The sequence below is a fragment of the Medicago sativa genome, chromosome 8, assembly GCF_051527215.1.
Source record: "Medicago sativa cultivar Bolivia chromosome 8, Bolivia_mono, whole genome shotgun sequence".
Classification (NCBI taxonomy): domain Eukaryota; kingdom Viridiplantae; phylum Streptophyta; class Magnoliopsida; order Fabales; family Fabaceae; genus Medicago; species Medicago sativa.
In genome coordinates, this window is record NC_140756.1 from 4,796,398 (window position 1) to 4,868,486 (window position 72,089).

Genomic DNA, 72,089 nt, shown 5'->3' on the forward strand with positions numbered 1-72,089 from the left:
TTTTAGTTCCTATTAAATTAAAATTTGTTTAATTATGCTTAGACTTCTAAATTTTTGAATGATTTTTTACGGACATGTTAAGAATATTATAAGAAACTCTTTCATAAAAAACAATATTTTTTTTAACAAGTAATGAAATAAATATGATTTTTTCTAACCACCAAAGTTTCAAGATTAAATTGATAAAAAATTGGACCTAAAAATTAGATTTTGAGCTAATTTTTTTAGGAGTCGCTTTGTATAATAATGTTCAAAATAAGTATGTAAAAAATCATTCAATAATTTAAAAATTTAAGCATAATTAAATAAATTTTAATTTTTATAAAGACTAAAAGTATTTGCTGGAAAACTTTATAGGGACTAAAACCATATAACTTTTTTTTAGGACTAAAAATAAAATTGACTATATTTATAGAGACCAAAAGCTTATTTAACCATTGTTTTAATGAATTCTTGATCCTAATACTTCCTACCTAAGTGATTGTTTGATGACAAGTAATGGTTCAAGCACGTGGGAGTTTTTTTTGGTTACAAGCATGTGGGAGTTTGATATAGCATGTTTATACGTATTTTATAGCTATGTTTTATTTAATAAATTAGTAGCTTTTACTATATTTTTAGTATTATTTTAATACATGTAAAAATTAAATCAACAAGATCGAGTTATTATATGAAATTAGAACACACTTACTTGGAAATCATGGTGACCGGATTCGCCGAGATTGAAGACAAAGTCTTCCTTTGCCTTTCACATGCTCCAAACTTAGGGTTTTCAATGGGGCAAACCACTAATGAGCAGAATAGTCAGAGTGATGGCAAAGGGGACCTAGCCTCTCTATTTATAACCGTGCAACCCTAGGTACCACCCATCATGGGCCTAATGTTTGGGCCTACACTATGTTTCTACACAGATCAGATTAAGTATCCAAAAAGCCCATTATCTATTGATCACTTTTATTAGGGCATAAGCATCATCAAATGGATCACAACATCAGTCCGTTTTTATTAAAACCAAAACCAACAATTGATTGTAGCCCACAAAATATTAGAAGAAATTCTAACATTCTCCCACTTGGACAAAATCAATTGTGTATTTTAAAAATAAAATAAAAATTAAAATTTAAAAATAATTTTTTGAGAACGACTCTCGGACTGATAACAAAATTCCTAACGTGGCCACTACATGATCCCATGATGCAACACTTAATAAAGACTCCGTCCAACTAAGAACTATATGATATCGAATCATAGCGGTAGTTATATCCTTAATTGATACAACACCTTCCATGGTTACAAATATCACCAATTTCGTCGACTAGTCATCTGTGTAGAGTGTAGCAAGAAATGATATGTCAACGTGATCATCGACCATACTATCATTTTCATTGTCGGTCCTTAATTTCTCTCAATGCCTTAAAGGCAGAGAAATTATGTGATTTCTCACAAATGCTTAAAGCCAAAGAAATTATGTGATTTCTCTCAAATGCTTTAAAGCCAGAGAAATTATGTGGTCCACGGAAAACCACATTGCCTCAGCTCAAAAATAGTGTCAATCGCCGGCATAGTGATCCGAACGACACTGAGCTCTAATTTTCACACATAATACATAAGCTCCAAAATAATGTTAACAGCCGACACAAAGATCCTGTTAACATTGAGCTCAAATTTTTCACATGTAATGCCTCAGCTCCAAAATAGTGTCAATTTCCGGCATAGCGATCCCTTCAACACTGAGTTATAATTTTTCACAGTTGATATTTGATATATACAAGAATTCATCTCATCATCAATAATTAAATTGAATGGAAATTCACATCAATATATCAAAGAAAATAAGTGGAAAAAAAAATTCATCATCACAAAATTGATAAGATAAAATTCAAACTCCCACTAACCAAAGACATCAAAAGAATTCACAGTATTCGTGTTATTCAAACTGACTCTTGAAAACAATGAATCTAAGTCATTTGGTTAAAAGAACAGTTAACATCAAAGTTCGGGAGCCAATGAATGTAATAAATAATTTATTACCATAAATTATAGGAGTTGGGAGCCATTAATTTCAATTTCGACAATTTCTAAGTGTTCAAAAATGCTAGTTGTGACCACTGGTTTTAGTAAACTTGCTTCTAATGCAATCCACACAAGTACCTGGATCATCAAACTTTAAGAAAGGTAGAATATTTACTTTGATTAATTTCTCAGCCCTTTCCCCCAATAAATATGATCCAAGTGCTTATGCCATAAAGGAAAGGATGTATTCCTCAACATTAGACCTTATAGCAACAAAAGGTTTGACAACGGAAGACGAAACAAGGTTATGTGATGTCAAAGACCACTTATATAAACCATCAACAAAAGATCCAGGGAGTCATGAACCATCTACAAGAGACAATTTATATAGATGAACAAAGGATGAAGCAAGGTTATGTGAGCTCAATCTCAAACTTAGTTTTCTACCTCCAAGAGTAAAACCAAAACAAAGTTGCTCCAATAAAGAAACACAAACAAGATTCATCGTAAATGAAGGTTACGTGATAGATATTTTTCTCAAAACAAGTTCAAAACTAGAATGTTAAATTATGGTGACATCTCCCATTGGCTTCACAATTACCCCTAGATCATATTAATATGAAATTAAGTTGACATCTCCCACTGACTTCACAGTTACTCCTAAATTACAACATTGATTTTTACGTCCAATAACTTTTCATTAGACACATGAGACCAATATGGTCAGGTACTTTAACTTGTGAGTCATCTCCCACTTACTAAAAGGTTATTTCAGTTCAGGCATGTTCTCCTAGAGATAACTCCAAATCTTACTTCCATTTCTTACTGTTTGACTTGTTTAACATCAATATCTCGATGGAAGCATAACAATTATTCACATAGAAATTCATTGGTACAAAACATGAATTCATTAAAATATGTCATAAGACAAGATTTAGCTCAAAATAAATAAGCTATTATAACGAGGTCAATATAATTGTGCAATCACCTTTGGGCAGAATGCACAAACTAAGGTCAAAACCCAAGTCAAAACCTCAAACGAGTTAATCAATGAGGATACATTGAACTTAGGAAATTGTCACCTTTGGGCAGACAAATTCTTTGGTTCAACATATATTCCAATAACTCCATCTCATATAAGTTAATTAATGAGCATACATAATAAAAGCATAACAATTATCCATTGAGGAAATATATGAGACAAAACATGAATGCATCAAAATATATCTTTTAACAAGATATAGCTCAAAATAAACAAGCTATCACAATGAGGCCAATATAATTGTACAATCACCTTTGGGCGGAATGTACAAACTAAGGTTATAACCTCAGTCAAAACCTCAGGTAAGTAAATCAATGAGCATGTATTGAATTCAGAAATTTGTCACCTTTGGGCAGGCAAATTCCTTAGTTCAAAACATTCTCCAATAACTTATCCCAAATAAATTTTTAATTGTAAAATGCAATAACCACCTTTGGGCAGGAAACTACAAGTTACAATTAAAAATATTCCTCAAGCTACAAAAGAAAATTTCATCAATCAATCAATAGAGGCGGCCCACTTTGGTGGTAACGGCCTATATCAACGCAAGAAATTCTTTTTGCATAGGAATCTACAACTCTTGTCAAAATACGACACAGAAAAAATATGCATTATTTAAATGCACCTAAACTGGTCAATATCGTTTCAATTTGCATTCATCATAATTTTATTTGATACAATGAGGTAGAATAGTACGTTAAAAGCACATAAAAGAAAATCAACATATAATTATGTGCTATCTTTAGGAAGAGTACTATTACCGCTAAACTCATAATCTCATCAACAAGTCGTAATTTAAATCAACTACATACGCAGCGGAAATACATGAGACTTGAATTTCACCATCATTGAGGATAAAAGACAAAAGAGTCACAAAATTATATTTGAGAAAAGACTATAATATCCTCAATGTGAGTCTCCATAACAATCAAAAGAGTTGAATATTCATCAACAAATAATATTTGTTTCTCACTTTTAGATGATTGACATGTAAGATTCTCCCACTTGATAGAGAATGATAGTTGGATTATCAATCCAAGACTTTAAAATATTTAAACAAATAGTCAACTATATTCTCTATCACACAATGGTCATGTCAATTAATATTACACCAATAAGATATGCATAAGTGTAATCAAAGTGTAATCAAATTCAATAAAAAGAATTTAAATTAATTAAACTATGACTAACCTCGAAAAGTGTAATCAGTTCTCCTTGTATGTAGATTCATTAAGCTTCGATGACTTAAAGAAAATTCCGCACAACTTGGCATATTGTCATCTCAATTGGTTCATAATTCAACAACAACCAATATAGCAAAAGAAAGACTCTAATAATAGAACAATAAAATACAAGGATAATAGTTTTCAATTGCCTTAAAATTTGCTCAAAAATAATATCTTTATTGATAATCCACAAGTGAGCATATAAATAACAACAAGGCAACATAAAAATTATACAATAATTATAAATTCATATAATTAGTATTTGGTGATACGATCAACAAAGTTGAGTCTAAAATAATTTCACAATTACAACACTTTAATAGAATAATTCACTTCTATAAAAGAAATTTTCACAAATAATATTTTAGACTCACGTCCTTGAGAATATATGATTTCAAAATCTATACGATTCTCATATTTAATTGTCACCAAATATTTACATATTTCATAAAATAAAATTTATTCCCATAAATAAAAAATATATGTTTGGAAATTAATCCCAATCAAATTACTTAATTTTCAAAGCAAATCAATCCACCAAAATCAAATCAAATCCCTTTGAATAGTTTGATCCATAAAATATTAATCATGATGTTTCCTTCTGGATTTGAGATAAAATTAAATTAAGCTTGTCGGAATATTCATATAGCGATCATGTCAACGTTTATACATATTAGATGCACATATACAATGAATCACAACCATGATGTGAAATTTGTATTAAAAACTACAAACCTTATGGCAACAGAAATAGGCATAAAATCAATTTGCAGTGACAACTACAACATCAAAAGGAGTAGCACAAAAGATACATGATGTTAATTTGAACATAACTACTCAAAATTATTTCAAGGTCCACACATGCAATTGTAATTCAATCATGATAACCATATTCTTAAAACCAATTCAACATATGAATAAACCAAATCTCAAATCCACTTCATATTAATAGAGTACAAATGATAGCCATGCACAAAAGAAACTATCCATGAACTTATTAGAAGGAGTCACACAATAATTGCATCAGTTTACCAATTTCACATGTATTAATGCATGTATGACACATAAAAATAATAATTGAACAAATAATTATTAAACTCAAACCATCTTTCATATAGATTGAGGAAAATTAACAAAAATTCCATGAAGAAAACAATCAAAACTCTTGTTCAAGTAACTTTATTTTGATTGAAAATTGTTTGTCAGATAATCAAGGAGTGAACACATACAACAATAAGAAATATTTAATTTTCCTATCAGCCGTATGATTTTGAAAATTGAAACAATTTCAATAATTTAAATTGAATATTAAAAGAAGAAAAAAAATCCTTTAATTCAAAGCTTCAAATTGCATGCTCAAAATAAGAACAAATTCTTGAAAATAAAGTTGAACTTTTTAAACAAATATGCAAATTCACCATGAAGTACAGACCATATATAAAATTATACCAGCCCAAAAAATACCAAGGTGAAAAGAATATCAAATTCCAAGATATGGCAATGATATTAAAAAAAATGAGCAAAGTGAAAAGATTTAATTCTAAATTTTTAGAAACATATCACTCAATATTAATCGATATCCATATCCACTTTAGAAACTTGAATTCAATTGCATGATGAGAAGCATCCTTATTAATATAAAATAAATTAATATCCAAAATATGTCACTTTAGTAGCACATAGATTCAATCAATTCATGCCAAAATATGAATATAAATTATGTCCAAATTAAAACATAAAAAATCAAAGCATGAAAGATACATCAAATTGCCCAAAATTTAAAGAAAATAATAACCCCCGATGAGTTCAATTCTGCAAAACCTGAACTCAAGATGAGTTTGCTTTAGATGACGGCAGCCGAACACATGTATATATAATTATTTAATGGCACCGTAAGAAAAAATCACAAAGCAATCAAACTTAGATATTAACTTGCAAACCATGTATATGTGATGAATTGAAACATATGATTCACAAAGCAATCAAACTAAACATAAGATGCCATATGGCAGCACATAGGTTATACGAAAATCTCAATTCAGGATTATCAAATTCATGATAAAGTGAATTAGTATGAATCAGTGCCAATTCATATTATTAGATCTTAAATATTAGCTTCAGTACGGAACTGGAAACAAACAAACACATCCCGCGTCGATCGAATCAAATCGGAAAAGATGAAATAAGTGAGAGAATTATGCACATATCGACACATAATAATTTAGTATTGAAAGGAAATATATATGCACAATACTGGACAATCAAATTTGATATTGGTTAAATAAACCCCAAATCAGCCTCATCCCATGAATCATAAAAAAAAAAAAAATTGAGCAAGAATCCCAAAAACCGATCGGTTGGAAACATATATGAACCCAAAATAAAGTTTGTATTCAATTAGGCATGCACATATAAGCAAAGGAAACCGAACCGAAAGACGTAGGATGATCACGTCTTTATCCATGGTTTTTGATATAGCATGTTAATTAGATTATGAATTCAGCAACGATGAATAACCCAATTCAATTTTGATATAGCATCCGAAAATAAAATATGGGTTCCAAAATAAAAATCTTGTTCCATGAAATTAGGGTTCTAAATCATATAATAATAGGCTCTGATACCACATGTAAAAATTAAATCAACAAGATCGAGTTATTATATGAAATTAGAACACACTTACTTGGAAATCATGGTGACCGGATTCGCCGAGATTGAAGACAAAGTCTTCCTTTGCCTTTCACATGCTCCAAACTTAGGGTTTTCAATGGGGCAAACCACTAATGAGAGAGTGATGGCAAAGGGGACCTAGCCTCTCTATTTATAACCGTGCAACCCTAGCCTAGTGTTTGGGCCTACACTATGTTTCTACACAAATCAGATTAAGTGTCCAAAAAACCCATTATCTATTGATCACTTTTATTAGGGCATAAGCATTGGATCACAACATCAGTCCGTTATTCTAACACTATTCTTTACTTATCAATCGTAGGATAAGAACAAAGGAATACGAAGAAATGATGCAGCTGAAGAAGTAATGTCGAAGTTTATTTCAAGCGTAATGGCCTAATGATTAATTTTTAGCGGTTATGCTTCTTAGTTTCTTGAGGTTTAGTGCAGTAATAGGTAATAGTGTCAGCATGACAACTAAATTCCACGAATTTATGTGATTGATGGCTGCTCACTTAGAGAAATTCTTGTAACTTTGCTCTTGTTCTTATTTTCTTTACTAGTATGATCATAACTCTTGTCTTGAGATTATAGAAAGAAATCACAATCATAGACTTTCCATAATTCCCAAATTTCTTGTTGCTGGGATTTTAAAATATTTTTCTAATTTCATCTTATTGTTTTTCTAATGGGGATATGATTGTTTGGACTTGGCTATTGTGATAATAATCGATAGCATTCTAAGAGCAAACAATCAAATAGTTATAATTATATTTATATAAACCTACAAAATAAATGAAAAGAGGAAATGGAAGTTGATATTGATTCTTAGGAATTAGATAAATATAGCACCATAACCCATACTTTTTAATTTGGAAAACTTGCTCATCGATCGGTCCGATGAAGCAAAATGTTTTTCATAACATAAAGGGGTAAACAAAATAGGATGGTTCAAGGATGATGCAAATAACATATGGGTTTATCATATTACAAGATCGTACTGAAGTTTATGGCAAGCTTGATTCGTTTGTGGATGAAATGGATACATATGGTGAGATAGATGCTCATGAGGGTGTTGGGCAAGATGCAACTTTATATTATATTATTAATGATAATAACGAGGCCAACAATCCTACTAGTGTTTCGGATAATAATAACTCTTATGATGACGATGGTGATGATAGTGTTGAGGTTGCAGTACCTCATACTACAAATACTACATGTTAGAATACGACGTTTAATCAATATCGTGAACTAAATCATTTCATGGTCGAAATGAGAAATTATCAAAGGTGCGGGCTTGATGATCTTCATTAAGAGCAACAAGCATAATTTGAATGGCTATGAAATAACATGGAGACTTACATGCAGATTCATTTCAATTTTAGGGTTACTGACGTTAAGACTTACACCCTTCGGTCACTAATATACGCAAAAATCCACTTTATAGGTTCATTCAATAAATGATGTATGTAGCCTATAATAAAGACTACATACATCATTAATTGAATGAACCTAAAAATTTAATTTTTGCTTATATTGATGACCGGAGGGTGTATATGGAAACTACTCAAGAGGATATCTTTGGTGGATATCTCTGAGTGTACTTATAGAAGAATTGAAAGGGTCTAAAATCATATTTTGCATGTCTTTCGTCATCTTCTAGGGTCAAAATCTTCAAGTTTTTGAAGATTGAATGAATTCTCATCTGGATTAAGCATGGAATCTAGTAAATTTCACACCTTACGAAAAATAAGATACATTTTTTCCGCTACATGATCCACAAAACTTTGAAGTTCATCCATATAAACCGAAGACATAGATGGTCAAAATTGGGCATAAATTTAGTAATTGTAATTTTCATCAATTTTACATTTTTTGGTCCGAAACCGTTCGTTGCTCAACCCTATTTCCTCCACTGTATCTCACAAAAATCTTTAAAAACCATGCACATTGGTCTCTCAGACGAATGTAGTCTGTAATGACCCAAGATATGCCCAATATAATAGAGTAGTCCAATAGGTGAAGATTACGATGAGTTAACTGCTAGATATTTTAAAGGCGAGTCGTCATATTTTAGAAGGGTCTAGAGAGACCCATTTTGATGAGTCATTGGTTTAATTGTTAGAATGTCAATGCTATAAATAATGTAGTGGTCATTATAATCATTATCAAGAATCAAATGAATGAATAAAGAAATTAGTTTGTTAGAATAATGTAGTTGTAACTTTTAGTCACTTTTAGAGTAATTCCCCTCCATTAATGAACAACCTCAAAAGTTGTTCATTACATAGTCCCTTCAAACACCTTTTATGAGCTAATAAACTATGCTTTGAACGACTTATGAAGAGAAGTAGATCCACGATAAGACTCCATCAGTCAAGATAACAAGACTCTAAAAATAGCCACTTCACCGACACTCAACATGAGATCGCCTTATAACACTCTATTCAATTCGTCAAGATTCTATTTGAAAGACACGTAAATAAATTGATGAAGAAACACTTATTACCATTACTATTATTTTAGTATGGTCTTCGAAAATATTTTTAAACTCACATTTGAAGTTGGGAAGTCAACGGAGCTAACACTCCATAATTTTATATTGATTTTTTTTGTTTTAGACACGTGTGAAGATAGTCGACATGAACGTAGCAACACAAGAGAAAGTTCCCTCGCGGAGTGACGCAGTTTGATTCAGCATCAAACTACCGACGTTGACTCCAATCAACTTTCCTTTCTTTTGTTTGTAACCGTAAAACCAAAACAAAACCCCACTCTTTAAGTTTCAACTCAACCACCTTTCCCATTACTCATAAATCTCAATTCTCAGATCTACAATCTCTCCTTCTCCGATGGCTTCTACGGCTGTTGCAACCGCCGAATCGCCGCAACATCCCGTTCAACCTTCTCCTTCTTCCTCCGTTGTTGATCGTAACCATTCTTCCAATTCCTCTCCTAACTTTTTCAATTCTTCCGATATTCCGGTACGTTCTTCTTTCTTTCTTTTCTGCTCTTCAAATTCTTCTTCATTTCACGATAACCATAGGATATATGACATGTTGATTTATTGAAATTTGACTACATGCTTAAATTCATTGCTAATAGTTTATAGATAGTAATAATCTTGAGAAAACGATATCTCGTTATTAAAAGACCGTTGCATTGTGGTTTCTCCTCAACCAAGACTCTGATGCATGTGCAAAATAATTGAACTACGTATACTAATTAAATTCTTATTTTATTACTTTATTTGGATCACTAAACATATTTATCCCTTAATTTTACTATATTTAGCGTGAGCAGTCCGTGAGTATAATCAATTATTCGGATTTTGAGGGACTAAAAATATATTTAACTCTTAATTTTGCTATATTTGGCTCCAGTATAGTATAAAATTGTTCGGATTTTGTCGCGGATTCTTGAAAATTTGAGTTGCACAAGCCATTTATGGAGTTTTTGAAACAGTATAACCATGGATTAGTCGATGATTATAATGCTTAATCACACAGACCTCAATCGGTGTCCGATGTCAGTAAGTGCAGCTTCTAAGGAATGTGCAGAAAATTGACTTAGGGATATTGAAGAGGAAAATATTTGTTTAGGTTCCACTAGGGAATACGCTAGAGAATTGTATTACATTGAGTGCTACTAACTGACTGCTGCCACATCATCAAGCATAGTACGGGTGTGATAAAACAAAAGTAGAATAAAAATGACAAATAAATCTAAGTTTTATTTATCATAAGCTATTACTTCTGTGCACCACAGCAATACAGTGACACACTGTGACAGTTTCATGGCTATATAACTGCTGATCTGTTTAACTAAAATTTGCATTTGACTTAACGTTGTTCAAGTTGATGTATTAATGATCATCCTATATACAGTTTCTGCAATTCTTGAACTTTTCTCTTTTTGTTGCAGTCTCCGGATGCATTAAAGAGTGAAGAGTATCGTCAACTGTTTCGCCTTCCACAAGAAGAAGTGAGTGATTTTCCATCTCCAAATAGATGCTATAACTTACAATGTCTCCATCGTTTCTTTATTGGTTTTCAGATTATCATTATATTATAGAATAATAGAATAGTTGACAATCTTTACGTTTGTTTACATTTACATGTTTTACTTGAACACATGCATTTGCGACTATGTTATCTTTTATTATTTTTCATGATGCAATTAGATAATATCATTTTCCTCTACACTTGCGTTTTGTTGTGGATGTCTGGAATTCATTTGGTTGGGTCCTTGCCATACTTTTTAAGGCTAGAGTGGCTTTTGAAGTTAATCCACTAAGGGCAAGTTTGAACTGGCATATTTGAGCTTATCTACATACATAAGTTTCGTGAGACTGTTTGGGAGAACTTTTGAAAACTGCTTATGACATTTTTCATTAGTTTTTTTCCACTTATCTTCATAAGTTCTCCAAGATAATTTGTGAAAATAGCTTATAGCATATACAAAAACAGATTAACTTTATTTTATCATTTGCTATAAAAATAGCTTATGTAAGCTTATACATAAGCGCTTATCATAGTAAGCGCTTGTGCTATAAGCTGCAAATAAGCTGTTTATCCAAACAGGCCCTAAATTATCCTTGTCGAGTTGTTAAAAATATGGAGATAGCATAATAGCCATGAAGTTTATAGTGAAGTGGAACACTCTTCATGCTATCAGTGCTTATGCACCATAAATAAGGTTAGCAGAACATAATAAGGTAGTTCTAGAAATTTTGTAGGGTTAATTCAAGAAATGCCATTAGGAGAAAATATTTTCTCTAGAAGTACTCTAAATGGTCATATAAAGAGGGGAAACAAATGGTGCCTTGATTCGTACTGTTTGCAGATAATATATTGGAAGTCATAAGATTAGGATCAATTACAGGCTTTAGATACACTCACAAGTCACATCAGTAATTCAAGCACTGATACTTTGCTATTGTACATACACTTATAGTTCTGGTTGAATAGTTGAGAGATAGTAGGTAGAAGTTAGAATTGTAGAGTGGACGTTAGCTTTGTGAGCACATAACTTTTGTTTAAACAGAAGATAAAGTATGAAATGTTTTTTATCAGATAGAATATGAAATGTAATTTTAGTAGGAATCACTCTGATTCTAGCTTAGAGGTAAAAATTGGAAATCATAACACATCCTACAACTTAGTTTTTTTACTTGTACCACATTAATATTTTAGAAGTTGTTAGAAATGTGCATATTCATATGTTTTTTGTTTCGTATGCTTGTGAACTTTTAAGTTATTTGATTCCTCTTTTTTTTTTTTTTTCTTCATAATTGAAGCCATTTCTCATTTGTTTATCTTTTCCTTTAGGTCCTAATTGAAGATTTTAATTGTGCCCTCCAGGAAAACATACTTATTCAGGTAATGGTGATAACTTGTTATTAAATTGTAATACCGTAATAGGTTTAAGTATTGCTCCTTATCTTTTCAACTTGAAGATCACTACTATATTTTACCAATGCCTTTAAATTAATAGTAAAATTTGCTTCAACATGTAGTACTCTCATTCGTTTTTCCTGATGCGTTATGAATTGTTTGTTGTGCAGGGTCATATGTACCTATTTGTCAACTACATTTGTTTCTACTCGAACATTTTTGGGTTTGAGACAAAGGTAAATTGCTTACATAATAGTTTATGCATTTAAACTTATTCTTTGAAATCTATATGGTAGAGATTACATTTACATATCAACCTATATGACTTTTGTACATATATAAATAAGATAGTAGAAATATAGAGAAGGAAAAATTGAATATTATTTCGCATGAATTTTTGTAAAAAGAAAATGTGCAATATACAGACTAAGGCACATGAATGCCAATGATGACTATCATAAAATTAAGAAGAGAATAAATAAAAACTGACATAAAAAAGGAGATTTCCATATAATACAATACTCCCTCTCAAAAGGAGATTTCAAATTTAATTCTTGTTGCAAGACAATCATCTCAAAGGAAGATCTGTAAAAAAAAAAAATGATGAACATCGAATGGTTCATATCAAGCTTTGACCCGTCATGGTAATGAGTTTCCGAGAGCTTGCTAATCATAGGTTGAACAATGGCTTTCAAAAAACCACAAAATGAATGTTCCAAGATGAAGTATAAAACTCCAAAAACCAACAGACCTGTTAAAGGTCAATTGTGAGGAATTAGGGCTTTCTAACAGCCAAAAAAGAACTCGTATTACTATTAGGACTATCCTTTTGGCCTTCCCTAAAGAAACTATTAGGAATATATGCCATCCAGAATAGTACAGGAGTGAGCAGCGACCTGTTCTTTAGCGGCGGGGGCACGCATGCATCACTCGTTCAGAAATGCATACATGGACATTATTGGCAGTGTCTGGATATTGGTTGATGCCAATTAATATGGATTTTAATATGAAAATAATATTGTTTCCTATTTTGTAATAACCATAAGTCTTTTAGCTTTGTTTTTTTTTTTTTATTTTAATTTTCAATAGTGTTGAACCTAAAAATGTCAACGCTTCATGTTTCAGAGAATTATTCCTCTCCATGAAATCACAGGCGTACGGAGGGCAAAGACAGCTGGGATATTTCCCAATGCCATTGAGATTATATCCGGAAGCAAGAAGGTGCGTTAGACATTCGGTAACACCCATGCTACATTGTATTTCAATTCACTCGTCACCTGCATATTTTTTTTCACACCTGTCTTTCTCTTCAACTATGTGGCATTCTCGTAATCCCCTTATTTATTTGACAGTACTTCTTTGCATCCTTCCTATCCCGTGATGAAGCTTTTAAGATTATTAATGACGGATGGTTGAGACAGGGAAACGATGCCAGAGCAATTATGGAACAGCAGGTATTTTCTACAGAATTCTGTCTTAACAGTAAATGTCAATAAGATTTTGTAGTATATAAATATAATATTCTACATTGGTGTGCGATATAAGAAGAGTGGTATTCCTCTTCTACTATAGTAATCTGTGATGGATAAATGATCTGGTTTGAGAATTAGTGAGGAAGCCATGTAGAAGTCCACTAATTGAGTTACACCTGGATCTGGTATGATTTACGAGTCTTTCCAATTTGGCTTTTGTGAAGGATGACAAGTGAGACAACTCTAGAGTATAGGAATTTCAAGCTAAATGCAACTGTAACCAAGAGTCTCTGTGTTTTCTCTCTCTATTGATAAGATTTCTACTGATTTGGTAACAGACATTGAAACCAAAACTCTCCCATGTAAATTATCCTATCTGCAGGATGTTTATAGAAATCATAAGAAACACATTTATTTTGAACTACTTCCAAGTCCATTTAATAATTTCCACAAAGAATAGGTTTTTTGTGTCTTTGGCTAACCTTGGTTGTGTTATCAAAGTTTGACCCTGTTTCTTATCATTTATGTGATTTTATTTATGGTGGTGTAGTAAGCATGCTTCCCTTCATTGTATTTGTTTTAAGAAAACTGCCAAACTTCCAAGAAAGAGCATTAGCTTGAGAGCTACTCTGGCATATAAACTTTTATGGCTCCTTCGTATTATTCAGATCTTCAAGAGAATTTCCTTTACAGGCATGGAAAAGGACTGAAAGATCTTTGTGTTGACTAGTCCTTCCGCGCGACATGCTCTTGTGCTTTTTGTTGAGTTGGATATCTCATGATCCCCTATTCTTCATAACTTTTTAATTTTTTTTAACTTGTGGACGAGTTTTAGCAAATTCAGTTTTGGATACGGGTTTTGCTGTGAACACGTGGCATTGGAAGAAGGATGCTATACCTGTCCTTTGTTTGGTGTGGATCATGGTTGTCAAAATCGAGATCTCACCTAAGATCATTTGGGTATCGAAAGATCGTAAATCGTAAGATCGTAACAAAGATCATAAGATCCTACCAGAAACAAAATTATATTATAATTACGAAAAATAATTAGTATTACTGAGTATTTAGTATTATACTATTAAATAGTATCATATTAAATAAGTATTAAGTATTAAAATAATTTGTCCGAAAAATAACTATTAAAATATCAATGAAGTAATATATTAAATATAAAAATTATTAAGGCTAAAACAATCAAATCAATCAAAAAAGAGAGTACGCTTAGCAAATTAGCATTAAAAAATAAAATAAAATTAAGAATATCAAGCAATTAGCAGGCACACTCTTTTTTTTAAGGATAGCAGGCACACTCATTGCGTGACTTTTCAACATGCATATGGGTCAACGAAATCATAAATCAGCTTTTATTTTATTTTTTTAACCAATAAATTAGCTTTTATTATTCACTGCGTGAAAGATACGCTCGCTTGTTTTAGCGTTTCAACATCCACAGGCCAACAAAATTTTCGCCATGAACCGAGTCCAAACGGGTCATATGAGTCAAAAGGTGTGAAACCGGTGCGAGAGAGATCACTGCTCCCACGATCTTACGATCTATCTCTGCGTGCCAGCCATGCCACCCTCTCCAACGATTTTTGCACCGCTTCGGCACGGTTGAAGGAGAAGAACGTGTGAGATCGTACGATCTAGAGCGCACGCTTAACAACCATGGTGTGGATTTAATAAGCTTTGAGATGGAAGAGAGAGTAACATTGAATCTGTTTTATGTAGTTAGTGAAATAAATTCTGTTACTGCTAGTGAAACAGAAAGATAACAGCTAAGTACTATAGATGACTCTTAACCTTGACCAACAAGCTTAGCCTACACCAATTCTCTGAGTTGGTTACAGCTCTCATTAACTAAATATTAAACTACAATTAAGCCTATATTCTTCCTTTGAATGAATGTGATTAAAGAAATTTCTCAAAGGATTTTATAAGTTGGATGTTGATTCTTCTGTTCTTTTCATTTAGAGGAGTTATTATTCTTTTTCCTCTTGAGAGCATGTGATTGTCTTTCCATTCCTATCATGTGTTACATAAGATTGTTCCATTTTAGCTATTATTTTCAGTATTATTTTTCCCGTTTAATTGGATTACTTGGCAGTAAAAATTTCTTAAGTCCCAGTTAGTTGGTCGAAATTGGATTAGTTTTACCGCTGCCTTCATATTGTTATTTTTCTTCAGGAATCGATATCGGAGTCCAGCAGCCAAGAGAATGGGTTTTTAACTATTGAAAATGTGAAAAGTTCTGATGTACTCTACAATGAGGCACTTTCTACCGACTTGTATGTCCATGATTGTAGGTTGTTGCTTTAGATGTTGTTTTCCGTGCGACTCATTTACACTTTATTTATGTGTGAGTCAGGAACAAAGGTAATTCTATTTGCAAAGACTTGGGAGTTCCATCCATTACTGGAGAAGACCCTATATTGATAGTTGTTCCAGAGAAGCAATCCAGCGCTGAACAGGTTGCTGAGTCTGAATTGAATAACAGCGATCCCCCTAGATTGGGTTGCAACTGGAATGAGGAGGATATTGATGCTCCGACAAGTGAGTTTAGGAACATACCTATACCTGTATATATATTTTGGATTCACGAGTTTGGGAACATAGTTTATACCTGTATGTATTTTTGGTTCATATTTATAGACGAAAGTTTGTGGTCATTTGTAAATTGATCCGTGGGAAAAGATCTCATATTTTTTGTGTAGAGATGGTTCAATAGATATCTCAAACCAAACAGAATGTAGTTAATGGATATTATTAGAAACTTATTGTCCAGGTCTAATTTATAATTTTTTTTCCATATGGCACCTTAGGAGGAACGCATATCTCTTTTCCCTTACCTTTTTACAAATATGTCTTTCATCTTCGTTAAACGAAACTTGTTTCATTAAATTAGGGATGAAGATATATGCAAAACTTTTCAAACCAGTATTTCTAATATGACCAATGGCTCGGCTATTTATTTGCAATATCCCTTGAGCATGCCACATTTTTCATTGAATGAAGAATTGCCATTTCCTTATGCCATGATTCTTCTATTGTTTAGTGTGGCCGGTTTTCGACATACACCTTAAATATATATTTACATGTATATGGTTATGTATATTCTCACATTGCAGTGCGTCCAGCATTTTTTAGAATATATGTTCATCAGTTCATGCATTACTGCTTTCTTTAAATGCCGATTGTTCAATCATGAAATGTATGGACTTCTTTGGTTGTTTATGTGAATTTGTTCATTGTGTAAACTAATAGGAAGCATTGTGTGCATGTACAAGCAAGAAACACTTCATGTGTAAATGTCCATCATATACGACATACTTTCGTGTGCGACAAAGATATGAATTGCTGATGATTTGAACTTATTTTCTGTTATGCAGCCCCAGAAGCTTATACGTGTGTTGCAGAATCAATATTTCCGGTACTAACTTATTTGAAATGATTATGTTTGATTATATTTTTCTAAACTTCCTGGTAAATTTGATGATATTAATTTTTGAATTTATGAGGTTGTTCTCTGTTTTTAATTCACAAACTGCAGATAAAGGTTGAAGACTTCTTTTGGTACTTTTTCTCGGATGATGCTATAAATTTTCTTGAGTCTTATCGTAAAAGATGCGGCGATAAAGGTAGCCTGCATGAAACTCTTAAACCTATAGATTTTAATTTCCATTTTCATTTTCTAGTCTTGTTTGCTTTCCTCGCTGTCATCTAATATATTTCTTAGGAATGATTAGTGATAACTGAAGTTTTTTTCCCATTCTTTGTTGTTTTGGTGAGGATGATTTTATCTTTATTTTTTATTTCAGACTTCAAGTGTGCTTCATGGCATCCTCAAGAGAAATTTGGGTATGCTCGTGAACTGTCATTTCAACATCCAATAAAAATTTATCTTGGTATGCGTCTGCTGCTTTATATCTCATGTACACTATAATTTCTTGTTCTTTCCTGAGCTTAATTTTAGTTTTGTTCTCCCTTTATAATTTTACTTGTTATTGAATATTAAATGGTGAAGCTTAAGCTTAAATTTTAAGGGAACAAAGTAAATGGCTATATTTTAAACTAATTTAGAACTTTTAATGGGATCATGGCCTTCAACACCGTCTTCATAGAATTGTAAATGGATTATGCTTCACATATCTAAAGTCTGAAGTAAATTTTTAACATTATGTTAGCTAAATGCAACAATATAGAGAAAAAAATTGTTATAAGCAAAAGCTCTACAAGTACCCACTTATAAAACAATGCAAAAATGTGATTGATAAAAGTGAGTGGGTGTTCTAGTTAACTATTTGAAGAACTATGAAGCTATACGTGTAAGACAGGCAAGTCTATAAACAATATGGAGCCATTTCCCCATGTCATATTTTAGGCATAAATATTTAATAATTTTATATGATAGTTTCAAGGAATTTTGAAAATGTTCGAGGAGCTGTTCCTATCTTCCTTTCAACATGTTTCCTTTTCAGGAGCAAAATCGGGTGGCTGCCATGAGGTCCAGAAATATCGAGTTTATAGGAACAGGTTATTGCTACGACTTTCCATTATCAGTGCAATCTTTTGCATCAATTCATATTCTTCTTTTTTATGTTTTTCTTTCTTTCTAGGAATGAAGTTATTGCATTGAATACATGGAATATATGAAGTTTTAAAAAGTTGTATTATATTGACATGTATTTGTTACTTCATCCAGTCATTTGGTTATACAGACATCACAAGAAGTCAGTGACGTACCTTATGCAGATTACTTTCTTGTCGAGGTACAAAACTTCTTGAGACATTGAGAACCATTAGGCATAAAATACCAGTTTTTAGTAATTTTGAACATCATAATTTTTTTCAAACTAAAAGTATCGAGTTTTGCATTTTGTTTGTTTGAGTGTTACTTCTCATTATCGGTGGATAGTATCAGATTTTTGTAGTGATTGTTTTTTACTGCCATCTCTAACACTCTTCAATCCCTCTCTATCTATACTTCTATACAATTATCAAACTGAGATTGCCCCTGATGTCTTGTTTTTACTGTGTTTCTGTACTTTGAAAAAACTATATAATTATTGGTGTTCGATTAAAGAACTTGATGCCTATGAAATGAGGAATTTGGTCAGACTTCTAAGTTTGATCCATTGCCAATTGACTTTCAGCTTAAGGCCATCTGTTGAATTGGTTTGTTAAGAAATGTAAGAGGACTAGGACTAAGGACAAGACCAGTACAACAGCTTAAAGCAGCCCAATGCATGAGCCTGCTCCAATTTGGGGTCTGTGGAGGATAACTTTCAGTTTAACTGAAGTCTTGCCCATCCCATGACCTGAACAGAGAGACTGGTATTGCAGTTGAAACATAAAAGCCAGGGAACATCAGCAAACAATTCTATGAGCCAGATTGAATATACTTCTCTACAAACACTCGAATAAAAAAGAAAAGTTGAAATGACAGCCTTGAGTGAACTTATGAGCTAGCTTGAATAAGGCGTTTCAACAAACACTGTAGTACACATGGAAAACAAACACATTTTCTGATAATGATGACTGCGGTACACAAACAGTAAAGCTAGGTGAATATTGTCATTATTTTAACATAAATGACTAGGAATTAGGTTACAAACATTTATAGCTTGTCTGGAAAAATGGTGGTGGACTTCAAATATGGGGTTGGAGGAGGTAAACAGAGTTTTGGATAAAATATGACGTTTGGATGTTAAAAATTGCGTTTGTTTTCAAAAGCAAGTTTGGGTGGAAGTAATGAATGTAGCTTTTGCATTAGGTTGGAAATTTTAACTGAAATTACTTCACTTCAGATTCAATTTAACAAAAATCAATTTTACAAAGTTAAAATAAATGAATGAGTTAAAGTAATGGTGGAAAGCACTGGGACTTGGAATTACTGTATATTCCACTGTCATCTCATGCATTTTATTGTGTACCCGGACATCAACATGCCTTTGTCCCAACTCTACTAGATCTAACTAGCAAAAAACGGTGTGTTTTGATTTCCGGAGAGAAGGCTAATATTTTAATCGGCAAAGTTTGGGACAGTTGGGTTGTAATTTTGCTTTATTTTGTTTATTGAACAGTTAATAACTTCTTCGTATTTCTCTATCCAATGAGTTGTCCTTTTTTACTTATGACTGGTATCGTTTTTTTTTTGAAAAGTAACTAGTATCTTTTTTAATTCCCAGGGGCTGTGGAATGTGGAGAGAGACAATGATGAATCAAAAGAAAGCTGCATCTTACGGGTATATGTGAATGTGGCATTTTCTAAGAAAACTATATTTAGAGGTATGATTTTTTATAATACATTCTGAAATACTATTATTCGATTGGTTTTCATTGTAAATAGTATATTGTGTGTAATCATTTAAATTATTGTACGTAGCATTTCTATCAACATTTTGGGGTGGGTTTCTTTGAGTCTTGTTGAAACTGGGCCTAACTCATCCATACAAAATCCGCTTATAAAGTGAGGAGTGCCTCCTCCTCTTATCTAGAGTCCTATCTTTCCAATGTTGGACTTGGGTTTTTTCCCAATAAGTCTTTAGTATGTTCATGGTAGTGTATTTTGGTCAGGTCAAAGAGCATGGCCTAGAAGTATGTTCATGGTCATTTCCTAGAAAAGATCTAGAAGTATGAGAAAAGCATCTCTTAATTGCCTCAGCTTCTGGGTGTTTATAGTAGGAAGCATTTGGTGTATGTTAGTATTGGGGTAGGGAAGCTTGTATCAATCACATGTGTAGGTGATTCGTGATTGTAATGAATGGGAATATATGTTGGAAAGACCTGTTGTAATGAATGCTTGGTCACCGCTTACTGAAACATTCGCTAGAAGATTGAAAAAATAGAAGGGAAAAACGCAAAAAGTATAGGACTTGGGATTTGAAGGGAGACCTCCTGTATAAAGATCACATGATTTTTTATAAGCTCATTTGGTTGGCTTTTTGAGAAGCTTTTTATTTTTAGGTTTTATTCTTCATAAAAAAGCTACATATGAAGATCTTTGATGAAAATCTGTTTGGCTTCGTTTCTCAAAAGGAGAAGATAAGCTAAAAGATGGCTTGGCCAAACATAACTTTAGACTATCTATCAGAATTAGTTTATGGAAAATGCTAACAAGTGCCCCTAGTGCACTAGTTAAGGAAATACATATAGTAAAAACATCTTGAACATGTGTAGTCAAACACTTAAAAAGTATAAAAAAAATGCTCTTTTCAATGCAAAATTTAGATTAACTAGTGCCCCTGCGGCTATAGTTAGCCCCAGGGGCATTGGGGCACTATTTAGCATGCCCTTAGTTCATTATTTTATGTATTTTACGTTACTTCTTAGATATTCAGTTTTCATCTTTCTTAGTTATTATTACTCCCTCCGTCCATTATCATGTGTCTTTTTAAAGTAATGCACGCTTTTAAAAAGAAAATGATTAGTTATGTTGAATTCAATAGTAAAAAGTGTGTATAGTCTAAATAACCATTTTATGAGTGGTTGAAAGCAGCAGCAGTAGTAATAGTAGTGAAATAGTTAGGTGACTATTTTAATTAAATGAGATAACTGTTGGAAAATGTTATTAAAAATTGTCTTCGTATTCTAAAGTGACAAATAATTTGAGACAGAAATATTGTAAATGAGACACTTATAATGAGACAGAGATAGTATTAGGAATTGTTTTCTTATTTGATTAGGATTTGGAGTTTTGTATATTAGTAAAATTAATGAAGGTTATTAGTGCTTAGTCTTTTTGTATCAAATCAAATCATTTTATCGAACCCTAGTAATATTTCAAAGTCTTCCTACCATTCGTTTCTCACCTAAAAATCATTTAACTTTAACAAACCAAATGTAAGTTAGAAGGCCTAGTGAGACATAGTGGTAAATTTAGAGAATAAAGCAGGACAAAAAGGGGGAAAATGTAGCTTCAACCCAAAATAGCACAGATGGATAGAGTAATGTGATCTTCGGCTTCTGGACTCAAGGTCACACGCAGCATGTAATTTCCAAGTAATATTAGACCCAGTAGTGCCTAAAGATGCATTAGCTGTTTTACCTCTGATGCAGTTGCATTTAGCAGTGAGGCTGTTTTCCGTCTCATCTCACTGCCTAGGGCAATGCTTGTTCAGAACAGTTACCCTTGCTTTTAGTGGTCAATGATCCACAAAACTTAGCCGTTTTACCCCTGATGCAGTTGCATTTAGCAGTGAGGCTGTTTTCCATCCCCCCCCCCCCCCCCCCCCCCCCTTCACTCTCTCACGCAATGTAAGAGTTACGTTGGGATTGTTTTGATCATTGTCATGAACTTTGTTGAAGTTATGGCTTATGGGTTTTTTTTATTAAAGAAGAGAAATAATAAAAACTTTGATATGAAATAATAAGAACTCAATGCCCAAATGGAAAGAGGAGAGGCCAGAAAACACAATGGGAAAATCATCGTCGCAAATGGCCTCTGGGAAGACGGCCAGTGCACCTCACACGCTGGAGAAGAATGTGTGTCTGTCATGGCACAAGGAGAGCACGTGACTGAGGACGGTGACAATGCTTTGGTGTCTTGCAGATTCTGCTTCTTGTGAATGCAGTTTCATCAAAAAATTTCCTATCGTAGTAATGATCAAGTGGTATAAGATACTCTATGATTAGAAACTAATCTTCCGAGATAAATTACGATACTCTAACATATTATCAAGATATTCTGAGATACTTATATGGCACCATTCGATCCATGTAGCTGATCTCACCTGGTGGGATAAGACTTGATTGTTGTTGTTTTTGTTTTGCAATGAATTTGAACTTCTATTGATTCCAAGTGGGTGAACAATCACAGGAAAAATAGTACAGTCAACAATTGACGAATGTAAAGACGCTTATGCATTGTGGATAAACATGGTATTCTTATTTTTTTTGCATTTACATCTTTAGTTTTGCTGCTGTTCCATGTTTTAAATGTCTGTTTAAGAATGTATCTATATTCCTTTCAGGCACATGAGTTCTTGCAAGAAAAGAACCTTGTAAAACAAGGTATGGCTATATATTTTCTTAAATTTTGATGTGCCGTTTTCCTTTCATATAAGACTAGTGTCTACTGAAACGTCCTATTTTTTGAAGATTTATAATTTGCTTTTAATGACGCAGAAAGTGGTTCCATTGCTGCTGTAGTTAACAATGGCAAAATGAATTTTGATAGAGAAGCAAAGACGGGAGAAACTTCAGAAGGATCTCAGGATCAAAGTAATCCTACAGGGAGGCAAACTACATCCGATGCCATCAATGCTATTCACAGTGTTGGTGCTCAATTGCAAGATAATTTCATTGACACGTCGTCGTCTGTTCCATCTTTGTTCAAAGAGTTTGCGACAAAGATTAGGTCATCTTTGAAAAGTCAGAGCAATCTTTCGCTGCTGCTTGTTACCATTTTTGCTCTGATTTTCTTCATGCAGGTGTGTACTTTAAACAAAAAGTTTAGATTTATGCCTTCTTTTGCTTTGTGGATTAGTCAATGAAGTTATGTCAAGAACTTGAGACTATCGTTACTTATTTATTTGGTACCAAAATTAAATTGTTGCAATTACTGGCATCAAGGTGCTATCGTCACTGTTCAAGTCATACATTTGTGCTGGTTTCCTTCTTTCTGAACACCCAATTTTATTTGAGCACTTCATTTTTCAGATGATAAAAGAAAGAAAAAAAAAAAAAATGAAGAATCTAAATTTGGTATTTTATCTGTTCAAATAATGATTAGAGGGCGAGCCTTGGCGCAACAATACAATTGCTGCCTTGTGACTTGGAGGTCATGGGTTCAAAGTGGGATTCTTGTCCACACATCTACCCTTTCTAGATGCTCCGTTCCCTACGCCGCCTTTTAATATTAGTCGGGGCTATGAAAATCACCCCCAATTCCCTGGTTTTATCTGTTTCAGCTTGATACATATTGTAATCTTGTTTGACTTTTAATGCTTGCTTGGTTATCAGTTCTGCTTTATTCTTCAAAATCGTCATGATTTGAATTTCAGTGCCATTCTATAATGGTCTATTTTAAGTATTGTTGCGATTTGCAAATCTACTACTTCCACCATTTACGACTAACACTTGATTTCATTATGTTGCAGCAGTTTAGCATACTGGTGCTCTTGGCCAGACCTCAACATATACATATGAACCCTCCTGTAGACTTTATGAATAGGATGGACAATGGAGTGACTAGAAGTCCTTCGGACATAGCGTGGCTGGAGAAAAGAGTTCATCACCTTAAAGATGAGATGTACATGGTTGAGACTAGGCTTGAAAGAATGCGGTATGAGCATGCTCTCTTAAAAAAGCAACTAAAAGATCTAGAACATAAATAACTGTCTCTCCCTCTCTATGTATAATCTTTTTGTATATACATGTATGATGGGATGTGATATGAGTATAGTATTAAAAATCGATAATTCGTACCTTGTTGTAAATGAAGAGTTTATGTTATGTCTAAAATAGAGCAAGTGAGGAATTTGTGATTTAGGAATTGTTTGGCAGCATCCAGAAGCTGGATGAGGTTCAATAGAGTCAATATTAAAAATTTCGGTTATTGCTCATGCGGTTATGCTACAAACATCAGTTAAAGATGTACTTAAACTTGATTTGTTAACAAAGTAAAGTTGATATCATAATAGTTTTATGGTTTAATTAGTTCCATAAAGATAATGTAATATGGTTTTTGATATATAATAACATGGTCTTTGAATTGAATTAATACGATTTTCTTCGCACATGGCAACAGGCATAATTCTTAATTTGGAACATAATAGCAATACAGGATCTGTTTGTTATCCCATAACAGCAGCTATTAAAAATTTAAAACCAAGTAATTGTTGGGAAAAATAAGCCAGTAAGAGGAAGAAAGATACGAAGTTTCGTTTTTTTTTTTTTACTCATATTTCATTTTACTCGAGGCGGTAATTTGGTGAGAAAGAAACACTATGGGCATGCTTGAGTTCCAACTTTTTGAGGCAAATAAGAGAAAATAAATATGTATGCGTTCTGATCTAAAAAAATATATATGTATGCGTCATTACGTTGTTAACAAAGGGGAGGTGAGTGCTTTTTCTAAACTAATATGAAATTTTAGTAGAGATCAATGTAATTTTGACAAATTTACTGACTCAATCACATACATTTTTTTTTTTTTGAGAGGCAATCACATACTTACTTAGTTTATAGACCTATATAAATTTTGCAAATAGTTGAGAGATCTACATAATAAAGTTGATTTAAGTTTTCCTTCAAAAAAAAAAAGTTGATTCAAGTTTAAATACTTTTGATGCTTAAAATCGTCCAACAATGATAATATTAGTTTGGATTAAATATGATATTTGATCCTTTAAAACATTGTGTTTTTTTTTTAAGGGAAATGCTACCCCCAAGGCAACTAGTTAAGTATACTAAAAAGGAAATTATATAATAGTTAATGCATTGAAATTGTGTAATTAATTTATAAAAAGTCAAAATCAGTTTTCTTTTATAGTAATAATTTTCTTTTTTGGTATGCTTAACCTGTGTCCCAGGGGCACCGGTTAGCATGACCCTTATTTTAATAGACTACATACCTGTTTTATTCATTTTTAGTCAAGAAATATACATTGATGGTATATTCTTTCAAAAAAAATATTGATGGTATATAACTTTTTTTTCCTTAAAAAACGTTTTATTTTTATTTTTCAAAAGTTTTTTTTTTTGAGAAATTTTTTCAGAAGAAATATATATTGATGGTATATAATAAAGTTTTATATTTTATTTATTTCATCATAAATACTTTTTATTTTTATTTTTTAGTTAATATTGAAATACTTTAAGTAAATCTAAGTGTTTATTTTTTATTTTTTATAATGAAGTGAATCTAAGTGTTAAAATTTTAAATAATAAAATTTAGTTCAAATATTTAAATTTTCTTAAAAATGTAATGTTCTTTGTTTGAAATTTTTCAAAATGTTATTTTTAGTGATCTATTAACCAACACCAAGTAAATATTTTTTACTCAACTCAAGCCAATTAAGTTTGATCGGAGACATAGTCAACCAACTCGTAAATGGTGACTACTAATATAATATGAAACAAAAGAAATAATAATCAAATAATTTTCTTTTTATTCATTTTGATTACATGAAATCAATATTTTAATCAATAGAGGACTGGTCTAATTGGTTTGATTTTGTTTTGTTTGAACTCAAACATATAGATTGAGTCAATTTAATTGGTTTTGTTTTAAGGGTTAAATATGTTTTTGGTCCCTATAAATATGTCAACTTTTCGTTTTAGTCCCTCTAAAATTTTCTTTCAACTTTTAGTCCTATAAAATTTTCAATCTTCACTTTTGGTCCCTCTTTTAAAGTAAACTCATATGTAGAATTCATATTTTTTAATAAAATTTTCCAGAAAAATTCAAAATATTATAAGAATCACTCCAAAAAAAAATTTAGAATTTTTTAACAAAACATTAATTTAATATGAATTTTTATATTTTTTACGGTTAAAAATTCATATTTAATTTGTGTTTTGTTAAAAAATTCTAATTTTTTTAGGAAATTGTTTTAGAATATTTTACACATTTCTGCAAAATTTTATTAAAAAATACATAAATTAAGTTGAAAATAGGGACCAAAAGTAGTGATTGAAAATTTTATAGGGATCAAAAGTTGAAGGAAAATTTTAGAGGGACTAAAACGAAAAATTGACATATTTATAGGAACCAAAAACATATTTAACCCTGTTTTAATCACCCTCGTTTTGTAGCGGGAAAGACACTTCCATCGCCACCACATCGAGGTAGCAGAGCCGCCGTAGACCGGCGTTTGAGGTCTGTAATCATTCCCCTCTCCCCTCTTTGGGTTCCATATGAAATGAAAATTCACGATAAAGTTTACAATTTTTTCTAATTGTTGACATTTTTTCACTTTTGGGTTTTCTCCATTGTTCCTTATGCTTCAGTGGTAATCCAATGGCATCAAAATTATGGGGATGGTTATTGGTATCAATTGGATCTATTCTCTTTGTTGGTTACTTCTTTCTTGCTCTTTTTTCAAAGCTTCTTCCTCCTTCCAATAACCCTTTCATCTCTTCCTTCCAAAATGACTGGTAACATAACTCACTTTTCTATAAGCTATTTATTTATTTCTGTACCAAAAGATAAAATAAAGTTAATTTTGTTTTTGTATAAGCTATAAGTTTTTGTCACAAGTTAGCTTTGAGAACTTATTATGAGTTTATCTACTTAGGGCCTGTATGGATTGACTTATTTGGGTTTATTTTGTGATATAAGTTTTGTGAGATTTTTTGGGTGAACGTATGAAATTGTAAGGATCTATTCCTCAAATTTATGAAATAGCAATTTAGTCCCTTAAATTGAATAATGTCGGTAAGTTTGGTCGTTTCGTCAAATTTAACACAGATTTTAAATGTTATGTTTTTGTCTTGATGGAACAAGAATACATAGGTCTTTCATTGGTTTTGATGGAGGGACTAAATTGATTGACCTTCTTCAATGTAAGGGATAATATATTATTTCGTAAATTTGACGGACTAAACTGCTTGATCATTACAATTTCGAGAACCTAAATGTTGATTTACTCTGAAATTGCAATATATCTTTGTTTGTTTGTTTGTTTGTTTTGTCTATTTTTACAACCTGAACATGTTATAGTGTTGTCTTATTGGGTAATAGTTTATAAATCATAAACAATGTGTTGTCAAATTATTATGTTAGGTGATTCTTTTTGTTTTATACAACTTTGGTGGTAGAGAGAAAAATGAAAGTACTATTTTTTGTTTGAGGATAAGCTAAACTATGAAGAAGGATATAGGGATTTAAATGGTTTGTTAGTGAATATGATTTATTATAGGATGTTGTGATGTTGTTTGAACCGTATAGCCTAACCAGACAGTGAGAAAATACTTAGATTGTTATGTTTATGTCATACAAATGAGAAAAATGCTGAAGAAACAATGTTGTCAAATAACAGTTATGCAACATTTTAGTGTAGCGGAGTTTGAACAAATTGTTATTTGATACACTATTTAGTACAATGTGTTGTTAAACAGTGGAGCAATATCCCTATAACATAGTGAAATTTGAACAGACCACTATTTTCCGCAATTTACAACACTGTACAAATGAGAAAAGGTGAAAGTAATTTCTTCCTGTTTTTTTGCTTTGCTTATTGTATAGTAGATTGTTAGCTCTATACCTATGAACAGCTATGAAACTTTCCATTCCATGAAGTGAATGGTTCAAGTTGTCTCATTTGTCAATATACTTCAAACCCTAGCTAGCTAAGTCAGTTAAATTTTTACATCCCCAATCACCTCTTTAAAAGGATTTCGATGTCTCGAATAGGCTCATATATGTGATTACAAAGGTGACTTTAGTTATCAACATTCAGTGTAGGGAAGTTATCATTTGGAATCCACACATAAGTCCACCTTTCAATGTTAGGGGTGCAATTTGCCAAGTGCTGGTGCAATGTTGTCAAATATCGGCTAAATCAGCGCTAAAGCGTATTAGAATTTGAATTTATCATTATTGTTCTACGATATGCTATATAATACTAGCGCTATGTAGCATAGCGAAATTTGAATAAACCTTTAATTTATGTGATTGGCATCATTGTGCTGGTAACTGGTGTTAGTTAACCGCTTTTTCACATATCCTGCTATCAGCAGTCTTCCCCTTTTGGAGTTTGGACTATGGGGAAATGAAAATTAAACTTTATGCAAGTGATGAATGATATGGCAATGAAAATCATTTCAGGAACTATACTTTATTATTGTTATTTCTTCTGTAAATGTTATCATCATCAACATTAACATTGCTATTACTCGTACCTCTCCCATAAAAGGAAGGAACCCTCCTTATTTTCCTGACTTGTATTCATTTCATAGGTACTATTGCTTCTTAGTGCCATTGACTCTGCCTATAATTGTGGTTGCTGTGTACTTCCATTGGCTCAGTATGAAGATGTTCAAGCATGCTTAATGTATCGTCAAACACATTTTGAAAGAATCTACCTATATACTGTCAGAGAAACAACCATGGTTATTGCAGATTTTTTTCGCTATCCCTGCAGGACCAGCATTCGTCTAACCAACTTAAGGATCCGACTTTGTTCAAATTTTATGTTGCATCCTGCTTTAATATGTGTATACATGATTGGTTGTTCGTAAAAATCATTAATGTTTGTTTTACATTAGAATCTTGGATGTGGTGGGCTACCTTCAGTTTTCATGTCATGTACTATTTCTATTGAAAGTAGTTATGTTAGAATAAAGGTGTGTTTGGGTAAGCAATTGAATAAAACGCTTTCAATAAGTTATTTTGTGAGTTTAATTAAGTCCTCATTCTTAACCTATTTTAGAGAGCTTATTTAATTAAGCAAGCTAAAATCAGTTTATCAACATGTTAAAGTCTTTGTATGGACTTAAACAAGACAACGACATTGTAACCATCAACCGTAAGCTGACATTTACATTGCTTTCTTTTGGCAATTCTCAGTTTACTTTCGCCTTTCGGTTTGTCAAGGCTTGCTAACATTCTTCTCACCATTTTAGACTATTACTTTTTCCACCCTATGCCATTCTCACTTGCCTTGTAATTTTTCCAAAAATGCCCCTGTGATGTTTGGATTATATAATCCGAACACCCCCTAAACACCCTTTTTCAAGGGAAAAACAGTTCGGATTATATAATTCGAAGTGTATCAGCACAAATTATAAACATGTTTGTAACATGGATAGTCATTTTATGGACAATATTAATCTTCCTAACTCAGGGCCACTGTTAGATGTCCTTAGTCAAAAATCTTGTTTTCGGGCTACTTGACCGTATTGCTCCTAAACTTCCCAAAAAAATAAAAAAAAATAAAAATCAAGGACCAAGACTCCTTTAGAAGGGACTTCTTACCAAAGTCCGTCCATCAAAATCCAAAATTTCATCATTTAGACCATTTTATTTTTTATTTTTCATATTCTTAGAAAAATCCGAAAAAATTTGCATTAGTTTTATTAATAATATAACAAAAAATTCTTATTTTTTTTAATAATATCAAAATATAACATCATTATAATCTTTCTTAAAAAAAAATCATTACAAATTTTTTTATTTGTGGGTATAATTGGAATAATAAAAATGTCATCCCAACATCTTCTCAAAACCCTATTCTCTTTATATATAGTAGAGAAGTATAGATAATGAGAACTCCCTCTAATAGATTTAGGGACTAAGTTGAGGACTCCCTCTAAACCTTAAACATCTCTCTCGGAATTGGATCATCAAGTGCCATCCTCACGCCACCGCCCTTGTTCTAGGTTCTGAGAATTGCAGCAGCAGCAGCAGTTCTCTGGATTTCTCCAAGTGGTAACAAGTTAATAATGTTAATTAATTAGGATAGAAGCTTTTCACTGCCTAATTATGTGGTCTGTTTTATGTCAATGCTTGCCACAAATGTGGAATGATTTTCTAGAGAATACCCAGCATAGGAAGAAAAGAACTACTGTTATGTATGTGCATGCATTACCGACCTTGGTATCTGAAAACTTTTTATGTTGATTTTTTTTGTCTGTCTATCTGTCTCAGATCAAGCTTGGAAGGAAACATGGAGTCTGGTTTAACTATCACCGCTTGCAGCACACAAAGCGGCAAGTGTCGTAAGAATATTATTCTACAAGTTAACTGAATCGCTTATAACTCACATCATCTCTTTTCTCCCAACCAAAGATGCCGTTCGCACTTGTGTCTTATCTAAACAATGGAAACACCGTTGGACTTTCCTTACCAAACTCTCCTTACATGATCATGATGATTATTCTTCCCCTTCTCCCAACTTTGTAATTGTTACCAGAGCACTGCTTCTTACTCGCATGGAAACAATTTCCCTTTCCCTCTCAGGTCAATACGACCCATCCCTTCTTGATGCATGGTTTGGTATAACGTTATTAGATGCAACACTCAAAAATCTCCGAATCCATTCACATTTTAAACTTCCCTTCTCTACATTTGCATCTAATTCTCTTTTCAAAAACACTATATTGTTGGAAAAATTGGAATTACACACCGAGTCAATTTCCCGCATTAAAATTCCCTCAAAACCTGATATTCATTTTGGAAACCTAAAACATCTCAACTTGTGTCGAATCAAATTTAAGACCGACTCAACCATATCCCTCGACGATATTGACCTTAGGTTCCCACACCTAACAAAATTTGAGGCTGAAGACTGCTTGGTTTCTTGATTCTAGAATGGTCTATGTACATGCGCCTCTACTTCAAAGCATAGACATTCAAAATGGCAGTCACATGTTGTATGGAGAGGAAAACTCTGCTATCAATTTCGTAAGTTCTTTGCATCTGCAAAAATTCACTTATGGGGGTTATTATATACAACAAGGCATTTTAACACCGTCCCCATGTTATGCTTATGCTAAAATCCATATAGATAAGGGTCCAGCTTATTTTCCAGATCACTCAATTTTTGGCCTTCTCAGCCAATTCAATAATGCAAAACGTATCGGATTTCAGATATCCGGGGTAAGTATACGATTAAAGTTATTGAGTCGTGTAATACTTGCACTATCTAAGGGTTACACCTTGGTAATTTAATGTATTCATAAAATACTTGTCTCAAATTTCTTTCGTATTTCATAAGTTTGTTATAATCTATAATCTAAGTTTATTCCTCTATTGCAATATGAATTAGTTTCTTTGTGTTACCCAGGATCTGGCACCACCACCACCACACCTATGTGTATTTTCAATGTTGACAGACTTAGAGTTTACACCGTTAGTGTCGACGTTCTCTTTGCTTTACTTCAAAAATCACCAGTTCTTAAGGTTGGTAATTAGTTTTGTTTATCCACTTTTCTTTTTGCTCTTTTAGCGTCTTATTTATACTTTGTTTGACGGTTTATCATCAGGGAATACATGAATTTGCCGAAGAGCGTTTGAATTCTGCTGTTGTGCCAAAGTGTTTCACATCTCTTGAGGATGTGAAATTTGTAGACGTTGATGGAGTCGAGCATGAGCTGTTTTTAGCTAAATTTTTAATGGAGAATTGTATGATGCTACAACGAATGATTTTCCACATTGATAGTCAAAGCCAAAAAGCACTCAAGATGCTGAGGTTTTGAAAGAATATGAGGAGAAGTTGTACTCATTTGGTGGCCTCAATTTAGTTTTTGTTCAATTTTATGAGTACTCTTATGTATCATAGCATTTTAACGAATATACTCTTTTATTGTATTTCTATGTTTAATACTGATTTTGATTAATTTACTTTTGAATTTTATTTATTTTGTTGCACTTATATGAAATCAATATTTTTTATCTTTTATTTATGATTTAGCATGTTGTTGTAATTTTATTTGGTAAAATAATTTCAATAATTCACTAGAGAGTCAGCTTCTTCTAGTTAAGAGTTGGATAGTTAAGAGAGTTCAGACTTTACAAAAAATATAGAACTGGTGACTTGGTGCCCCTCCAAGAGGGTGTTTGTTTCATGGAGCTAGAAATGATTTCTTGCAATATGGAAGTTATAAGGTGCCCCCCCTAGAGGGTGTTTGTTTCATGGAGAGAGAAATGATTTCTTGCAATATGGAAGTTATAAAAATGTTTTCATATGTTTGTTACAAGAGACATGATCTGTTGACAAAAGATGTAATCGGATGATATTTATAACTTGATATTACACTGTGTGTATCCCTTTTCTATAATTTATTTATCTTCCTTATTCTATCTCCTTTTCTCTTTCATGATGGAGTTGTTAAGCTTCTAAGCACCTTGTCATGATACTGAAAAATATTGCCATGTCCTTAATTTTGTGCTCGATGAGCAAAGCTTGAAGCTTCCGTATTGAATAGGAATTGTGCCACAACCTTTTTTATTTGGGTTTGTGACAAAGCAAAGCTTAAGGAAAGAGCTCTCTAACCAAATATAGTCCGTCCTTAATTTTGTGTTCACACAAAGTGATATGAAACTAAAATTTAATGCAAGACATGGTCATAGGGCGCATTAAATATAGCAATACGAAGATAATGCAAGACATGGTCACAGGGCGCATTAAACATAGCAATACAAAGATAAATTAGGAAGGAAGGAATACCCACGGTGAAATATAAAGTGAACAATTAAAATTTGATGCAAGTTATTTGACTTGACTCTGGTGTTAATGAATCATGTCTCTTTTTTTTTTTTGACAGTCAAAAAACTTCATTCATTCAAAGGCAAAAAATAATACAATCGATTAAGAGTTGGGACATTCCCCACACCCATAAATTGAGATTAGACCTAACAATCAAGATAGTAGGATACATCATAACGATACATCTATAAAGTTCAGAAAACAAAAGGGCAACAATACTCCAAAAACAATACCCTAACAACCAGACTAATTCCTTCCACCTATGGTCCAAGATCACCAAACTTTTGAGAACTATAGTCTTTGATGTCATCCAACTCCGGAAAAAAGATTGTGCTGTTGTTCGCGCATATTGACTATAATTGGTCTCTGTGATAACCAATACAACCATACGTTGAAAAGTCCTATGTGAGGCTGAGAGGATGTTGAGTTTGCTGATTGTCGCCATGAATTCCTTACTCATAACAAAATACCGATAAGACGAATCCTTCACTAGCATTTCAACAAACACATGGCATGCAAACTTGAAATAAACCAACAATAACAAAAAGCAAACAAAACAGTAAATAAAATAAGAGAGAATCAAATACATGGAGCCAAACCACACTCTCAAACGGGAAGATAGCAGAGAAACCCAAATAAAACTTTTCCATGGTGGCTTTCGAGGGGGCCATCTCAGGATCAGATCACTGGTTAATTTGTGACTTTCCCATCTTGTTGTTCACTGGTTAATGAATCATGTCTCTTGTTACGAAGTTATGAAATTAATTTCTGGGTATGAAACGAATCATTTTCGAAATAAATTGACTTCTATTTTCCGTGCTTTCATTTTCAAGGGAATAGGTGGGAATAAAATATTTTTTTAAAGTTGGGAATAAAATTTAAGTAATCATTTTTTAAGTATACAAGATTAATCTGCAATTTAGCACATTTTCGAAAACCTTTTATCCAATTTTCATATTTAGAAGTTCTCTTGGTTTGCAATAGTTCAAATGAAAATTTGAAAATCTTTTCCCAAGAATACATGTTTGCAATCCAACCCTTAAACCTCAAACCCTTATACACCGGTTTATTGTTCAGTCTGCTTCTCATTACCTTGATAATTTGTCATTAATAAACCATGTGACCTCAGACTTGCTTCCTCTTTTGTGCGCTATCTTTGTGATCCACCATTTGTGCACAATCAATTCGTAAAAGAACCGCGAACCAATTCGTGTTTCTCTATCCACCCCAAGTTATGTTACTATGCTTCATATTATATATTATATCATGAAAATAAAATTCCTTGGATACATACAAAACCTTCGTCTCAAGTTGTTTGTTGTATTGATAATTTTGACACAAATATATCGAATTGCATAAATAATCAATCAACCAATTCATATATAAAAAATTAATCAATCATCGCAAATCATAAAAAATACTTAAACAATGGACTAATTACCTTAGTGGTTGTTACAAGAGAGGTGCCGCTGCTGGTGAAGTTTGTTGAGAGTTTATTTAGGGTTACATAGAACAACTCTTATATAACTTCTTTTCTATATACATGGGCTTTGCTAACATGATCAAGAGGTTATCTGAACCTGTCTCATTTATGATCCTTAATATTCAGTGGCGGAGCCAGACAAAAAAATTTGGGGTGACCGCCATCAATATAAACTAAAATATATAAATCATATTGCATATAACACATTTAAGTTGTAATAAACCAAAAATCAATCATTTAAAATTTAAACTACATAATATATAAAGTCGATCATTAAATACTTAAAGAGACACTTTACGCTTTCCGAGTGACTTGAAATCATCAATAATTGACTCGAAACTAATACATGCACTAATTTCCCTTTCAATATAAACTGACATGCTATCGGCTAGAAACTCAGGTTCCATCTTGTTTCTCAATTTAACAATATCTAATGAACAAGAATGATTAAAATTGGCAAAGGAGACAAAGTTAAGTGTACTAGACAAGAAAAATGGGTATATTAAAGTATCATTTACTATTCTGCCAAATTAATTATGCAAATTCTAGGGTATAAAAAAATTTATTTTTTTAAGATGGGGTGGCCAAGGCTCCCCCTTGCCACCCCCTGGTTCCGCCAGTGTTAATATTTATATTATGCTACAACCTGCTGATTACTTATTTTAGCTTATAATCCAGGAAGAGTATGAGATGGAGGCTACATGAATAAAGTTAGAAATCAAATAGGAGTTGCGTTGATGGAGAGTAGAAATGTTTGAGTTTGTGATGATTTATGTTTTTTTTTTTTAAAAAAAAAGATGATTATTGTTTTTAATTTTCCAAACTACTTTCATATTATTTATTTTATTATTTGAGCCTCCTTAAATTATTTCTTCTATTCAAATATTTAACAAGTCCTTTATATGATGATACGAATTTGTATTCATGTTAAACAAAATAAGCGTCATTGAGTAAATATAGTATTTGTAAAAATATATCTTTTATATTTTAAACATTTTTTCCCTTCAAAAAATATTTTAAACATTTTTTTATCTAGTATGTTAATTCATAATAAATTCAAAGTTTTGTCCTTGTGAACTTATCTCAGTTGATAAAGATAACACATAAATATATGCAAGGTCCGGGGTTCGAACCCCGGACACCACCAAAAAAGTAATAAATTCAAAGTTTTGTACAATATTTTGCCAAACAACTTTTAACTTAAAAATAACTTTAAAACTAAAAAACAATAAAGAAACCAAACAGCTTTAGCTTCTTCTTAAAGAGCTTTATTTTAACTTTATTTTAAAGTAGCTTTTAGATCGAAAAAAAGCCTGGCCAAACGGTACCTAAATAAGCTCTCCAAAATAGTTTATGAATGATCCTTAATTAATTAACTCATAGAATAACTTACTCATGAATAAGCACTTGACTAAATTGTTTACCCTTTATTCTAAAAAGTCTAAGTTCATATATATAACAACGGTTAATAGAAATAGTACATGACATGAGAACTGAAGGTAGCCCACACGCAAGATTTGAAGGTAGCACATGTGACCTATTCAATTAAACAGTGATGTTATGAATAGATATATTCCATGAATATAGCATGGTTACAGTCTATATATGCAATTAAAGTATCCATGGAGTATTTTGTCTTAATTACATTTTTTTACCAACAATTACATTATTATATTGTTTATTTTTTTGACAATTTATTATTACATTGTTTATATTACGTGTTAAATGAATTGGGTCCTCATTTTAAGATTTTCTATTTATATTCCAAATCCAAAGCTGTCTAACTTATTTATAGTATAAAATTGAAAAAGTTGTGTAATTATTATTAGTAATTTAAAGACCAATTTAACTCAGTGATGTTTTAATAATAGCAATGATATATCTCTAGAAAAATAACATCAAGAATTCTTCAAGAATAGAGAGTAGCCAATCACAATGCACTATTTGCCACAATTCAAGGAGGTGTGGCTGAAAAGTCTTGAAAAATTCTTGAAGCTATTTTTCTTGAGAAGTAGCATTTTCCTTTAATAATTGGTCGGTTGGTGCAAAACAGACAAAACAATCACACTTATTTCTTTAGTTGTGTACTAGTAATTTTTATTAGTAATTGAAAGACTAAATTAATTCAATGATGTTTTTATAATTGGTCACCTTGGTTGGTGCAACACAGACAAAACAATCACATTTATTTGTTTATTACTCCCTCCGTCCCATATTACTTGACCTGGTTGACTCTGTCACGTATGCCAATGCACAATTTTAAACTTAAATTTCTTTAATAATCTAGTAGAAAAAATTACAAAAATTTGATATTTTGAAAATATTAATCGAGACGAATCTAACAACATCTTATATGCTATATTTTGTTTTTATATATTAGTTAAAAAATAGAGTCAAAACATGGTACATGAATAGTGCAAATATTCTAAATAGGTCAAGTAATATGGGACGGAGGGAGTATTTGTGTAATTTTAATACATTGGTGAGATACATTTGGTTTTGCTATTGCTCCTCATCCATTCAAACCAGATGAAGTGCCACCAATATGCAGGTAATGAACTCAATATTAATTTGGATTCTCACTCTCAAAATCATAATCAAATTTAATTGTATATCTAGGCCTTTATTTATGGATTATATATGAATTCTCCTCTCATGGAATCATGATCAAAAGTGCATTTCAGTAACAAAGCATGTACATTTGAATTATTATAGTCATTGATGGATTGATTGATTGCATACTTGCAGAGATATTGTGGTTGAATATTCACAAAAAATAAAGAATTTGGGTTTCACAATCTTTGAGTTGTTGTCAGAGTCACTAGGATTTAACCCTTCTTACCTTAAAGAGTTTGGTTGTGCCGAAGGACTATTTACTTTGGGTCACTTATATCCACCATGCCCTGAACCTGAATTAACTATGGGCTCGACCAAGCATACTGATAGTACTTTCATGACATTACTTCTACAAGACCAACTTGGCGGTCTTCAAGTTCGTCATGAAGATAAATGGGTCAACGTTCCTCCGGTACATGGATCTCTTGTTGTAAACATAGGAGATCTTCTACAGGTAAATATTCTAAGTCCAAATATAAGGCAGTCCAATTGCTTGTTTAGGTAAAAATTTTAGTATTAAAGAAACTTCTATGATTAGTTAGCCTAGTCTTGAAGAATGAAGTTTATCATTGCTTGAGCAAATACCACATTTATTTTTGTAAAACCCTTAATTTTGAAAGGCATCACATAAATTTTTACTTTAAGCTTAAAAATATGTTATGGCAGCCATATGATTCAAAACAATATTCTGTAAAAGGTTCTATTATTTTGATTGAACTCTTAATAATTATATAAAAACTGAGTAAGGCTTGTAGAAAGTATTCCCTTACTATGCCATAAGATTTACAACTATGCTCAAATATTATATTTTCCATGCTATGACTTTAAGACTTAAGTGATTCAAATAATCTCATTCAAACACTCTCTTCTTACTTAAGAACCACTTGTATATTGGTCATCTATTTGCTTGTATTTATTTGCAGAGAAAATAATGACTGATCCTTAGAATGTGATTATAGTGAACTGCAATTGTTGGCTAGAAACCATTTCTAAAAGCAAAATCATTGATTTCTTCATCATTGAAAGTTTGTCGTAATAGTTTTATCATTTTTTTATACTCTTGCAGCTTATCACAAATGACAAATTTGTAAGTGTTTTTCATCGAGTCTTAGCACAACACATAGGCCCGAGAATTTCCGTAGCGAGCTTCTTTCTGAATTCCCGTGACCCAATTGAAGGTACATCAAAGGTTTATGGTCCTATTAAGGAGCTGCTTTCAGAAGAAAACCCACCAATCTACAAAGACATTACCATAAAAGATTTCTTGGCGCATTTTTATGCAGAAGGCCTTAATGGAAAATCTTCCTTGGAGCCCTTCAAGTTGTGAATTCAACAAGTGAATGCACTTTTGATATAAAGCCATGTTTTTAGCTATAAGTGTACTCTATATGTATCATGTTTCTAAGACTGAAATAAATGAATTATCCATGTTTGTTGACATTTTCTGAAATATTTGGAATGAACTACAAAATTATAACCAAGAACTTCTAAACTAGAGGAAGTATGTGACTAAATTTTTACATATATGATGAGGTCAGATAAATTAATGAGTATCACTAATTTTGACATAGTAATTAATTTGTGTAGCAACTTCATGGTGAGAAAATATGGGATTAGAGTATGTTGGTCATATTCTATGGTTCTAGTACTGCGGTGACTGTCTAGAAGATTTTCTTACAGTCTTCTTTAACTCTTGGCTAGCTTACAACCTATAAGATATGCTTCATTAAGGTAGTTAAGTCTGATACCTTCCTCGGACATAGAAACCTCAAGTCTGAGGATGCAATTCAAAGGTCTTAATATAAAAGTGTCCATCCAAATAAGCCTTAACAAAATTAATTTTTTTATTGTGTTTTGTTGTAAAGCAGTGTAAACTACATCATGCGATCCTAAATATAAGTAAAAGTTGGGTCAACAAAGGTCAGTGTATTTGGTCTAAATTTTGGACCTAAGAGCATCCATATCCATACCAACCACATTGACGGTATAAATGGACCCCACACAATATATAAATATTACTTCACATTTTTAATTATTTAAATCATTCAACTACATTTTCTAAATATTCATACTAATCATCTAAAACTCTAAATTGGGTCCCACCTAATCACACAATACACCTCCAATTTATAGTCTAAAGTCACATTCTAATTTTATACTCCCTCCGTCCCGTATTAGATGACCTAGTTGACTCTGACACACGTACCAATACACATGTTTTATCTTTGATATCTTCAATTCTCTACTAAAAAAAATTATGAAAATTTAGTATTTTACAAATATTCATCGAGACGAATCCAACAACATTTTACATGATATTATTTATCTTTGTGAATTAATAGAAAAATATGGTCAAAGTATGTTAAGTCAAAAATGTATATTGTTAAATAGGATCTATTGAGGGACGGAGGGAGTATTATTTTTTACATCACAAAAGTAATGGTGGTAATGCAGTACCACGGTAATTGTTGGAGAATGTCAAATTCTGACTATGTGTCATAAAATTTCAGCAAAGACACTCTAAAATGTTACCGATATTTATGCTCTAATACAACAATTTTTGTTGATAAAACTTTCTCTTATATTTAAGATCGGAGAGAGTAATAAAGTATGATTACTTGAATGTTAGCATCCTTGACAAACCGAAAGTAAGCATACTTGGACTGAGAATTGCCGAAACAAAGAAATGTAAATGTCAGCTTACGGTTGATGGTTTCAATGTCATTGTCTTGCTTAAGTCCATAGAAAGACTTTAACATGTTGATAAACTAATTTTAACATGAGGACTAAATTAAACTTACAAAATAACTTATTGAAAGCGTTTTATTCAATTGTTTACCCAAACACGCCTTTATTCTAAAAGGACTAATTCATATACATAACTACGTTCACTAGAAATAGTAACATGAAAACTGGAGATAGCCCACATGCAAGATTCTAAGGTAAAACAAACATCAATGATCTTTACAATCAGTCATGTATAACACATATACTAAAGTAGGATGCAACAGAAAATTTGAACAAAGTCGGATCCTTAAGTTGGTTAGACGAATGCTGGTCCTGCAGGGCTAGCGAGAAAAGCAGCAATAGCCATGGTTGTTTCTCTGACAGTATATAGGTAGATTCTTTCAAAATGTGTTTGAAGATACATTAAGCATGCTTGAACATCTTCATACTGAGCCAATGGAAGTACACAGCAACCACAATTATAGGCAGAGTCAATGGCACTAAGAAGCAATAGTACCTATGAAATGAACACAAGTTAGGAAAATAAGGAGGGTTCCTTCCTTTTATCGAAGAGGTACAAATAATAGCAATGTTAATGTCGATGATGATAACATTTACAGAATAAATAATAATAATAAAGTATAGTTCCTGAATATGTGTGTTAATCAAACTATTATTCTATTTCATAATTATACGTATAAAGAAAGCATAGTAATACGAACCTAATCATCCTTATTTAAATTTTGGATAATGCATCATCATGAGCTTAACTCAGTTGGTAGGGACATTGCATAATATATGTAGGGCCAGGGGATCGAACCCTGACACCCCACATCTCTTTAAAATATGTGAGTTTTAGCCACTAGGTTATTTGACAAAAAAAAAATAATTTGGAGAATGCTAACGAGTGCCCTAAGAGCATTGGTTAAACATCTAAAATAAGTAAGTTTTTATGAAAAAATTGTGTAATCATCAAAAGTAACATCTTATATTTCCAAAACAAAACTTATATTAGTAAATTCCTTAACCGTTGCCTTGAGGGCACTGGTTAACAAAACCCTTAAATCTTTTACATACTCATTTTGTCAAAAGCATATATAAATAGGAAAAAGTTAACTTGTGCTCTTAATGCACAAGTTAATGAATTAAATATAGTATTTTTTTGTTGGAATGTGTTCATTGAATTTAATTTTTGAATTTGTAATAAATAGATTGCACAAAACTTGAGGGAATATTTCTACTTTTAAGTTTCTTAACATGTTTGCATGACCCATATAAATATGATAACCTCCATATTTTATTTTATTAAAAACTATTTTACATTGTTAAAGTTAGAATCTTTGTATGTGACGAAATCTTTGCCTCATAAGTAGTGTTAAGGCAAAATCCCTAATTAATTTTAAAGATAAAAAACCTTGATGATTAAGGAATTAATGGACTTTGATTAATTTCTTGGTATTTAAATTGTGCACTTGAGTGTTTTACTAAGACAGGAACAAGGTTTAAATTATACCAAGATTCAAGAAATCAAAGGAGATTTGGTTTTGTGAACTAATTCTGAGATCAGAAAGTTAGTTCAGAGTGTTGCTCAGTGAGTTGATCAGAATGTTCAAGCAGAGTTCAGAAGGTTGGTCTTACACAAGCCAAGAAGCTCAAAAACATTATCAAGAACATGCAAGTCATACGTGACATGAACAAATGTCCAGGAAAATCCATTTGCATGGATCACTCAAGCAATAAAGGCATTTACAAGGATAATGTCAAAAAGGATACTTAATGTTCATTTAAGACTATGAACATTGAAGTACTAGGAATATTCCAATGAGAATATCATCCTAGATGTTGCAATCACTGCACTTCAGTTATGTTTTCACTAAATGAAAATAAATGGAACATTCTGATGATCAGAATGTTCAGCTCTGCACGTGCTTTATATTGTGAACAGTACAGTAGGTGAAAAGTTAAAGAGCAAAGCAAAATGAAGATCTTGTCCTGATCAATCAAAAAAGGACACATATGAGATATGGTACAGAACAGTATCTTGAATATCTCCCAAAAGCATGGGCCTGAAGATTTCAGATCCACTAGTCTCTCTCTTGCACACAATCCAATGCAGATCTGGAACTAACTTTATCCATCAACTTTATGATGTTTGTGCATAAGTCACAACTCATGAGTAATGCCCAGAAATTCATAAGGTACGCATTAGATAAACCCAGAAACTCATCATTCATTCATAAATGATGAACCTAGATGAATGTCATGATGAACATCAACATTATGATGAAGAATAAAACAACATTCTGATGTTCATCCTGAAGAACACAACAACATTCTGATGGTCAGAATGTTCACCCAGATTTTCAATTAAAAGTCAGTGGGGCCCAGGACATGTGGCATAACATTATTGGTCACCCTCCAATAGCTATATGAGCCCAGAAACTCTATAAATAGAGATCAAAGGCTCAACATTACTTGAACCTTTGCAAAGCATACAAGAAAAACAACCTTAGATTGTTTTGAAGCTTTAGCATTCGAATTGATCATCACTGGACATCTTAATTGTCTCTTGTAGTGTAAATCAATTCTCTATTATCTTGTTAAAGATAATTTCTCCTTCCATTCTTCTCTTGTCTGATTTCAACAATTCAAACTCCATACAAATTGTAATCAAAATCTCATCTAGCTTTAGGGGTACTAAAGTGTTAGTTTAAGCAAAGATTGTAAAAGTCTAAGTGGGTAACTTAGCAAGAAGGTGCAAGCCTGCTGAGGCTTAGAGAATAAAGAGTTGTAAGTGTTCAGGTGCACAAAGATTGTAAGGTGCAGGATTTGAGATGTTATCTCAAACATCATAGTGAAAACTCTCACAAGATTGTAAGGAGTGGACTAACCCACATTTGTGAAATAAGTATTTTGAGACTTTGGAGCTAGGTTTCTCTTATCACGTGTGTCTGAGAAATAAGTATTTTGGAGCTAGGTTTCTCTTGGACCCAGGTTGCTCTTATCACGTGTGTCTGAGAAATAAGTATTTTAAGACTTTGGAGCTAAAAGAATATGGAGTCGTTTGGCTCGAAAACAACAAGGCTTGGAATGTCCAAGGTATGGCTACCATTCATTTAAAGATGTTTGATAATTGTGAATTCCTTTTAAGGGATACGAGGCATGTTCCTGAACTTAAGCGAAATTTAATTTCAATAAGCCTGTTTGATAGACTAGGTTATTCCAATAGAATTAAGCATGGCATGTTAAACATTTTGCATGGTTCATCAGTTACTGAAATTATCGTTCTCGATGAACATATGTTCTACACAATGTACGGGGTAATGTGTACGACAAATATATCAAAATAACAAGCAACCAGAAATATATAAAAGCAATAAAGAGGAACACAAGAGATTGATAACCCAGTTCGGTGCAACATCGCCTACATCTGAGGGGGGCATTCACCTAAGAAAGAAAATACACTCTTAATAGTATTAGTTCCTAGTCTTATGTGAACAAACCTTGTTCCCTGCCTTTTCACCTAATATTACATGTGTATTTCTATCTAGGACTCCCCCTAAATATGAGAAACCTCTCTCACTTTCTCTCAATCACTCACCATAGTGATTGACTCAATCATGGTTACAATAAAGTAGGATAACAACTTCAATACACAAACCAACTCTTGCTAGATGCATTGGAGTGGTATACAAAGAAAAATTACAACTTAACTAAAACAAACCATCTCTAAGACTTTGATAATCAATGGTGGCACATAGAAAGATATACAAAACACAAAAACTCAAACAACACAAAACCCTAAAACTCTAATATTCAAGGACGACTTTGATACTTGTTATTAGGGTTGAGTCTTCCTTACATAGCCATTGTTCTACATAGACTTTTTCTTCAATGGGCTAAAATACTTCAGTTGTCCAAGACATATTTCCATATCAAATCTTTCTTGAAACAACTTCCAATCTCGAGGCATAAGAAATACTTAAACCGACAGCACAAGAACCATTTAGAAACACACACTACTTGAAGCATAAGTAATTAACCAAAGCTTCTTGAACATACACGAAACACCATACCAAAATATGTGAGATACGACACCCCACCTTGAGTCAAGATTTCATACTACATGCTAGAACATCTTGTACCACATCTTGTCTGGACCTTTTGTTTTAACAAAATAAAGTCAATCAACATTCAAAAACACAACAATTATTGTTAAAGGTTCTAAGATGTATGGTTTATAAATTTTAGATGGTTCCACTATAACTGGTCATGCATCATTCGCTAGTGAAGCATCTTATAATAAATCTGAATTGTGGCATTTAAGGTTAAGGCATAATAGTGAAAGAGGTTTAGTAGAACTATCTAAACAAGGTTTGCAATGAAATAAAAATTTGATAAACTAGAATTTTGCGATCATTGTATACAAGGCAAAAAACATAGAGTGAAGTTTGGAAGTGGCATGCATTATTCTACTAGGCTTGTTGAGTACGTACATTCGGATCTTTAGGGCCCTTTTAAGACATTTACTCATGGGAGAAGTTCATGTTTTCTTTCTATCATTGATGATTACTCTAGGAGGGTATGTGTCTTTGTTCTGAAAAACAATGGTTAAGGAATTTTAGTGTTTTAAATTTTAATTAAATAAGGGATTAAAACTTAAAAAATAAATCATTAATTTTTAATTAAAAGTTTATATTTTAAATATCAGATAAATCATACACAATTGATCTTCCCTAATTCTCATGTATTAAATATGATTCTTAGTTGTCGCATAAAAAAAGACTATTGATGTCATGTAAATCAATCATCAAGAACACCACCAACCAACATCATATGCATTCCACAATCAATAGTTTTTCTCTCTTATGAATCCATTCTCTACAAACTCACATATTAAATATGACTTTTGGATTCATGCATGTCATGTGATAATGAATATTATATATAATACAATACAGAATGATCGTAAATTCTAAATCTTACATTTAAGTATTATGTACATATTATCTATCAAATAACAATTTTTTAAATAATTTCATAAACTTTTGTCGCGTTCTATTTTTATTATTAATATTATTATTATTACTGATTCCTAGCGAAAGGACAGGCACTCACGTGTTCGTCTTTCCGCTCTTTTTATTGCGTTAACGTGTGTAGATTATCAACGATATTTATAGAAATTTGCATGTAAATTACAAACTATATTTTATATAAATTTATGTGTGTGTGTGTGTGTGTGTGTGTGTGTGTGTGTGTGTGTGTGTGTGTGTGTGTGTGTGTGAAAATTATAAGTATAGATATAGATATTTGTGATTTTCAAATGTAACAAACTCAACAACAATATTTATCTTTTTTAATGACAACAATAATATAACAAATATAATAAAAATTCTTATCTTTTTTAATAACACCAACAATATAACATTATTATAAGAAAATTAGTTTAACAATATAATTGGAATAACAAAAAAGTCAGCCTAAAATCCTTCCAAAAGGGGTTATTTTCTTTATATATAGTATAGATTACTAGCTTTCAGATGAACGTCCGTCTATCTACTCTTTTTATTATACTAAAACGTATAAATTAAAAACATTTTTTATGAAATTTTGATTTTGATAAAAATTATGAGTATAGATATTTGTGACTTTTGAATCGTAAGAAATTATGCTTATTTTTTTTTAAACACCAACAATATAGTAAACATAAAATAAATTTTTAACTTTTAAAAATGACATAATACAATAATTTTATGGACAAATTTATTTAAGGGTTTCTTGGCAGGTGCTTCAACTGCACCGGCGGGCTCGCCAATAAGGTCTTCGGAGAAGATTTCCTTCCCTGTTACATGTTGTCGATCAATGCTGATCTTCGGTGGCAAATCGTCGTCGTCGGAATTTAAAGAGGAATCCCGGTTCCATTCTTTTGATTGAGAAGATGTGAAATAAGAACTAGGGTTAATCGTAGACATCTTTTACTTTTTTTATTCGATTGAATTTTTTGTACTTTTATGGTAAATAATTAGATTAAGGGTTTATATAGTAATAGGGTAATTGGATGTATGTTTCTTTGTAATAGGCTAGTAGCAAAGCTTACACGGATCGATGACATGTATTAACATGATTCATTAAACATTAAAGGCATATTTAATCGACGGCTGTGATTCACTTATACGCATATCGATGCGGATCGGTGACGTGGCAGATATTCTTTTATTTTTTTGTTCTTCTTGCACTTTCTTGTTATGGAGAGACGAGTGCAGTCATGGGCATCCCCCCCCACCCCCCCAAACCACCACCACACACGTGACTTCTCTTTCAAAACAAATTTGGAATTTGACGTGAATGATGAATATATTGTTTTTAAAGGAATAATGAATATTGTTTTTTTGTACAAGAATGAATATTGTTGTTAACTACTAATGTTATAGACTAATTATTATTTTATAAAAGCATGGTTAAGTTACTTTAGAAGAAATTATCCACTGATTAATATTTCTCTGATCTTTAATATAAGAAAAATAAATAGATAAATTCATTGAATAACTATGTATCTAATCAATATTATAAATCACATATATCAGATAGCTATTCAATTGATAGGAAAAATAAATCTTTACTCATATTTAAGACCATAGAAAGTGTTGTGTTAGTTGTTCATTTTTGTGTCAAAAATTCATTTTGTAATAACAACGAAATTAGATGTATCACCATTCGGGTATCTTTTCTTCGTGTCAGGGACATTTCTGATGTAGTATTTTTATACGATCAAAAGTAAGTATTGTATGTATCGTCTCCTCAGGGACTAGTGCGATATCACGGACCGTTGGACACTAAATATCATTTTAAGTTTAAGATTGATTGTTTGTTTGTTTGAAACTAAGTTGCAAAGTTTTAAAGTTGAGAGTAATAAGGCGGAAAAACGTTGGAATTAGAGTTCCTTGATTAAGCATCAAACATAACCTAATAATCATATATATGGATTCTAGCGTTTTACCGATATTATCACGTATCGCTCAACTAGATTATTCGTGTCCAAATAATCTTCTGAGATCGATTGTATTGTTCAATCGTTGATTTCCCAAATTATTAAACAATCCAATAATCGATCGTATCGTTTAATCGACAATTTCTCAATCTATTAAACGATCCAAAAGCTTTAAGTTCCGATACTTTGTGTGATTATCAAAATATTGATCCTATGTCTAGAATCATTGTTTTGATAGATGAATATTCTAAACCTAGATTTAAAAGTACTTTTCAATAGCAATTAAATCAAAGATGAGAAATGAATTGCAAGAATAACTTCAATATCATGTAAATTGCTAGAATGATATATTACAAGGTCAAAGGATTACATTCTAAGCTTAAACAAGTACCTCTAATCCCAACTAAGGAGATTTAGTTCATCATTGTCATGAGAACTTTACAAAACTGGAAGGAAAGTTGAGAATCCATGCCAAGAACTTGATTTCTCCAAGAATCTTGATGAATCCACACTCAATCGCTATTGCTATATGAAAACATTACAATTTCATATAAGATAATGTAATAAGATAATGTCTGAAATGAGGGAAATGAGATGTTATACATATGCAGAAAAGTAACTTCTTCCCAGGCGAGATTTGGTTCGCCATGGCGAAATGAGCTTTCTCTGGCAGTGGGTTTCTGCCACGTCACTCTGATCAGATGAAACCGCCTTTTTTCGCCTGGCAGGACTTTGGCTCGCCATGGCGACCTGTTGTTGCCCTGTTTTTCCATCTTTCTGGAACTGCTCGCCATCTGGCTCGCCTTTGGTTCGCCATGGCGAGATAGTTCGCCATGGCCATCTTTGTGGCGAGGGAGCTTGGTGCTCTCTGGAGTTGGCTCACCATGGCGAGCTGGCCTTTGCTCATTTTTGTTGTTTTTAGTCCTTGCTTCATGTCTTGACACTCAATTCCTGCACAAACGGGTAAAGTAAGATGACTAAAGCGTAATAGGTCAAAAATCACTTTTCTCTCGGCTTTTCCCTAAATAACCTGTGAAACAAGTAACAAACGTGCCGTAAATAAACATTTGAAATACTACTTCCTGACACTTATCAATTTCCCCTATCTCATATTCTGATGGAGATTCGGTCTAGCCCGTAGAACACGTAGTCAGTATAGGATTCCAACTCGATCTTAGGCCGTAAAACATTCAAGTCCCCTATCTCTTTCTTAGTCGTAGTATGCCTTATCATTCAAGTGAAAATGATGAAAGTGGATTTGCAATAGAGGAATAAACTTAGATTATAGATTATAACAAACTTATGAAATAAATGAAAGAAATTTGGGACAAGTAATTTATGAAGACATCAAATTACCAAGGTGTAACCTTTAGATAGTGCAAGTATTACACGACTCAATAACTTTAATCATACACTTACCCCGGATACATGAAATCCGATTTGTTTTAGATTACTGAATTGGCTGAGAAGGCCAAAAATTGAGTGATCTGGCGAATAAGTTGGACCCTTCTCTATAGCGATTTTAGCATAAGCATAACATGGGAACGATATTAAAATGCCTTGCGGTATACAATAACCTGCAAAAGTGAATTTTTGCAGATGCAAAGAACTTACAAAATTGATAGCAGAGTTGTCCTTTCCATACAACAAGCAACTGCCATTTTTCATGTCTATGCTTTGAAGTAGAGGCGCATGTACATAAACCGTTCTAGAATCAAGAAACCAAGAGCAGTTTATAGCCTCAAACTTTGTTAGGTGTGGGAACATAAGGTCAATATGGTCGGGGGATATGGTTGAGTCGGTCTTAAATTTGATTTAACCCAAGTTGAGATGTTTTAGGTTTCCAAAATGAATATCAGGTTTTGAGGGAACTTTAATGCGGGAAATTGACGACTCAGTGTGTAATTCCAATTTTTCCAACAATAAGGTAATTTTGAAAAGAGAATTGGATGCAAATGTAGAGAAGGGAAGTTTAAAATGTGAATGGATTCGCAGATTTTTGAGTGTTCCGTCTAATAACGTTATACCGAACCATGCATCAAGAAGGGATAGGTCGTATTGACCTGAGAGGGAAAGGGAAATTGTTTCCGTCCGAGTAAGAAGCAGTGCTCTGGTAACAAAGTTTACAAAGTTGGGAGAAGGGGAAGAATGATCATGATGATGATCATGTAAGGAGAGTTGGTAAGGAAAATCCAATTGTGTTTCCATTGTTTAGATAAGACACAAGTGCGAACGGCGTCTTTGGTTGGGAGAAAAGAGATGATGTGAGTTATAAGTGATTCAGTTAACTTGTAGAACAAGTCTTATTCTTCTTCTTCTTCTTCTTCACATGTTGGTTTATTCTTACGACGCTTTCCGCTTTGTGTGCTGCAAGCGGTGATAGTTAAACCAGACTCCATGTTTCCTTCCAAGCTTAATCTGAGACAGATAAAACAGACAAAAAAATCAACATAATAAGTTTTCAGATATCAAGGTCTTGTGCAAAAGATGTATAACTTGTTAAAACAGAACCGCATGATTATTACGCATTTAACATTATTAACTTGTTAAAAATCAGAAACAAACTAATGGGTCAAAATCAATCATAGATTTTGAAACTTTCTCAAAAACCCCTCCTTTGTACAATAATAACAATTATTACCTGATGCTACTGTTGCAATTATCGGAACCTAGAACAAGGGGGCGGCGGCTTGAGGATATCAGTTGTTGGAGAAAGAGAGAGATGCTTAAGGTTTAGAGGGAGTTTTGTAGAATTTATCCATCAAACTTGACTCCGATTAGTCTCGGACTCTGTCCAGTTGATGCATAATATATGCAAGGTTTGGATTCAAACCCGGCCACCACAAAAAAAAAAAAATTAATCGCAGACTCTATTAATATTTTAAAAATTAAATTACACCGGAGGTTTTTAAGATTGAGGTTTGTAATAATTTGGTCCTTTGAATTATTTTGGTCGTCCTTTAAGTTTGAGGTATGTAACATATTGATCCTTTAAATTATTTTGGTACACATAAGCCTTTAAGTTTGTAAACATTTTCAATTCAGTCATTCTGTTACATCATCATTTTTGAAATGTTTGGTTAGCAGAAGAACTAAATTGAAAACGTTTACAAACTTAAATGATTTATGTGTGACCAAAATAACTTAAAAGACCAATTTGGTACAAACTTTAAATTTAAAGGACTTATGTGTGAACAAAATAACTTAAAGGATCAATCTATTACAAACTTCAAACTTAAAGGACTAATAAGTCTCAAATTAATCTGTTTTTGTGTTTTTGTCCCATGACGAGACACTTAATTGAAAAACTTTTGACTAAGACAATGACTACTTTGAAATATTATCAAAAGTTTTTCGATTAGATCTTTATCTCTATGTTTTTGTTACATGACGAAGGACTTAATTGAAAAACATTTTGCAAAGACAGAGACTATTTTCAAATACTAATATAATCATAGATTAATTTCAGAGTGACTTATAAAGATATGGACCAAAATGGTGGTTTACTCATAATTCATTTATTGATTTTTAAAGTTAGGCTAAAATGCATTTTTTTTTACCCTCTAAGTTTCCAAAACTAACGGATTTTAGCTCCATAGTTTGGAAATCACACTTCTAACACGAAACTAGTTAGTTTTTAACAAGTGCTTATTTAAACAGTTTTTTTCAACAAAAAAAAAAAGAGTGCTTATCTAAGAAAAAGGTTAAAACCATATAACAATAAACATTGTCTACTCGTAATGTACCTATCGTATTTATCTTTGATTTGTTAATTAATGATTGATATTAATGTAAATTGTTCAAAGTAGAGTAACCAAAAAAAGTTGTTCACGGTAGAGGAGTTGAATCCCTTGTAATGATAGTGTTTTTTTTACCATAAATTGAGTTTCAATTTTTTTGAAAGTATCATTGTTTGACTCTATATAAGAAAAATTAATAGAGTCTGGTGAATCAAAACGATGAATCATAGATGGTATAAATCTTAAAAGTACTGTAACTAAAAAATTTAACATTTATTATTGGATATAATTTTGTAGGGAAGCTCCATGGCTTTCTTTATAAAAAACTGAACCTGCATTCAGTTGGCTGCAATGCATCTCACCTGATTTGTTAAACATTACAAGTTTCACATAGTTTTGTTGTTTTTCTAGTAATGTATGCACATGCTCTTGATCATTATATGCTTAAATGACTCAAATATACACTCCAAATTGTAATAATAATTGACCAAGCTTAGCCTGAAATGCAACACTAAATGACTCATAGCTACTTGAAAGCAACATTTCACAACTTCAAATTAAAATCTTCAACATCAAGAGAAGAGAATGTCATCATGAGAACATGCAGAATGTCATGTCATAGCTTGATTGCTGAACCAAAACTAAATTACATGGAACATTCCAAATGGAAAGAAAAAAAAAATGACATTGTGCTTGTTTTTCCTTATTTTGTGTCTTTCTATCCCTCCAATACTCCTCTCCAACTGAAAAGATACCTACCTCTACTCTACCTGCCTTTTTCTACTCTTTTGGTACATTTCTTTGCAATCTAAACATTCATATGATATATATTATATAAATATGAGCAATAGAAGTGAAATATATCAAATCATTTCTATTGCTTATTGGGATTATCTCTTCTAACCCACTGTTGTTGGACCGGTTTTCTTGGATGTCTTGCAGTTGAACTAGAATGATGACCGTTTCTTGGTCTATTCCTTCTTGCACCGATACTCCTGTTACCACTTGAACTAGGCCCATTTGAGGTCCCGCCGACATGTCTTCCTGAGCCAACTGCAGGTGGATCTCTTTCTTGTTGTTCAATCTCGTCAGGTTCCTTGGTTGACGTGGGCACTGCAACCGGTTGTTGAAGATACATACCAGGCAATATTACTATATCTTTTTTAGGTTCAATCAAACCATTGTTCTCCTTCTGTAAACTTAAGATGGCTTCAAACCTTTGTTTTCTGATGATCTCATTCTCCGATTGAAGGATTTTTTCATCATTATCGACTTCGTCGTTATTCAAACTCTGAATTCCAACAGAAAACAGGGATTAACTTCAATAGTAACATAAAATATACTAATTTTGAAAACATGAATATTATGCTCCAATTCTTCAACCAATTTTTGCCTTAATATCAAGTTTTCAGGGTTAACACAATCCAAACAATTCCAAACATGAACCCTATGAGACTACAACTAAAATCAACTCTCAGCTTTAAGACTTATAATCTATAATTTCTACAAGATAGGAAAAACATCACTTTTGTTTTCAACAATACAACTTACAAGGAACATCCAGGTGCTATAATGTTTATGCTATGTGTGGGGTCCAAGGAAGCGGCTAGAAACACCGTGAAAATAACTGAAATAACATTACATCATGACTCGAGGAGTAGCCTATGCATTTTTACCAGTGTGCATTGTAACAGAAATTGCATAGGAAGTTTCTGATGAAAACTGGTGTGGTAATACTGGATGCCTAAAAAGAAGGTTGAAGTAAATTATGTGAGAGAATGACTTTTATTCTTTGAAAGGAGTAAATAGGTTATAGCTTATTCAATTCTGTTTCGTTTGAGCATTGCATTAAACACTAAGGGTGTGTTAGGATGGAGGGTTTAGGAGGGGGAAGGGAGGGGAGGGCTTACTTTTCTTTTTTAAATTACGGACATTATAAAATGATTTTTAGAAAATTGAATTAACATGATAAATGATTATATAATACTTCAAAAACACTTAATTTATTTTAAAAAAACATTTTACGTTGTTCGTAATTTAAAAATTAAAAGTGAACCCTCCCCTCCCTTCCCCTCCTAAACCCTCAATCCAAACACACCCTAAAAATAAAAGGTTGTGAATGAAATGACAGGAGCCTGAAAGATAACGCCGGCTCTCTTTCATAACTCCTTACTCAGAGAAATCGGGATTGAGAATATGGACAGAATAAAGTTGAGATGATCATAGGTTAAATCACAATATCCAAATCATCTTTCTGAATCATTGAAAATCATCCAGGCCATCTTCAACTCGGAAAAAAAATGCATCTACTATAAACAGCAATAAGAGCAACTCTATCCGACTCAACCAGATTGCAATTGTGCCTGACATCTGACTTTACTCTCTAGGCCACAGGAACCAAACAAGCAGAAACCAATAATGAAATTTTTATTTACATTTCATGCTAAATAACTTACCACCCTGGAAGAATGTGAGCCGACTAGGTCAAGCACATGGTCCAAATCTTTGGCATGAAAAGGCTTGCGACAGACAGGGCAGTTTCCAACACCCTCTTCCAATTTTTCACGATTATCTAATAATAATACCACAGAAATTCCTCAAGAAAAAAATATTATTCTATGTATTTGCATGGTATTTACTAAGGATGCAATAAAGCATGATGATCGGCACAGATTTGTCACAATAGAATAGAATGTAAAGTTACTATCCTAGGTAACGATAAACGCTAAACAACAATATCAAATTTTGGGCATTTGAAACAAATCTGTAAAGAGCTCCAAGTAATGAAGTTGAGCCATTAGAACCAAAATAGAAGGGCAACCCGGTGCACTAAAGCTCCCGCATACGCAGGGTCCGGGAAGGGGTCCCACCATTATTGGTGTATTGTACGCAGCCTTACCTTGTTTTTTACACAAGAGGCTGTTTGTGTAAAAAACAAACAAGATTTCCAAAAAAAGTAAAAACAAATATGACCAAATTTTTTTGTCAATATGATTGCTAACCTAAATACATTCATACCAAAATATGAAAGGGTAACACATCAAGCCATATTTTAAATTTTCAGATGTAGTATGTGAGAAAGATGGATTAAGCTCGTAAGCCACATCAAAGTTACAAAGAGTGTGGTCCAGGTACGAGTATATACTATAGTTCATACTTTATATCAGTAGTACTTAGGTCATTAGTTGTTGTTGTTGTTCTCATTATCATTCTTACTATTCCTATGTGAACCCAGAAGATAACTCGCAGAAAAGTGAATTTGATATGCGATATGCAGTGTTATTAAGAGAACCCTGTAAAAGGTTTTAAAAAACGGTCCATTACAGAGAAAAAGGCCGCGGCAAAAAGGTATAGAGTGAACAACAATCACGACGAAACGTCGTTATAGCCGCGACGAAACACCGTTGCGGCCGCAAAAAATGCCGTTCATGACAATAGACATAGAATCCGGATATTTTTTCAATTGAGATAGATGAAAATCATATTTTTAGTACATATTTGATCATAAATTACATAATGTTATCTCGTTATCTAGTTTATAAATCCAAATCTATCTCTAGTTTAAGTTATTTACGTTACTATCATTATTTAAGAGTTGTGCAATGTTGTGATTAATTCACACCGCGACAACCGCAATCCGTAACGCAACATTTGTAACGGCCGAAATCGCGAAATCCTATATGCGACCGCGACCTTGACCGCGACCGTTATTTAAAACCTTATGGCTGTAACTATGACCGACATTATGAGACTTTGAAATGGAGTAATTGACAAAAATAGGACAAGAGACGCATTTCAGAGAACCTAGCATGGTTGTAATCTACTTATGCCAAAGTTTGATAGAGAGGTACTAAAGTAAACAAATAGATTCGCATATGGCATTCATTATCCTGGTATGCTAGGATGCCAAGAGAAGTATTATGGAAGACTCTAAATGGAAAAAAGAAAGAGTCTGTCTCATGTTTATATTCAAGCTATAAGCCAAAATACTAATAAGTGACCAAATAATGGGTGACAAAATTTTCCTGTAACTACAAGAGTATACTAAGGGTTGACATTATGTCCTTTTTCTTTTTTACCTTGGTATTGATGTAATTACTTAACATATCCGAGAGTTAGTGTCTCATTGCACAATTGTTGAAAATTGAGGATCATACTACGCACAAGTGGTATAGTTTCAGCTCCAATATTTTGGAATCATTATAAAAAGTGACGAGAGATTGTCTGATATGTAAATAATTGGGTAATTGGATTTCAACTTAAATGGGTGAAATGAAGTAATCTTTTAAGTGTTGCCTATAATTGGAAGGAGCCTCTTAGGCTCAAAGACACTTCAAAGTTCAAACAAACAGCGATAAGAACATCAATGCTTTTTCGTTTAAGCTGTCAACGAAGATTCTATTCCAAATCAATAATCTCAAGCTATTGTGAAGGGTTCCTATCTGTTTAAACTGTGTAAAGGATTCTTGAAAGAAAAATATTTTCGACTAGTATTACATTTCAACCAATTCATTGAACTCAAATTGAATTTGGAAAACTATGAATGTAGTTAGGATCCAACCATGTTTTATGAGGATTTTCAGACACAGCATATTATATTGTCAGTCCTTCAAGATTCTATACTTCAACTGTACAAAAGAATAATTTCATCTTGAAAACTGCATTTATACTTGTTGTCAAAACTAACTTTACAATTATACATACCCCGGTTACGATGAGCAGTTGCATTATCTGAATTGGCAGAGCCTGTTTCTTTAGAACTCTGAATCCAATTCCACCATCTAATGATACATTCACTGCCAATAATTATAGACAAAAATTGGAAGGAAGAATTAGATACTGAAAATGTAATGGTAAACCACGATAAAATTAACCTGATAAAGGTTCTAAGAGAATCTAATATAATAATGAACATAGAATAGAAGGAGAAAATTAATAAGAACCCACCTGTGGAAACAATGAAAGCAAGACATTAACTTCATAAAAGGCAAGGTTTCACTTTGGTGACCTTCTGTGACCAAAGGGAACAAACACAACGGGCAATCGCCATCAGGGTGATTCATGGCTGAGAGTTTCTCTACCGCTTCCTTCAGATACATTTCAATAATCAATTATCGATCGTTATTGCACAAAAATACATGTTTTACATGCTAAGTGTACTTCCCAGGTTCCACAACTTCCATGCTGTCCAAGGTGTTAGAAAAAAACTATAAAACAAATGATTATGTATTGCACCAGAAACATAAAAGATCAAATAAAGTCAAACTGTTTTCATATAAGCTATAAGTTGTTTTCATATACTATCCTGGAGAACTTATGGAAATAAGTTGAAAACAAGTTATGAACAGGTCATAAGTTGTTTCCATAAGCTCTTCGAAACAGTCTCACAGGTTTTATGCCAGTAGATAAACTCAATAAGTAAATCCAAACAGGCCCATAGATTATAAGATTATCAACAAACAGGGACATACAAATATGAAGTAACAGCATGATTAGTAGTGTTTGAAATGGTGCATCTTAAAAAATAAAGCAATTACTGTATTACCTCACAGAGAGCTACAAGCATTAAGCCAGGGGAGAGCTCGTTGGCTTTACTTTCTATGTGATTCAATAAATGTTTTTGTCTCTGTTGGTCCAAACCCTTGCAATCCACAAGAGCAACAGAAGGTGGTTCTTTTGGATACTATAACAAATGAAAGAAGGAAAAAAGTACGTAAGCTTGTGCCTAGTAATTTAGATACGAGATTCAATTCAACAATCACATATTGAACATAGACCCTGTTTAGGAAAACAACTTAATTTGCAGCTTATGGCACTTACGACAAATGCTTATGTATATGCTATTTCTATAACAAAAGATAAAATAAAGTTAAATTGTTTTTAGATAAGCTATAAGCTGTTTTCAAAAGCTTATAACATGGGCATAGTTTTGGTAAACAACTTATTTGCAACTTATAGCGCAAAACTAAGCTGAAAATAGGTTATAACACGGACTTTGTTAAGATAAACTTATTTGCAACTCATAGCACAAGCGCTTATCATGGTACGCGTTTCTGTATAAGCTACTGCTATATAAAAGGCTAAATAAAGTTGCTTATAAGCTGTTTACATACACTATCTCAGAGAACTTATGAAAGTTAGCTAAAAACAGCTTATGAACAATGTTTTAAGCTGTTTTCACAAAACTTATGCTAATAGACAAATAAACTCAAATAAGGCAATTCAATGTGATAACCTATATCAATAAGTCCTCTCAAAGTGCTTATAGAAGTAGATAAGCTGAAATAAGCCAGTATAATGTGATAAGTTGCTTTCAAAAGTTCTCTGAAGAGTGCTTATGCCAGTAATTAACCTCAAATAACTCAATAACATGCAAACAACAATACTCTAACTGTCTAACATACCTTTGGTGTTGCTTTTACCTCAAGAACAATTTCTACAAACTGTAAATAAAAAGAATAAAAAAATGAACTTTTTGATTTGGGGGTGAATGAATTATTGAAAATTACGAAATTGAGATAAAGGGTGATCGAAAATTGAAGGAAAAATGAATAACCAACCTGATCATAGGAAACATCAGCGGTTCTGGGTTTGAGGGATAAATGGAAGTGAGGAGGAATGGAACGAAGAATGACACAATCGGTTTCATAAACAGCTTTCATAGCTTCAACTTCTTCTTCGAAATCTTCTTCGTAATCCATTCTTCTCTATTTTGGAATGACCAACCGGACATTAACGTCTATGCGGCTGTCAACCGTGACATATAGACAGAATTTTGGATCCTTTTTGATTAGCCATAAAATACTAATCAAAGCATATGTGTTCAAAAAGTAATAATATAGTCAAAGTATATTTTGGTTATGCAGTCACAATAATTGATTTTGAATAAATTTAATTATGTGAAGTTGATTTTAATTAAAAGGGAGTTGAAAATAAAGTGATTTGTATTTGGATACATATAAGTGAGTTGAACTTTACATTTGCGTATAAAAATCAACTTTAGAATCAAAAGTTACAAATTTTAACTTCAAGTATAATCAATTTTGCTCATTCTTACATTTTTCAGTTTTGCGAGAATGAGATAGGCTAAAGTTTCAACACATGCAAATGTTGCAGAGTCATCTAAAGAGATGCATAATAAATAGCAAAGTGAGTCATCACACTCGATCTCATAAAATGAGCAAAATATTATAATTCAAATACATGTGACATTAACGACATTAGCCTAAACAACGTAACACATAACCACCTAAAAAAATATTTGATGCATTATAATCATCAACTACTCCATGACTACATTCGTCTAACTTTTGGATGACATAGAAAGAGAAGTCACCTCTTGATAGAACAAGTCCGTTTGAAGAACAATGATATGTAATGTGTGTATCAATGTGTATAACATACTTTTAGTATTGAACCCAATCAAAGCATTGTTAGAAGTGAAGAAAATTTAATTATTCCTCTAAACTTGTTTGTTCAATGGGAATGTTGCAATTTGGAGGGGATGATTCGTAGGGTTTTTGGCGAATTTGACATGCAACAATTTGGGTGAATTGACAATCTAGGAATGAAATCATTTTAAATGATGTGAGAAGAGTGGATGATACAACAAAGGAATCAAAGTGTTATATTGATGTTGAAGTTTGAGTAGACTAAAATTTCCAACGTGTTTGTATTATGAATAGTGTTGGAATTCGAAATATTGTTTATCAAGATAGTGGTGGGGGTAAGGGGGGATTTGGTGCTTACGGCTTGGGTTTTGTCATTGATATGGTGGAGTAGGGTGGATTTTTATCATGCTATGAACTAGAGTGTTGCTTCAGTTTGTTGTTGTTTTTTGTTTGATATGGGAGTGGTGCGGTTATGTCCCCAAAGACAGTGTTGTGTGTCGTTCCCGCGCTACTGTTGACCAAGGACTTTTCTACTAACTCTATCACAGTGTGCTGGTTCTGTTTTTGTACATTAGACCTTATCAGGGAGGACATGTTTTGGTCGGGCCCATCTCATATTGTATTTTCTTTGCAGCAGTCTATACTTCTTGTATGGTTGAGTTGCTTAAGAAATTTTGCTGATTAAAAAAGAACCTAAGAGAAGTATATTTTTTTAGTTTACCCTGATGGTAAAACAATTACTCTGCACCAAAGAAATGGAACATTGTTTCGTATGAAGAAAAACAATTGATCTAGACTGAAGAAGCTTAACGTCTATTTTTTCGATGTTCTTTATTTCGTTTGATGGTCGTTCTTTGTCTGATTTGAAGAACAACACTGGATCTATTCGACGCCTCAAATAGTCGAATTATCTGATTGAAGAACTAGATTGTATTGTTTGGTCGGTAGAACCAATTTCTCTGAAGAACTTTGAAGCAAGTCTTAATCAAAGATACATAAATACCTTGAATATAACATTTCAAAATTCTTTTATAGAGAATCATTTTTGAAATCATCATAGCTGCCTCACCTAGTACAAGTAGTACATCGACACAAGTTACGCACAACAATGCCGATAGTAGGACTCTTCAACAATCACATTTTGGAACAAAGATTATAAAATGTCTATTTGCGACTTTCACATCCTCTTTTCTAAAGAGTTATCTTACAATCACAAACACTTTATCGTTCCAACTAAGCAAGACCTAATTAACATATAACCTAATAAACTCAAGTACAACTACATTTAAACACGTTTATGTAAACTAAGTTCAACACATTTACATAAACTTACTTATACCACCTATACAACAATTCAAGCACATTTACCTAATTTGTCAAAAAAAAAAAAAGTACATTTACCTAAATCCATTCAAGCACGTGCAATCTCAGTTCAGTAAGTTTGGGGAAGTTAAAAAAAGTACATATATGATAAGGGTACTTTGGGAAATATATTTAAAGATTTTGAGTTTGAGGTTGTACCTAGGAAAAACATGGGGGTAACAAACATGAGTGTCATGTTTTTTGAAGTGGAAAAAGGTTAAAAAAACATTACAAAATCCTGTTCCTAATCTCTGTTGTGGATTGAGGAAGGATGATGGGTGCTATCAGTATCATGGCTTTACCACTTGTCATCTCCGTTTTCAAACCTCTCTCCACAACCACCCGCCTCCACTCAACACTCTTACGCCGCCGTCGTTTCACTACCACTACTCTCTCCGCCACCATTTCACCTTCAACTTCTCTCTCTCAAAACACTTCTACTTCTTCTTCTACACACTCCAGCAATTCTTCTTCTCACAACCATTCATCCCTCACTTTCCAGCAAGCCATTCAACGCCTTCAGGTCTTAACCATTCAACAATCACACTTCACCATTTTTTTTTTTTTTTTTATAATTCGTAGTGAATTTTGTGTTTTATTGAGTCTTTGAGCACTAAATTTCAAAAGGGTCATTTTGTATTTCACTTTTGAAGTTAAAAAACCTATCTTTTATTGTTGTAGGAATATTGGGCTTCTGTTGGATGTTCTATTATGCAATGCAGCAATACAGAGGTAACTAACTAACTAACTAACTAACTAACTAACTTCCGTCCAATTGTATTCTAAACTAGTTGTTTCTTTATTGTCATTAGTGCTTACTTGATAGAATATTATAGCATAGTTTTGTTTGATTTTGTTATGCATCATAGTTAATCTCATGTAATGGTAAAATGCTCTTATTGTCTCTGTTTTTTGTTATGATTATTGTTGTTACTGCTACTACTATGACTCTATTTGGATAGACTACTTAATTAAGTACTTATAGCATTAGTGCTTATATATAAGTGCTTATGCGTAAGTTGTTTCTATAACGAATGATAAAATAAAGGCAAAATTTTTCATATAAGCTATAAGTTGTTTCATAAGCTATCCTGGAGACATTATGGAAATAGCGAAAAACAACTTAAATAGTCTCACAATTGTTTATCCTAGTATATAAGTTCAAGTAAGTCAATCCAAACAAGCCCTACCACTGCTGCTGATAAAATTTTGTTTTAAAGTTGTTTTAATGTGCTGCAAGAGGCATGGCTTTTAATTTTGATCTTCAAATGCTGTTCTAAAGAAGTTTTCAGCATGTTGGCTATATTTACTACTTTGTACTTGCGTTATAATTTTCTTTGATATATTTTTCTTTTGGCTATGTTGAGCAGGTTGGAGCTGGGACTATGAATCCTCTTACATATTTAAGGGTTCTTGGTCCAGAACCATGGAATGTTGCGTAAGTATGTTTTAGATGTAAGTTCATTGGTTTGTGCATTGATTTTCCAAAAATATCCATTTGGTTGAATCAAAGAAGTTTCCTGGGATAAAGTTTTGGAAATGAATGAATGTCTGCTTTCCCTCCTAATAAAACGGACTAAAAGTTAGAAGAAATGTGTATGTCCTATTAGATAATAAGAAGATATCTTATAATATCTTGATATTACCGTTTAGAGTCCCACATTGGAAGTGATATGGCCTGAACAAGTGTTTATAAGTCGGGATAATCCTCACATTACAAGCCGGTTTTAGGGGTTGTGTTAGCCATCCGGTATGTCCTAATCTAATTGCTTACAGGCAATTGAATCGGAATATACAACGAAATAAAGAAACCAGGGAATCTCAACAATGTCTTTTAGGAGAAAAACCTTTGCCTCTAAGCCGGTTTTAGGGGTTGTGTTAGCCATCCGGTATGTCCTAATCTAATTGCTTACAGGCAATTGAATCGGAATATACAACGAAATAAAGAAACCAGGGAATCTCAACAATGTCTTTTAGGAGAAAAACCTTTGCCTCTAAGCTTACTAGAGTCGAGACTCGAGTAGATGCTATTTGGTTTTAACATTTTATTTTTTAATTTTTGTTATCCTTACTTGTTAATAACGAATGGGGCGTGTCAGGGTTTTGAATTTGAAATTCCTGGTGTTTTTGTTTTTCCTGATGAAAGGTATGTGGAACCTAGCATCCGCCCCGATGATAGTCGATATGGAGAAAACCCGAATAGGCTCCAACGACACACTCAATTTCAGGTCAACTTTGATTTTATGTTTGAACTCCGAATTTGAAATCTTAAATTTATTTTCTACGATAACATACTGCGATTTCTATAATTGATTTCTTGGTTACTTCTGCTCAGGTAATATTGAAGCCTGATCCTGGAAATTCACAGGACCTTTTTATCCGCAGCCTTTCAGCTTTAGGTAGTAACTGGCTCTCATATTCTCTGAATTACCAGAAATATGCTATATTGTTCCATTGTATTGTTTCTGTTTTTATTTTGATTTATGATTATTTCAATGCAACACTTTTAGATGCCATATTCCGTGGTTTTAGGCTGTCCTTCATCGGCTTAAACCACTCTCCTCCTAGAACCTACTACTGTCAACTGAAAATTCTCACAGACTCATCAATGTTTTGAGCCACAAACTGACATATTAAAAGAGACATGATAGACAGGGATAGCAAAGAAGCAGATATATTTTGTTGGTTATCGAGTTCATTCTTTTATTCACCTATTGTATATACCACAAAGCAATTTAGTCTTGTTTTATGGATCAGTCCCGGTTCAGCTGATTCATGATTGCCTTAGCCATACGAGCTAAAGAGGCTTGAAACCTGCCATCAGCATTAAAACTTGGGAGGTAAAAAAAGACCCGAAACAGCTGCAATAGCATTTAAAAAAAGGACCGGATATCTAAAATATCCATGCCTTGCAGAAGAAACGGGGAATTAAATCTGCAAATCGCAGATTTACACCTCCTCTCTCTGATCCCATGTAATGACTGACCTCTAATAAAATTTTGCTTGCAACCTTTTGTTGCCAAGTGAAGCAATACATCAGCCACCAAAGTTATCAGGAAAGGTGATAAATTTCCTCGCTGCTTCACACTTTCTCCCATTGAAACCAGATTATGTGTATACTTTGTTTATTGTGAAAATGGTGAAACACATTTAGTTTAATTGATTATTCAAAATGGAAAAATTGTGCAGTTCTTTACGTTATCATTTACCTGATTTTAAAACTCTGGGTCTGAACTTGTGGAGTTTATTTATGACAGGTATTGATGTTACTGCACATGATATACGATTTGTAGAAGACAACTGGGAGAGTCCGGTAATATTTATTCTTTTGGTTTATACCTATTTTAGTGATGCTTACTGAAATGTAATTTAAACCTTTTTTTTTGTCTTTTAAATTCCGTGATGGTAAAGTTGTCATCTACCCATCGATATGCTAATTAAGAATGTATGTAGGTTCTTGGTGCGTGGGGTCTGGGGTGGGAAATCTGGATGGACGGAATGGAGATTACTCAATTCACATACTTTCAGCAGGTATATTTTGTTGCTCAGATAGAACTATTATTACTTTTGCACAGGGAAAAAAGAGGTAGAGAAGAAAAATATTAAAAGTGGTAGAGTTCAACATATCCTGCTTAACAAATGTGGAAACTTTCTGAGAGAGAGTGGGAGAGAATAAAACAAAAAAATCTTTTTTATGTCATCGCATATCCATTATTACATGTTACCCTTTAAGGGCCGTTCAATTCAATTATTGAAATAGAAAAGAAAGCCTTTTGAGTGGTTCTCTATTATACCGTTTACGTTTTTGTTTTCATCATGCTCTCCTTCCAGGCTGGAAGTCTCCCGTTATCACCAGTGTCAGTAGAAATCACTTATGGCCTGGAGCGTATCCTCATGTTACTGCAGGTCAGTTGGCTGATTTTCTTTTTGAATAAAGTCTCAGTTTGAGCTTCCAAAGTTTTACCTGCCACTACATTAGTCATCCAAAAACTTTTGCAATCAATTTAGTTCCTCAAAGATCTAGAATGTCACCAAATTCGTCCTTACGAAGGACTGATGTGACGATTTATAAAAATAACAGATTGGATGACCAATCAAATCCTTCAAGGACTAATTTGGTGACACATTTAACTTTGGAGGACCAACTCGAGGGTTTACTATTTTTCTTCCTGCACTCAATCTCTATCATCCATTAAATAACTTAAAGTTTCGTAAAATTTTGTGACAGGGAGTTGATCACTTCAAAAAGATCAAATATTCTGATGGAATTACTTACGGAGAACTGTTCTTGGAGAATGAGTACGTGATTATTCCGACTACTGGTTTTTTATTTTCTTTGTGGTGAAATATTGTTTGGAGTTACCATCAAGAATGTTACATTTGTTTCATATGTTTTCTTCAATTTGGCATTTACTTTTATAACACAAAATGAAACTAGGGAAAAATATTTCTGGATGACCATTCTTTTCGCTAAAAACGAGAAAGTAAATAGAAGGACAAGGAAAATTAAAAAGGCAACTGTAGTACTTAGCAAGCAATTACTTTCAATCAACTGAGTCAAAGTAGAGGTCAGTAAGACAACCAAACTACTGGAATGCAAGCAAAACAAAAAACGAACTCGTTAGGTTAAGAGAGTCATAGATTATAGAAAAGGCAGAAGAGAGTATGAAACTAAAAACTAAACGCTGAATAGGGAAAAAGAGACCAATCCTACATTAATGACCTAAGATCTCTATATCAGAATCTTAGTGTCCCACTGATTATTACTAGAAAACAGAGCAAAACAATTGACCTGTATTACACTTCCTCTTTTTTTATTGCAGTATTTTTCTTAGATTCTTAAAGCTATGGATCTATTATTTGTTTTTGTAAATCTTGATTGCATTTTCTAATGATGCTGATAGTATTTTGTTTTCTATTCTAGAAAGGAAATGAGTGCGTATTACTTGGAGCATGCCGGTGTTGATCATCTTCAAAAACATTTTGATTTCTTTGAGGAGGAATCTCGTCGTTTACTTTCTTCAGGCCTTGCGATCCCTGCGTATGTTTATGCCATTTTATATATTTATCATATTTCTTAGCTTCATTATCTATTTAATGCGGTTTCTCTTTGACCATTATCTTTACTTCTGACGTATGTTTTGTGACTACATGCTAGGTATGATCAGCTTCTGAAAACATCTCATGCTTTTAATATTTTAGACGCCAGAGGCTTTGTTGGAGTAACAGAGCGTGCTCGATATTTTGGTCGCATGCGCAGGTATTGCTTTTTGCCTGATTTATATCTTGAATACATATAGGAATTTTTTATGTAATTGCATCACTTTGATAGTTTGATACAAAGTTAATCTTGATTGAGTATCTGCAAATCTTATGTTTTGCAATTCAATAAGGCATGGGCATAGTGGTAGATCCTGCTCTCATAGAAATGGGGGTAATTGCCCCCACAAATTAATGTTTTTACCACTAAATTTTATTTTTCTTCCCTTCAAAAATTATATACTACACTCTCACTCTATTTCTATGCATCTCACGTCTCATTCAATTTTTGTCTTTAACATCTCCACTTTCTCTCTTCTGCCCTATTTTCATTCATTTTATTGTAATAGCTTACAATATTTTCTATAAAGACTCAAACAGGACTTTGAGAAAAAAAAATTGGAAATATATTTAGTCTCTCAAAATGAAAACACCAAATTTTATCCTCAAAATTTTATATGTAAGTCAAAATAGTCTTTGATGAAGACTAGAAAAAGTCCATAAAAATTATCTAAAAAGACTTATTTGATTGACATTTGAGGTTTTTGATACCAAATAATTCTGTATTTTTTCCCAACATCAGTTTGAATCTTTGATACATTTGCAATGAAGGCAGCTATCCACCCCAAAAATGCAATTGTGATCCCTTAATCACTGCCTTCTTACGAGTTGTATTGATTTCTCTGCATTTCATGATGCTTTTCCTTCATCTTTGTTTTCCTCAGTTTAGCTCGCCAGTGTGCCCAACTTTGGCTGAAGACCAGAGAGACTCTTGGCTTCCCCCTTGGTTTGATCTCGGAACCTGATCAGTCTGTAATACCAAAGGATGTTTTGGAGGCTGCACGTGAGAAGGTTAGTTTGCATATATGAGTCATGCAGTGACCTTATCTTGCAGAAAACTTAGATGATGCTAATATTTTGGAAATTCTATTGGTGCTTTTCTTAAACAGTTTTTTCTTGATTCATTCATTGATCTTCCATTATAGGGTTAATTGTCAGTGGTATAGATATAGATGCTTGGCCATTCACCTTACAGTTTAAGTTTATAGGGAAGTCGGTCTTGGTCCTTGGCATGTTATTGGAGCCTTTATGATGATCTGGTTTGGGTTAATATGTCTGGAACATGAAGTTAAAATAATGAATTCATTCACATTTTCAATCGCAATGTTGTAAGCATTTTCAGTAGCAATGCTTTAAAGAACTTAATCTTGTTTTTTATTTTACAATTATTGGATGTTGTTTGTTTACTTACGAGTAATTCAAAACAAACTAATAGACTTGATAAGGGTTAAATCATATGGATGTTTAGCTTGAGTACACGTTTTATTATTGATTATTTTGTGATTATCCACCAATTTACGTAAATTTCTAGCTTTTCTTTGGTTTCAGGTTCATGATAATGAAAGAACATTTGTTCTTGAAATTGGAACGGAAGAGATGCCACCTCAAGACGCTGTTGATGCAAGCAAGCAAGTATAACTCATTTTCATTTGATTAAAATTATGCTTTGTTTTTACCTACAAAATATATCAAGGAGCTTGTCTTCCTTTGACCAATATATTTTTACCTTTTTCATATCTCTGTTTTGGATTTCAAGCACCTTCGTTCCTTTTTTTTTTTTTTTTTTTTGTTGTGATACATACTGTTTTCAACCCTTCTCTATTATCCCTCATTATTTATCAAAATAAAATGGTATTATCCTCTGTCATTGTTCAATACTGATTCTACTCTGTTGGTTATTGTAGCTGAAAGATTTAATATTGCAATTACTGGAACGACAGAGGTTAAAGCATGGTGAAGTGCAGGTTTTTGGCACTGCACGGAGACTTGTGGTACGGGAATATACTTTCTGAGCATAATTTTTATTTATAGATGTTTTTCATTTTTCTTAGTTGATTTAGGATGAAGGTGTTATTTTCTGTACTCTTACGAGTTTTTTGTTGATTTTCCTTACTTTTAACAAAAAAATACAAATATAGGTATGAAATAATGGAATAGATAAAAGTGATGCGTTACCATTTTACACTTGCAAGTTTGTAGACAAGGAAAACAATTTGAAACCTTGCAAAATTAAAATATTAGGAACACTCACATAAGAAATAACTGTGATCATATCTGTTCCGCTAAAAAAAAAGGTAGTCATATCTATTTCCTGCTGTAAAATCCACAGGTTTCTGTTGAAAATCTTTTCACGAAACAAACAGAACAGGAGGTTGAGGTTCGAGGTCCTCCTGTTTCAAAAGCATTTGATTCTGATGGAAATCCAACAAAGGTTTCATTTTGATTTAAATTTTTCTTATTACACCTTGAATTGTGGTTAAAGAGTGCTGTCTTGATATAGTTTTCTTATTTCAGGCTGCTGAGGGGTTTTCCCGTAAAAACTCTGTTCCACTGGACTTGATATACAGAAAGGTCGATGGTTAGTATCCGTAGCCGAAACACATGTTTTGTGGATTTGGATGTGCTTATTTTTGTCCTACTCATCAAACCGTTATTTTTTAATTGTACACTACTGGCAACTAGAGAAGAGTTAAATGTTTTATGTGTGTGTGTGTGTGTGTATGTGCGTGTGTGTGTATATATATATATATATAAATAACTAAGGTACAATCAGGAACAATCACTTCCAATGCAAATGGTTACAGGGAAACTGGTTACATTATTCTTTATTGAAGAAAAAAATGACCGAGTTGTATTACCACCCCCTAGTTGATCCTGTAGAAAAAATATTGACTTGATGAGTTGCTGCTTTGTAAATAGTGAACAATTGCTAGTAGAATATGCTTGAGCTTTTAACTTGATTTTCAAGAACTGTAATTTAATTTGTGTAACTCATCGATTTTCCTGATAATATGCTGCTATACCATCCGCCAACTCAATATTATCTGTACTTCAATGTATTTTCTTGATATTGCAGGGAAAACAGAATATGTATATGCTCGTATAAAAGAGTCTTCAAGACATGCTTTGGAGGTTTTCTATTCTTTCCTTTAGATATATAGCCATTTTAAGCTTGTTCTTTTGTTCTTGGTAGTGAGTTATTTTAAAAAAAAAAAATTCAAAATGGGATTGTGGTATTTGTTTCTTGAAAGCGCATGTTTGAACCTTTGAATCCTGGATCAAAAATAAATAAGCCAATATATTAACCTATATTTGAAAATCCGGATCAGTCACTAAACCAGTAAAGTCGCTTGTTGGGATGTCTCTCTAAAGTGATGCCTTTGCATGTCATTCTTGAAAGTAAATGGTTAAATATATTTTTAGTCCATGTAAAACCACAGCCTCTCAAGTTTAGTCCCTAAATAAATTTTATTCACTGTTATTCTCTATTTTACTCTTTATAGGGACTATTTTGATGGACTAAAAGCACCCGTTTTTTGTTAAAAGTTTTCAAAATAGGGACTAAAAGTGAATAAAATTTGCTTAGGGACTAAATTTGAAAGGTTGTGATTTTTTAGGGACTAAACATATTTAACGAAACAGCAGATTAACATCAAACCTTACATTCTAAAATGATCATATAATGTCTTGTAAGATGAAAAAAACTGACCAGTTCAAATTGGTTCTTCACCACTTGTTTTGGAGCGTTTTGATTGGTTCTATACTGATTCTTACTAGCTTTGTGATCACTTGGTGTTTTTGGTCAAATGGATTAGACACTTAAACAGCTCTTTATTCAATTTAAGTTCAACCAGTTGAATCAGCCCCGGCCAGTTATGATAATAGCAATTATATAATACACATTCGAAGATGTGATGCAAGAGTTTTAAGATGTGAACCTTACTTACATTGCGTCATTTATGGTTGTTTATTTCTTTGTTCTTCTTGCACCCTTTTTGAAGAAAAATGCTATTACTGATGATTTTTTCTACCCGTGTTAGGTTTTATCTGAAGATTTACCTGCTACTATTGCTAAAATTTCATTTCCAAAGACAATGCGTTGGAACTCACAGGTATGCTAGCTTTTTAAGTGTGTTTATGTTCACAATTTGCCTCTATCTTCAGAGATGTCACAAAACAACAAAAAGACAGACACCATGTTATGAATCTATTCTTCCGAAAGTTGTCTGGGTAAAACACAAGAATGGTTCTTATAACGTGTTCACTTAAGCAACAAAACACATGGATACAAACCTGATTCTGAAATATACTTATTTCTTTTTAGAAGAATGAGAGCAACAAGAATTTTAATATGTTTCCATACTTTTAATATATAGGTGATGTTTAGCAGGCCAATCCGTTGGATTTTGGCCTTGCATGGAGATGTTGTGGTCCCATTTATGTTCGCTGGGGTAACGAGGTAATTTACTTTATGGATATCCGCTTTGCTGTGCGGTTTTGCCCTCAGAGCATGTATTAGTACTGGACTTTTTGCTTCACATCCATCATTTTAATAGAACTTCATTCGTAATTTTATCTGTAGTCATATGCCTATGTTGAACTGTTTCCTTGTCTCTTCAGATGGTTTATAAAATTGAAAGACTTCTGGCAAGTAGCATCTGTTTCCTTTCATTCAACAGATCTATTTCTATGAAATACTAAGATTGTCCTTATTAAAACAAATTAAATAACATTTGATTTTTTGTTTTTATTTTTTTCCTTGAATTTTTGTTTTTTTGTTTTTTCAATGTGTTTAAAATGCTAAGAACTAGAGAAGTCATTAACTACATCAGAAGGCAGTGCGCTAACTACATCATATGCTTAATTTGTCAAGCCAAGTTCTAGAAGAAAGTATCGTATAATAACTTCATTCTTTAGTTTGAACTTGGCCTCACAGTATTTTATAATGTTGTGAGGCATAGATTTTCTACTGAACAACCAAAACCAGAAGGCAGTTCAAATGATGAAAGTAAAGAATAATATTTAGTCCACATATGCTAAGGGCCCATCTGAGACACCCAATTACAATAGGTTCTTTTAGGTTTGCAGTTTCCTTTTTATTATCTGCTGTGTGAATAACTCTTACCATGTTTGTGTATAATATGCAGTGGAAACTTGTCTTGCGGTCTTCGTAATACGACATCAGCCGTTGTCCAGGTGCATGCCTAAATGTTTTTAATCAATCGATTGTATGCTTTCAATTTGATACTTGGTGCAACTGCAACATATATCTTTGAAATCTCTCTCTCTCACTCTAATATATGTGTGTGTGTGTGTGTGTGTGTCTTTGTAATCATCTTTGGTTTGCCTTAATGAATTTTTTCTTTTATATGACAAAAGCTGCAAACTTAATTTGCAGATAGAAAATGCAGAATCTTATTCACTTGCAATGAAAAATACAGGAGTCAATGTTGAATTTGAGGTATGTATGAGTAGACAAGTTTATAAATAAAACAAATTCTTACATTTTTTATATATGACTAGATTGTTACTTTTGCCAGGACCGTAAGAAAAAAATTGTAGAACAATCTAATACATTAGCAGAAAGTGTAAATGGCGAAATTCTGATTCCAAAAGGTTTGCTTGACGAGGTAAGTTTTGGATATTCCCTTTGCTCAATATTATTGCATATTTGCATTTCTAAGAATTTCCGTTTGTATTTGATTTTAGGTTGTAAATCTTGTTGAGGCACCTATTCCAGTGCTTGGAAAGTTTAAAGAAACCTTCTTAGATCTTCCAAAGGATCTTTTGACTATGGTGAGCACTTTAGTTTAAAGTATTCCTTTCCATGTTGATTATTTGACGAGTTCAAATGATATAGGCATATCTTGTTGAGTTAGTTCAAATGAATGATTTATATTCCGACGTGAGAATCAAGTAGTGTACATGTTAATAATTTTCCGCTAATTACCAACTAATAAAAGCCTAAACAACATTAGTAACCCACCAATGCTGGCCAAGCGAAATCCATACATAGACTCAACTAAGTTCATGATGTCTTTCCTCTAATAAAAATATCAAAATGCCCCTGATTGAAAATATCGCAATCAACGTCAATATAAGATAAAACTAAACTGGTGAGGTTTTTGGATCTTTCAACTTAATTTATTGTGGATTTTACTGCTTGAATCATTATCAATATAAAACCTGCAAGTTTTGAAGAATAGAAGCTAACAATTGTACTCGTGCAGGTTATGCAAAAACACCAGAAATATTTTGCTGTATGTGATGCTGATGGACAATTGCTGCCTTACTTTATTGCTGTAAGTTCTTTCCAATTATTTAAGGCCCTAGAATAACTACATGTTTTTTTTACTTGTTATTTGTTGAATGACATGGTATTTTCTTCTAGGTTGCAAATGGAGCAATTGATGAAGCTACAGTGAGGAAAGGAAATGAAGCTGTGCTCAGGTATTCTTAACTTCTTATCGTGTTTATATATACTTTACAAGACTTGGAGTGGCAAAGATCAAACCCTTGACCACATATTCAAAGAGACTCCAATATCATGTTAAGGATCAACAACTCCAAAAGCTTAAGCTAGTGGGTTAATTATGTATGTTTTATGTCTATAACAGACTCCAGGCCTTTATAGTGAGATCAAGTAACCACTAAAATATATTGATAACTAGGAAATAAAAAAGTATCAGAGTAATCTACTTACATTTTTTTTTTTAAAAATGACTAATTTTTATGTTGTTTGATATAATTTTATAGATAACGCAATGTAGCCCCAACCTTTGTGCCTGTTGAATCCAATTTTGTTTCGTGGGACTCCACATTAACCAAAACTTAATTATCTTTGCAGGGCTCGCTATGAAGATGCTAAGTTCTTTTATGAGTTGGACACTCGTAAAAGGTTTTCAGAATTCCGAGAGCAACTGAAAAATATTCTCTTTCATGTAAGTTGTATATTGAAGCTTTAGATAAATGCTTGATGATAGCATTTATCCTTCACTAGTGTTTTTTAATCCTTTTCTAGTTTTATTTTCTTGTAAATGAGGCTAAAATAATTTTTCCTGTTGATGCTGAAAATAAAATAAGGGGAAAGGTTAGAGAGTTCAGATTAACACTAGTTGTGAATTTTCTTACCTTTAAAATACTATCACAAGGTAATTGTGGAAAATAAGGGTAAAGGTTAGAGACTTCAGAGAATAACACTAACAAGCGAAAAATGTTGAAAAGATAGTGCTTATCATTCAATATTGGTTATTTATTTTGGTAACATGGAATGAAATAGGAGAAACTTGGGACCATGCTGGACAAAATGACTCGTGTTGAAAACATGGTTACTAAGCTAAGTTGCATCCTGGATATTAATGAAGATACACAACAAATTATCCGGGAAGCTGCCTCACTTGCCATGTCTGACCTTTCCACATCAGTTGTCACTGAGTTTACTGCACTTTCAGGAGTAATGGGGCGTCACTATGCCCTTAGAGATGGATACTCACAACAGGTTGTTAAATTTTTATTGGCTATTATTTTGTAATCTTAGAAATCACGACCCCTTGCAGTCTTAGCACTGCATTCTATTTGGTTACTAGCTACTTATTATCTTTTTCTTTTCCTCGTCACTTCAAATCTTGCAGACTGCAGAGGCCTTGTATGAGATCACACTTCCTAGATTTTCTGGGGACATACTTCCTAAAAGTGACGCTGGCATA

The 72,089-nt window shown here is 32.7% G+C and overlaps 3 protein-coding genes, 1 long non-coding RNA gene and 2 pseudogenes across 11 annotated transcripts in view; 4 read left to right on the top strand and 2 right to left on the bottom strand.

The window, feature by feature from the left end:
• Positions 1-9,640: 9,640 nt before the first annotated feature.
• Positions 9,641-24,478, top strand: VAD1 (GRAM domain family protein). Of its 2 annotated transcripts, none has more exons than XM_085738269.1 (18): positions 9,641-9,938; positions 10,879-10,938; positions 12,285-12,335; positions 12,521-12,586; positions 13,476-13,571; positions 13,703-13,804; positions 16,010-16,110; positions 16,191-16,375; positions 17,212-17,252; positions 17,373-17,460; positions 17,641-17,727; positions 18,301-18,355; positions 18,525-18,591; positions 20,011-20,110; positions 22,641-22,702; positions 22,795-22,834; positions 22,949-23,253; positions 23,923-24,478. In XM_085738269.1, the coding sequence occupies exons 1-18, from the start codon at positions 9,807-9,809 to the stop codon at positions 24,157-24,159; spliced, it is 1,875 nt and encodes a 624-aa protein (XP_085594395.1). In that variant the 5' UTR covers positions 9,641-9,806; the 3' UTR covers positions 24,160-24,478. The 2 variants fall into 2 exon arrangements, with proteins under 2 accessions (XP_085594395.1, XP_085594396.1); XM_085738270.1 differs by having other exon boundaries at positions 23,926-24,478.
• A 1,462-nt stretch (positions 24,479-25,940) lies between these two features.
• Positions 25,941-32,127, top strand: LOC146896323 (uncharacterized). Of its 3 annotated transcripts, none has more exons than XR_015023772.1 (6): positions 25,941-25,992; positions 26,582-26,645; positions 26,777-26,923; positions 28,727-31,367; positions 31,555-31,670; positions 31,754-32,127. It is a non-coding gene; the product is annotated as an uncharacterized LOC146896323 (long non-coding RNA). The 3 variants fall into 3 exon arrangements; XR_015023771.1 differs by lacking the exon at positions 25,941-25,992 and having other exon boundaries at positions 26,557-26,645; positions 28,727-31,172; positions 31,276-31,367; XR_015023770.1 differs by lacking the exon at positions 25,941-25,992 and having other exon boundaries at positions 26,557-26,645.
• Positions 32,128-34,952: 2,825 nt separating this feature from the next.
• On the top strand, positions 34,953-38,513 carry LOC146896324 (1-aminocyclopropane-1-carboxylate oxidase homolog 12-like; annotated as a pseudogene). The gene is made up of 4 exons (XR_015021625.1): positions 34,953-34,956; positions 36,893-37,010; positions 37,208-37,529; positions 38,142-38,513. The product of XR_015021625.1 is annotated as a 1-aminocyclopropane-1-carboxylate oxidase homolog 12-like (transcript).
• An 8,588-nt stretch (positions 38,514-47,101) lies between these two features.
• Positions 47,102-49,199, bottom strand: LOC146896325 (F-box/FBD/LRR-repeat protein At3g14710-like; annotated as a pseudogene). Its single transcript, XR_015022552.1, has one exon. The product of XR_015022552.1 is annotated as an F-box/FBD/LRR-repeat protein At3g14710-like (transcript).
• A 1,861-nt stretch (positions 49,200-51,060) lies between these two features.
• LOC146896326 (RWD domain-containing protein) lies at positions 51,061-57,264 on the bottom strand. The gene is made up of 7 exons (XM_085733541.1): positions 57,091-57,264; positions 56,935-56,973; positions 56,076-56,213; positions 55,478-55,617; positions 55,235-55,326; positions 52,987-53,102; positions 51,061-51,821 (listed from the first exon to the last, which is right to left on the bottom strand). The coding sequence occupies exons 1-7, from the start codon at positions 57,229-57,231 to the stop codon at positions 51,405-51,407; spliced, it is 1,083 nt and encodes a 360-aa protein (XP_085589667.1). The 5' UTR covers positions 57,232-57,264; the 3' UTR covers positions 51,061-51,404.
• A 2,282-nt stretch (positions 57,265-59,546) lies between these two features.
• EDD1 (glycine-tRNA ligase) overlaps positions 59,547-72,089 on the top strand; it is a 15,862-nt gene continuing 3,319 nt past the window's right edge. The window contains exons 1-28 of one of the 3 annotated variants that reach the window (XM_085733944.1): positions 59,547-59,806; positions 59,965-60,015; positions 60,654-60,738; positions 61,430-61,511; positions 61,619-61,682; positions 62,541-62,596; positions 62,737-62,814; positions 63,115-63,189; positions 63,512-63,582; positions 64,208-64,324; positions 64,442-64,543; positions 65,268-65,394; positions 65,932-66,015; positions 66,288-66,374; positions 66,713-66,814; positions 66,898-66,961; positions 67,460-67,515; positions 68,424-68,495; positions 68,760-68,842; positions 69,531-69,579; positions 69,782-69,844; positions 69,924-70,013; positions 70,093-70,179; positions 70,614-70,685; positions 70,775-70,833; positions 71,231-71,324; positions 71,663-71,881; positions 72,015-72,089. The exon at positions 72,015-72,089 is cut by the window's right edge and continues 20 nt beyond it. In XM_085733944.1, coding sequence (XP_085590070.1) covers positions 60,737-60,738; positions 61,430-61,511; positions 61,619-61,682; positions 62,541-62,596; positions 62,737-62,814; positions 63,115-63,189; positions 63,512-63,582; positions 64,208-64,324; positions 64,442-64,543; positions 65,268-65,394; positions 65,932-66,015; positions 66,288-66,374; positions 66,713-66,814; positions 66,898-66,961; positions 67,460-67,515; positions 68,424-68,495; positions 68,760-68,842; positions 69,531-69,579; positions 69,782-69,844; positions 69,924-70,013; positions 70,093-70,179; positions 70,614-70,685; positions 70,775-70,833; positions 71,231-71,324; positions 71,663-71,881; positions 72,015-72,089 — 2,130 coding nt within the window. In that variant the 5' untranslated portion in view covers positions 59,547-59,806; positions 59,965-60,015; positions 60,654-60,736. The remainder of the gene's footprint in view (positions 59,807-59,964; positions 60,016-60,653; positions 60,739-61,429; positions 61,512-61,618; positions 61,683-62,540; positions 62,597-62,736; positions 62,815-63,114; positions 63,190-63,511; positions 63,583-64,207; positions 64,325-64,441; positions 64,544-65,267; positions 65,395-65,931; positions 66,016-66,287; positions 66,375-66,712; positions 66,815-66,897; positions 66,962-67,459; positions 67,516-68,423; positions 68,496-68,759; positions 68,843-69,530; positions 69,580-69,781; positions 69,845-69,923; positions 70,014-70,092; positions 70,180-70,613; positions 70,686-70,774; positions 70,834-71,230; positions 71,325-71,662; positions 71,882-72,014) is intronic. The other 2 variants (XM_085733943.1, XM_085733942.1) reach the window with 2 other exon arrangements.

Excerpts from the sequence above, each read along its gene's own strand:
- VAD1 (XM_085738269.1), top strand. The coding sequence starts at position 9,807 with ATGGCTTCTACGGCTGTTGCAACCGCCGAATCGCCGCAACATCCCGTT. Across the intron at positions 12,336-12,520 it reads AGGAAAACATACTTATTCAG|GGTCATATGTACCTATTTGT; the intron begins GTAATGGTGATA and ends TTTGTTGTGCAG. Across the intron at positions 12,587-13,475 it reads TTTTTGGGTTTGAGACAAAG|AGAATTATTCCTCTCCATGA; the intron begins GTAAATTGCTTA and ends TTCATGTTTCAG.
- LOC146896326 (XM_085733541.1), bottom strand. The coding sequence starts at position 57,231 with ATGGATTACGAAGAAGATTTCGAAGAAGAAGTTGAAGCTATGAAAGCT. Across the intron at positions 56,214-56,934 it reads AGGTAAAAGCAACACCAAAG|TATCCAAAAGAACCACCTTC; the intron begins GTATGTTAGACA and ends CATTTGTTATAG. Across the intron at positions 55,618-56,075 it reads TGCTTGTAGCTCTCTGTGAG|GAAGCGGTAGAGAAACTCTC; the intron begins GTAATACAGTAA and ends ATGTATCTGAAG.